The sequence below is a fragment of the Capsicum annuum genome, chromosome 12, assembly GCF_002878395.1.
Source record: "Capsicum annuum cultivar UCD-10X-F1 chromosome 12, UCD10Xv1.1, whole genome shotgun sequence".
Taxonomy (NCBI): Eukaryota; Viridiplantae; Streptophyta; class Magnoliopsida; order Solanales; family Solanaceae; genus Capsicum; species Capsicum annuum.
Window position 1 is genome coordinate 36,332,045 of NC_061122.1, and position 72,089 is coordinate 36,404,133.

The window sequence follows — 72,089 nt, forward strand, 5'->3', positions numbered from 1 at the left end:
GATGAGGTATTCTTTAATTAAAAAAAATACAAAAATCAAATCCAATAGAGACTTTATGAGGTCACCTTTAATGAATAATAATAATAAATAGTTTAGAGACCTCACTAGGTCTTTTTCTGGAAAATTGGAAAAATAGTCTAGTGACCTTGTAAAGTTGCTTTTAAGAGACCTCATTACAAAAAACAATCTATGTTTTAGAGACCATCCATTGAGATTGCTTTTGTAGTCTCTTTTCCAGGGAAAGAGACCATGAGGTCTCTTTTTACAGGTTTTTTAGTAGTGTTGGTCTTGCATCACTTTATCATATTACATGCATCATGTTCAGCCTATATCAGTTATTTCTTATCTCACATCTTCGGTATATTCAAAGTATTGATGGTGGACTTTCTTTTCTGCTATATTGTCTCATAATCTAGGTTCTAACGTTCAGCATCTCGATCGTGCATAGTATAATCTCCTACTACATCAGCAGTAAAACTTTAGTGAGTCCCCATCATTAGAGGACTAGTATCAGTATTTTATTTTATTTTATTTCAGTTTCAGACTGTCAGGGTTATCTAGGGTCTTGTCCTAGCAACTCGTCTTAGTAGAGGCCTTTAGACAGAGAATAAAGATTCAGCTTTATGTTATGTTTAGTGATTTTTATTTTATTTTAACATTAATATTTGCTTTTGATTTTTGTATATCATTTAGACTTTAGCTTTCATATAGTGTTATTTACTTTATACCGTATTCTTAGTGTTAAGCTAGGCCTTGGGTTAGCTTGTTATCATTTGTGATTCTAAGAACCGGGTGACGACTAAGTGGTAGCCTTGGATTGTGACAAACTTAGTATTAGAGCATCGAGTTTAAAGTATCCTAAGGTATTTGAAAGTCGCATTAAGTAGAGTTTTGTTCATGGGTATGAAATACAGCACACTTAAGAGTGAGAAGCTATAAAATATTTTAGGGAAGGTTTCACTTCTTTCATGTTCATATCCTCCAATATAGTGTGAACTCTATTTAAAAAATTTCTTCTAATTCGTGCTCTATACGTTTTACAAAAAATGCCTCCAAAGAGAACTAATGTAAGAAATGAAAATGGCAATGGTAATGGGAATCAATAAGCACCACCATTATCTCCAGCAAACCCTCTGGATGAACAGTCTCCCGTGTCAAATTCAGGTTACTTTTACAGTGTTAGATCAGTCCATGACCACCCAAAATAATTAGCAGGTTATGGCACCAACCAATCCAATAGAGAATACAACAGCAGCAAGAGTCTGAGACTTTACACGAATGAATCCTTTGATATTCCTTAATTCTAAGTCAAAAGAGGATCTACATAAGTCTTGGATAGTATTCAACACTCTAATAGAACATGCTCACTTGGTTGCTTATTAGTTGCAGTGAGTGGTTGTAACACCCCGATTTGCTGAATCGAAATGCTATACGGCGCTCATGAGCCCGAAGAACCACAAGCTAACTGATGACTGATATTTATAACTGTATACTGTATAAAATACTGAATAATGCAGAAACATGCACTGAAAGGCCATAATGTTCAATACTGGACATAACATGGATGAGATAACATCTGTGGGGTAATACAATACCCAAAACAAAATTTTAAACACTAAAGTCTGAAACATAACAGTCTGTATCTAGTCTGAAAGCTCTACTATCTGAATAATCTAAATAAAGAGTTGATGGGACATATCCCCAACTAACTCTAACTAATAACTAATCAATGAAATAGTGGATAAATAATCATGTCCTCGAAGGATGAGGACTCACTTCTATTCTAACTGCTAAGACTAGAATCTACTGCTGATCTGGAACTCGTGTCTCTGAACCTATGGTGTAACATAAAAAGAAAGCACCATAGCGCAAATGCGTCAGTACAATGGAATGTACTGAGTATACATGTGAGGTAGGATAATTCAAGGGTTAACATGCATAAATAATGCTAGCTGACTGTCTAACATGAATGCGAGAATACATACATAAATACATAATTGTAACTGACACTGTGATATCGTGATTACTGAATTTGAATACTGATCACATGACATACTAATAACTGATATAACTGATAGCATAAATAGTTGTATCTGAATGAAACTGATAATATGGGTGACTGTATTTGACGGTCCTGAATCTGATGGAACTATCTGAGTTCCTTACTGTATCTAAATCAACTGTATCTGACAGTCTTGAATCTGAAGAACTATCTGAGTTTTTTTACAGAGACTGGTACTGAAACTGTGGGAAGTAGTATTTAACCGACATGCCTCGGATACGCCACTATGCCTGAGTTGGGGTCCAATTTGTAACCCTAATTGGAAGGGTATCAATACCGCGCCACTGGTAAGAACAAGCTGTAGGTGACCCTTATCTGATAGTATCCCAAAATCAAAGTAGTGGGGCCCTTATATGAAAGTGCTTATCCACCTGATCAACCCTCATCGGACAGTGTTGATGTCTCAACCTATGCTGGCTACATAGTTTTGGAATCCAAGGATGACTTCTAAGGATCACACCCTTATCTGATAGTGTGTGTCCCTATTCTTGGGTTCACTCGGTACTAATTCCTACTCCTATCTGAATGGACACTGAACATGATTTACTGAACTAAACATGAGCTGAGTTACTAAGTTTCGTTGACTGGTGGAATACTACTGATATCTGACAACTAACTGAGTCATGAGATCGTGAAGATTTTTCCTGAGTCATAAAACTATCTGAAGTCTAAGGATTCATAGCTTGACTGAGAGTATCATGAAAACATGACATAGCTCTAGGGACACAGCTAATGTTTCGGGTACAAGTACCACCAGGACTCGATGGAAGGAAACTGACAAAGCACGACTTACTTAAATACATAATAATCATCATAATACATTTACTGAAGCATTTCATCAGACATGTGATAAGCATAAGCTTGTACGTACATGGGGATTTCATGATATCATGCTAATTAGACACTTTCCCTTCATCTAGGCATTCAACCAAACACATAGTAGGCATAGAATGTGTAAATAACATCATATAATAATTAACTGCCATGATTCAATTCTAATTTAATCATTCAAGGGTTTAGTCCTAGGGTTTCATGAATCTATACCGATACAAATCAACCCATATGGAATTTAACTTTCATTCATGGAATACAATTCAATTACTCTTTATCAACATGAACAAAAGCAGCCCAATCATGAAATTAATAAGAAAATCCATAACTTGAATTTAGAAAAGGGATTCTTGGGCTTCATGGATGAAAGGAGTCCATGAATGAACACTATGCATACCTAAGTTCGTGATTTAGTGAAGATTGATGGTGAAACCTTCTTAAATTTGAATCCCCAATAGAAACCCTAGCTTGTTCTTAAGAGAAACTTGAGAGAAAATAGTATATTTTTGGTGAAGAATAGCTAAATCACGTGTTATTGGGTTTAAATATGGGTAGAAAATTGACCCTTTTAACCCTGGACGCGTCATTTAATTTTAGTAAAATTTTTCCGAACTGGGCCCCTGGTGTGATGCGGCGCTATTGCGCTGTGTCACTGAAAATTTACAATTGGAAAATTGAGGGATGGTGCGATGTGGAGCCATCACGTTGCCCCTTCTTTCGTGACCTAGAACTTTGGCGCGACGCAGGGAAAATCGCGTTGAGACACTAGAAAAAAAACAATTCTGAATTTGAGTGCTGGCGTGATGTGCCATAATCGCAGACACCTATTGAAAATTGCCAAATGCTATATCCTCTTGTGGCGCGGCGCGCCACTGACTAATATGGCGTTATTTTACGACGGGATATGAAATAATCATAACTTCTTATCCAGTTATCGGATTTAAGCGAATCATATATCGATGGAAAGCTTATTGAATTTTCCATATGACAAAAAGTTAAAATCTTGAAAATTCCTCATGGAATAATTATCATTCACTTTAGAAGTTAATACTAGGCATTCTTGGGACGAAATTTGCTAAAAATCTTTGGGGTATTACAGTGGCTCACACCTGGTACAAGCAATGGAAAGTTGATAGAGGTGCAAATGTAGAATAGGTAATGTGGGATGAGTTTGGTGTTGCATTACTGTACAGGTTCTTCCCACTTGAGCTAAGGGAGGATAAGGTGCAGAAATTCATAAATTTGAAGTAGGGAAACATAAGTGTGAAGAATTATTCTTATAAGTTTACAAAATTAGTAAAGTATGCTCCTAATATGATTATTGACTCTAGGGCCCATATGAGTAAGTTTGTGACAAGTGTTTCTAATGACGTAGTCAAGGAGTATAGGATTGCAATATTGGTAAAGGAGATAGACATCTCCGGGTTAAGGGTTCATGCCCAATAGATTGAGAAAGAGATGATTAAATAAAGAGAGAAAAAGTAAGAGGGCCAGAGTAGGGGTCTTCACTTTTCTCAAAAGTTAGATGGAGGTAATTATTCTTAGTATCATTTGAAATCTTCAGCTCCAACCCCATCTTCTACTAGTGATCTAGTGCCCAAATTTAGGCAAGATAATCTGGATAGAGCACCATGCTTTAAGACCCAGGATAGTGTGAATAGTGGTTGTATGAACCCAATTTGCAAGAAGTATAGTAAGAACCATAAGAGTGAGTGTATGTATAGTAGTGATGTTTGTTTTAGGTGTGGCAAGCCAGGCTACAGATTGAGATAATATCCAGTGGCTTCATAGAGAGGTAGGGATGCTCGTCAGCAAAGTCAGGCTAACTCTTCAGCAGCACCAGCAGGCCACCCAACTCAGCAATTTGCCTCATCTAGTATAGTTGGCAAACATTATTAAAATAAGTTCTATGTCCTTCAAACTCCATAAGATCAAAAGGGTTCTTCTTATGTGGTCACTGGTACGTTACAATTCTTTCATATTCATGTTTATACGTTGTTAGATCTCAAAGCCACACTTTCCTTCAAGACTCCCTATATAGAAGTAGACTTTAGTGTCAATCCCAAAATCCTCTTAAAATAATTCTCAGTCTCTACTCCAGTCGGTAATTCAGTCATAGCCAAACGGGTATACAAAAATTACTTAACTTAATTTCCTATAAAATCATCTCAATTGATATTGTAAAGTTAGACATGATAGATTTTGATATTATTCTTGGCGTGGATGGGCTCCACTCTTGCTAAACCTTAGTTGATTGTAGAAAGAGAGTAGTCTAGTTTTAATTCCTGAATGAGTCAGTCATAGAGTGGAAGAATAATACCTCAATGCCTATAGGTTGGTTCGTCTCTTACCTTAAGGCTGGAAAAATAATTTCCAAATGGTGCATCTATCATCTTATTTGGTTTGAGGATTAAAAGTCCAAAAATCCAACCCTTCAGTCAATTTTTATGGTAAATGAATTTCTAAAGTGTTTCATGAAGATCTGTCCGGAGTTCTTCTTGAGCGGGAAATTGACTTCAGAATAGATCTCCTTCCAAATATCCAACTTACTTCGATTCCACCCTATAGAATGGCTCCATCCAATCTTAATGAGTTTATGTAATAGTTGAAAGACCTCTTATACAAGGGTCTAATCAAGCCCAACATCTCTCCATGGGGTGCTCTAGTTCTTTTCATATGTAAAAAAAATGGTTCTCTTAGAATGGGTATTGACTATACCTAATTGAACAAGGTTAGAAACAAGAATAAGTATCATATTCCCATGATTGATGACTTGTTCGACCAACTTCAGGTTGTCGATTACTTTTTTAGGATAGACCTCAGATTCGGCTATTATCAGCTTAGAGTCAAAGAATATGACATTTCAAAATAGTTTTCAGAACTTAGTATGGTCACTTCAAATTTCTTGTTATGTCTTTTGAACTAACAAAAAATCCTACAACTTTAAGGACTTGATGAATAGGTGTTCAAGCAGTACTTAGACATGTTGGCCATTATCTTCATTAATGCCATCCTTATTTATTCACCTAGTGAGGATGAACATATAAACCATTCGAGGATAATTTTGCAAACTCTTAAAGATCACTAATTATTCACTAATTTTAGTAAGTATGAGTTCTAATTGAAATCAATAGAATTTCTTGGTCATACTATTTCCGATGAAGGCATTTGAGTTGATCCTCAAAAGATTGAAGCAATTAGAAATTGGCCTAGATCCAGCTCTCCATCAGATGTCAGGAGTTTCTTGGGTTTAGATGGTTACTTCAAGATTTTTAAAAGTCTTAAGTAAGTATAAAATATATGTTATGTTTACATTATTATATTAAAGTGTGAAGTATCTTTGAGAAGTAATTTGAACTTTTTGTACTTTATTTAAAAATCTTTGAAATATACAAAATTATCTAATTTTAAATAATCAAAGGTTACATGTGCGAGGCACATGCGATTAAACTAGTATATATAAAAAAGGAAAGATTACTCTTTTAAAGACTTCTCCTGTGGGGATTAAAAAAACAAAGCCAACCACTTTTGAAGCTATACCATGTAATTTCTAGAATTAATTTGTAGCACTTCATGTGAAAAAAGCCGTGGAAATTACATGAAATTACCCCAATAATGGATGGTTTGGGCTTTTTGACCTCCATAAGAAAAGGTTTTAAATACTAGTCTTTTTTTTTATGTATAGTACAAGTATATTTTTGTCCCTCTACACCTCAAATATTTTTTAAACTTTTTATTCTCATTTGTCTCTCAACTTCTATTTTAATTTTCTTTTTACCTTGACTTTTATTTTTTTCTTATTTTAATTCATTTGTCTCAACTTTTATTTTTCTTTTACTTTTTTTCTCTTCTTTTTTCCTCAAACATTATTTATTTCTTCATTTCTCTCTCTCTCTTTTAATTTACTAGTCTCAATCTTTATTTTTTATTTTGTATCGTTTCTCATTTTTTCTTTTTAATTTTTTTCAATTTTTATTTTTATTTTTTTCTTCTCATGTTTGTTTTTTTTTTCTTTTTTTTTTAACCTTTATTTTTTTCTTGTCTTTTTTTTCCAATCTCTTTTTTTATTTCTTTATTTTGTTTGTTCTCTTTTTTCTTTTTTTTTCTCAACTTCTATTATATTTTGCTAATAAATAAAAAGGTGGATAATCCGCAAATTAAGGGCATGACTTGTTGTTAGAAAGTTCTTTGGAATAAGTTTTGCCTTAGTGTCAAAACACAATATGGTAGTGTCAAGTGTTGCTTGTGGAACATAACTTCTTGTTTGAAAATCATTAAGTTAAGTCATGCTTCTAAGGCAAGAGTTATACAACATCTCATAAATAAAAACATAACACGGTAATGTCAACTCTTGCCCGTGGGACTTAATTTGTTGTTTGAAAGTCCTTGAGCTAAGTCTTACCTCCATGAAAAAAGTTGTAGAACATTTCATAAATGAAAATATAATGTGGTAGAGTTAACTCTTGCCTGTGAGGCATAATTTGTTGTTTGAAAGTCATTGAGTTAAGTTTTGCCTCTAAGGTAAGAGTTATAGAACATCTCATAAATCAAAACACAATGTGATAGTGTCAACTCTTGCCCATGAAATGTAACTTTTTATTTGAAAGTCATAAGTCTTGCCTCTACAATGTGGTAGTGTCAACTCTTGCTTATGGGGCGAAACTTGATTGAAAGCAATCGAAGAAAAAAAAATGTCAAAAAAGAAGAAAATAAAGAAAAATATTTTTAAAAAAAATAAAATCAAAGAAAATAAAGAAAATATAGAAGTTGAGGGGAGAAAAGAAAAAAATAAAGGTTGAGAAAAAATTTAATAAAGAGATAAAACAAAAATAAAGATTGAGAAAAAATATTAAAAATGAAAATCAAAGAAAAATAAAAAGGAGAAAAAATTTAAAAAATAAATAGAAGTTGAGAGGTGAAAGGGAAAAAAAGTTAGGGTTGAGAAAAAATAAAAGGAAAAAAATTAAAAAAATAAAATCAAAGTAAAATAAAAAAGATATTTTAAAAAAAAAACATTGAAGTTGAGAGGAGAAAAAAAGAGTAAGGATTGAGAAAAAATAAAAAAATAAAATTAAAATAAAATAAAAAGGAGAAAAAAATTCGAAAGATAAATAAGTATGGAGTTTTTCGAGTAAATTTCATCCATGGTCACTTAACTTTGTGTCTATTATAAAAAAATCATTTATCTTTCATTAATTACAAAAAAGTCATTTTACTTTACTCTGACCATCACAAAAGTCACTATGATCGAATTTTACAATAATCCCACCGAAAAAATGATATGACAATCTTAATTAGTTCTAATTTTAATTTAAAAGAATATAATATATTACCTATATCTTGACCCTTTTTATATGTGTCTAACCTAATTTTGCTTATGGATTATATACTAGAAGAATATCAAGTTCTTAATATATTAAGCTACCTAGTGAAAACCCTTTTCATAAAAAAAAAAAATTGGTTGATATTTTTATGAAACTAAAATTATACTTATATATAAGGGAGGATGCCATAATTTGGTAGTCCTCACAATGGCACTATGGTAGTTTTAGTTTTATTAAAATTCTCTAAAATTGAGACATATGTTGATAAATATTTTTCTCCTCTAAAATTATGACATGTAAATTTATAAGATTATGGTAATTTTAAATTTTTTAAAATCCTCTAAAATTGTGACACGTGATTGGTAAATTACTTTTCTCATCTAAAATTGTGACATGTAGTTGATAAAATTGCTTTTCTCCCTATAAAATTGTGACATGTTGTTGATAAAAATATTTTTCTCCCTCTAAAATTGTGTAGTTGATAAAATTATTTTTTTTCATACATTTCTTTCCATGCTACTTGGGCCTTTGCATTTGGTATATCATAAGAGTATGATAAATTACTCTATTTATTGAGTTTGCCTTTGTGTTTTTAATTGTTTGACTAATTGGTTAATTCTCTTAGAAGTTTTCATTATAATATTCAGTTTTTGGTAAATTACATATTATTTAATTAATTCAATTGATAAATATAAAAATTAAATATCCAATAATTTATTTATATATCATATTACTTATATTTTATGACTTTTATTAACACAGTTGTCAATAACATTAGTTTGTACAATGTTTGACAATACTTATTCAATGACAAAATAAAAAAAAATTATTTTAAAATTATGTTTAGCATGTTGTTTTATCTTCAAAGAATTAAAATAGTCTTGCAAAAATAATATTATACACGTATTTCTGTTTTATATATTTTGAAGAATTTATCTTGTTTATTACTTTTTTTTATGCACCTTTTTGACAGATGAATGTAATATTATGAAATGTTTCATAAAAATGTCAACCAATTTTTTTTGATGAAAATAGTCTTCACTAAGTAGCCTAATCTATTAAAAAATTGATATTCTTCCATTATATAATTCATAAAAAAAAATTGAGTTAGACACATATAAAAAGGGTTAAGATGTAGATAATATATTATATTTTCTTAAATTAAAATTAAGAACTAATTAAGATTGTCACATTATTTTTTCGATGAAATTATTGTAAAATTTCAGTCATGGTGAGGTCATATTATTTTTTCGATGAAATTATTATAAAATTTCAGTCATAGTGACTTTTGTGATGGCCGGAACAAAATAAAATAACTTTTGTGTAATGAATAAAAGAAAAGTAATTTTTGTGTAATAGACACAAAACTAAATGATTATGGATAAATTTACTCGAAGTTTTTCTCAATCCTTACTTTTTTTCCCTTTTCTCCTCTTAATTTCTATTTACTATTTTTTTTTAACTTTGATTTGATTTTAGTTTTATTTTAATTTTTTATAAGAATGATTTATGTAGTTTACTCAACCCAAAATAAAAAAGTATAAACAACATAAATCTCATCCTAAATGAAATTAATTACATAAGATCCCGGATTGATTTTCTCTCTCCCATATTTAGAAAAATACATATACATGTCAATGTACCTCATACGTAACTCCAATGTATGAGGAAATTGTTTCTCTTTAAATTATGGAAATAAAATCAGATTAAATTATTCTCTTACCTTAATAACGACAATAATTAATGTTCTGACGTTGTGGATGCTTAAAAATAGTAACTATAATTCAAATTTAAAAAATATCCTAAAACATCTCTTTTCGTCTTCCTAAAAAAAATTAAAGCCATCGCCGCTGGTTTATGACTGTCACCTCCGTTCACCGCTCCACTCCTCTTCCTCATGCTGCTAATACGCAAGGGCAACCAGCCACCAAGATCGACGGCGTTTCTCGTTCCTCTCCCACTGTCACCACCATGAACAGTCAACGGTGCCTTAATCGCTCCACTCCTCTTCCTCACGCCGGTGTACACGCAAGGGCGATCAATTGCCAAGATCGACGTCGTTTCTTATTCCTCTTCCATTGTCGCCACCACTGGCACCATCACGAACAGTCAACGACGCCTCCACCCCTCTTAGTGTATTTATTTTTTAGTAAAAACTTGCACAGTATTTTATGAGAAATTATAATACATTACCCAGTTTGAATGATATTTTGACATTGTTTATAAAATTTACACGTAGAAGAATGTATTACACATTTTTTTCTATGTATGATGACAGTGTTATATGTATGATTTACACTCCAACAACATGTTATATATGTATGTGAATGTACTATACTTTACTTTCTATGTATGGTGCAAATATTTTCGATTTTATAGTTACGTAAAAGATTTCACATTATATGTATGAGAACGTATTATACTTTACTTTTTATGTGTGATGCCGGCATTATATGTATGATTTACACTCCAACAACAGTACGTGTTATATGTATGAGAATGTATTATACTTTACTTTCTATGTATGATACAAATGTATTCGTTTTTATTATACTTTACTTTCTATGTATGACATTGCAAAAGCAGGTAATTTGATAAAATCATACATGTAATAAAAAAGGAGAAATAATTTGGATATTATAGTTCAAATCAACTTTCAAGTAGTTGATAATAGAAATAATTGAATCTGATTTTATTTCTATAATAATTTGTAATGTATATTATAGTTCAAATTAAGGTATAGAAGAAATAATGGATCTCTCTTTTATAATATAAAACACATCTGAATGACCTAAAATAAAATGCATTATTTGATTTTATGAAAATTTATTATGAAATAAATTATTTTCATAATAATTTGAAATAATAGATCTTGTTTGAACAAATTTAAAAACCTCAAATTACGTAGAATGAAATTAAGCATAAAATAAGGAGTGTAATAATGGAGCAAAAATGGGACTAAAAATAGAGTAAAAATTAAATATTTTGGGATGTATGATGGAGAAGAGAGAAAGTCTAAAAGAAAAGAAATTTTGTGTAATTAATATAAGATTTTTATAGTTATTTTTGAAAGACTGTATTTTACGTATTCCCTCAATTTAAAAACAGAATGATCTACTTTTTTTTTTTTTATTCCGTTTAAAAAAATAATTTTTTTTTAGCAATACTTTAATTTAATTTTCTACATAATATATTTAGGATCACAAAATTAAAGAATATTTTAGTATATTTAACATAATTTTAATTTAAAACTACAAAATTTAATTTAATTTAATTTTTTTTTCAAATTTTATGTTATATCAAAATAGATCATTTATTTTTAAATGGAGGGAGTAATAAGTAATTTTACTTGTCACTAGAGGATTAAAACTCGTTGTTGATGAACCCGAGAGTTTGACCCAAACTTTTCGTCGTCAGTGTCGGAACTCGAGAACGGAAGAGAAGATAATGTACGGTTTCGTGGTTTCATCTTCGGTTTGCACTTTCTCATCAACAAAGCCAATGGAAGTTGTGGGTTACGCCCACTCTTCTAACGGAAATTCTGTCAGAACCACCCGGTACCCATTTTCTCTCTTCAAGTTCCGACCAACCTCCAGCCCGGCTAGTTTCATTTCGTTAAAGAAACAGGGTCCCATTAAGTCTTTGCAAGGTGAATTTCTTCATGTATTTACTTGCCGTCTATTTATGACTGCACATTTTCTGTTTAAATTTTCTGCTTTTCTTGTCGTATTTGTTCTGTGTAGTTACTCTGCCAGCCAATTAGTAGCCATTTTCTCACTGTTGTATTGTTTCTTTCTATTTTTGTTTGAATTTTTTGTGTTTCCTATAGTTGCCAAGGATTTTAATTTGTAAACTAGGAATGAAATGGGAATTTTAATTTGCGACAAAAAAAAAAAAAGGTTTGCTATAAGATATTTAGTTAGTATTCTATTTGCTAATATAAAGTTTGATAGGATGTTCAAAATTGAATGATAACATTTTTCTTTTCTGTTTTAAAGGTTCCCATTAAAGACGTAAAGCAAAATAATGCAGGTGATATCTAACAAATGATAACAAAAATAGGAGTAGTATGATATGGCTATCAAAAACCTTCAAATTTAGCCACTAGAAAGTGCTCATTTGTAAAGACTATTATTGTGAAAAATATAGAAGACTAAAATGGTTGGAGAACGTCTATTAACCACTACTCTCTCTTAATGGGATGTAAGGTCAGAGCCGGATCAAGAATTTGAAGAAGGCGGGTGCATTGTTGCCTCTAAGTACCCCTAACACTGTTTTCAAAGCCTCAATGATATTTGTATTTGCTCGGTCTGATCAATTTTGCATTAGTTTAGTTTTGGCTTTTGATACTCTTTAAGTTAATTCAGTTCAATTTATTTGGTTTTGATTCCATTGAAGATAAAACAGTGATGTAATAAGTCATGTTCAATTTACTCTGTTCATTCTCAACTTCTCACTATACATGGGAAGATTACCTAATGCTTGGTGAAAGATTGATGATTTTTTTTTTTTTTTTGGATGAACTACTTGTTGTATTGATGGCATCAAGATGATGCAGAAATAATATAAATCAGATTAGGGATATTTCCTAGATACAAAAACCTACCGGTAGTTCATTCCATTTCCCTAAGAGAGAAAAAAAGGTTGCCTGCTAAGCCGGAAACAGAGAGCTAATTAATTCTACATAAGGGATAACATCATTTACAAGGGCTAAATTACTCTACCTGAAGAGATTCATCAAACATTTTATTTCAAAGAAGGGTTAGGAGTTTAAATCTCATCAAAACATGTGTGATTCCTTTCTGTCCAAATTCTCTAAAAAAATGCATGCTGGTATCATCTTCTAGATCCTCATGATACACTAAAAACTTACTGGAACATGTTCCACAAATCTGTAGCAATTGAACAATGCAAAAAAGGTGGTTGACTGATTCTAAATTATGCTGGCACATAAAGCATCTGTTTGTTACCTCAGTCTTCTTTCTACATAGATTATCTTGTGTCAAGATTGCTTCTATAATGGCTGTCCATGGAAAGCACATGATTTTTGCTTGTCCTCCAACTCAGCTTCCAAGTCCAGTGTTTTGTCACATCAGTTTGTGCACAGAGTTTACTATAACTTGCTTTCACTGTTGATGACTCCCTGATGAAGCTGCCCCATCTTAGTCATTCATTTGTTTGGGGTTAGCTGTGAGGTCTTTAAGGATTATATAAAGGTCAATGATCTTCCAAGTTTCTAGTCTCAAAAATTTTTCCTGAGGTGAGTGTCCCATGAGTTCCCTATTGTATTTTGAGGGATAGAGGAATCAGGGTCCACCGCTAACTACTTAAGGCTGGGATGAGAATCCGAAGCCATTCGTGTTTCCAGAAGCTCACTAGGTTTCCATTTACAACTGTGAAGCGACATCGAGTAGAAATCATCTCTAAGCTTGTTAACGTGTTTCCAAGGGCCAACACTATGAGAGGATCTCTTTTCCTAGCGTAACAATGGTTTGGTACCCATGCTTGGTAGTTACCACCTTCTTCCAAAGACTTGTAGTTTCATGATCATATCTCTACCACCATTTCATTATCTAGTTGGTGTTGTGTTTAGATCGTCTCAGATAGGTATCAACCTTGTATAAAAGTGTACAATAGTGCATAAAAGGTGTTTATACAAAAGTATGAGCTAAACCAGCTAACAAACTCAAATATATGCTACGTGGAATAGACATAGAATGTAATTTTCCCTACAAAAAATTATTTGTGACTAGTATAGGGAAAAGGGAAAGAGTTTGTAGCTGAATCACCTTTGACCATTTTGCTATATGAAATTTATCTCCTTCACTTTTGCCTTTCCATAGGAAAGGTCGCTTTACCTTGTCTAGTTGGTTCTGTACCTTTGAGAGCAAGGGATAGAATGACATAATATATGTTGTGATACTATCTAGAACACTATTGATTAGACTCAACCTTCCGATGGGTGAAGTATTGCATTTTTCATGTGGCCAATTTTTTCTCCACTTTTTCGATAGCTCATTCCATACTGGAGATGCTTTGCCCAGTGGTAGACCTAAATAGGTTGTTGGGAAAGAGACTATGCCACAACCCATAATTGTAGCTAGTTCATCCACATTTGTAACCTCATTGATGGGATGGATCACACTTTTTAGAATGTCTTGAGATAGCTTCAAAGAGGAAAGATGTAACGTTAAGATTCTGCATTTGGACATTTTAATCCCACAAAAAATAAGGGTAAAGCTGCGTACAATAGACCCTCGTCCTTTAGGTAAATCTACTATTGGTTGAGTTTATGCGGTCAAAATTGGTCTGGACGACCAAGTTGATCGGCATAGTAGTATATTCAAATATTTTGACTTGATTACAATTATACTTTCTATCCTGTGGCTAAAATAACACGTGTCCGTCTTTTTCTATCCATGGCTAATGTCCGCCATTTGTTGCTTTATCTGTTGGACATTAAGAATATTTTTCTACATAGTGACCTTGAGGAAGGAGCTTATATGGATCAATCATTTGGTTTTGTTGCTCGGGGGAAGTCTAACTCTAAATAACTTTGCATGATTGATCTGGTCACTTTATGGTTTGAAATAGTCTCCTCAAGCCCGGTTTGGGAATTTCATCATAGTAATTTAGGAGTTTGGCATGACTTATAGTGAATCTGATCACTCCGTGTTTTATTGGCATTTTACTCCAGATTTGTGTATTTATTTTGTGGCTTATGCTGGTGATATCGTTATCAATGCCCAATGACAATGTCAGGATGATATCACTAATTTAAAGCAACATCTCTTTCAACATTTCTAGACTAAAGACCTTGGCAAGCTAAAGTATTTTTAGGTATTGAGGTTGTTCATTCCACATCAGGTATAGTTATTTCACAACAAAAGTATGCCTTACATTCTTGGGTAGACAAGAATGATGGGGTATAGACCCTTTGACACTCTTGTGCATCCGAATGCCAAACTCCTGCCAGGACAAGGATCACTCAGTGATCTGGGAAAATAAGTTCAATTATCTCACAGTGGCCAGAACTGACATTTCTTTTTCAGTGAATGTTGTAAGTCAGTTTATGGCGAGATAGTCATTGGGATGCGGTTGTCTACATTCTAAGATATATAAAATTAGCTCCAATAATGGACTACTCTTCGAGGAGTAGGATATATAGATTTTGATTGACAAGGATCATCTTCTGATTCTAGATATTGTGTTTTAATAGGAGGTTATTTGCTATCCTGGAAGATTATGAAATAGAATGTGGTTGCTTGATCTAGTCTCGAAGCAAGATATTGAGCAATGACTGTTGCAACTTTTGAGCTAGTTTGGATTAAACAGTTGGTCAGAGAATTAAAGTTGGAGAAATCAATCGTATGGAGCTTGTCTGTGCTAATTAAGTGGCCTTTTTATTGCTCAAAACTCAATGTTTTACGAGAGGACTAAACACATTAAAATTAACTGTCACTTTGCTAGAAAAAAGTTATTGTCAAAAGATATTGTTACAAAATTTGTGAAGCCAAGTGATCAGTTTGCAGATACTTTTGCCAAGTCCCTACAGGTCCTCGAATTAGTTGCATCTGTAACAAACTCAGTACATATGACTTATATGCACCAGCGTGAGGGGGAGTGAGAATAAGAATAGGAGGAATCTTCAAGACTGGGAGGTTAATGAGTTTCATAGGTTACTAGCTCTACTACATCAACATCACAAGCCAGTTGATTGACCCTATACTCTGAAATGGAAGTTGGGGACTAATTGTGTTTCTTTTGTCAAGTCCTTCTATGAGAGGCTTTTGGCGAGGGGGATGGAGGCTTTCATGTAAAGTCGATTTTGATTCCTAAGTTGCCGAGAAAGTGTGCTTTTTCTCATGGTTAGCTGCTAGAGGAGTGATTTTGACGGCTGAAAACCTTTGGAAAAGAAAGTTCATATGCATTAGCTGGTGTTTTTGGTGTTTCTTATGCAAGGAGATGGGTGAGGATGTTGATCATTTTCTACTACATTGCAACCCGACTTCGAGACTGTGGTGGGATAGGTTTAGACATGGTATGTTTTGGATGATGCCTAGATCAGTGAAGGAGGTGCTGTCTTACTGGAAATCTGGAAGAAGCAGGAGAAAGTGCAGAGCTTGGAATGTTGTCCCGTTAGCTTTGATGTGAATCATTTGGAGAGAAATAGGAGGGCTTTTAAAAGGGTAGAAATGACTTTTGGGCAGTTGAGAAGTCGCCTCCGATTCCTTATTTATTTTTGGTGTACCCATGTAGTGCCGGATTGTATAGAGGATTGGGTGTCTTTTATAGAGAACCACGACACCACGTCGTGCTGTAGGTTCTTTAGTTTTTGGTATACTTCTTGTATATGGCCGATATTGGCCCTGTGATTAATGAAACTGTTTTACCTGATTTAAAAAAAAGAGAAAAAATAATAGGAATAGGAATTGTATATAGCGACTTACATGGAAAAAGGATTATAGTGTACTGTCTATAATAGCGCTCAATGTAATAATATAGTTTACACATCTTAATAATATTTTTCTCAGTCTTTACTTCTCACAATGTGAAGATGGTATTCTTTCTCTTGTTCATAATCTAAAAAGAAAATTAACAGTTGTTTGCATGTCACCAATCTATGTAATTTTTCCTCCCGAATAGGAGAGAAAAATTATTGGTTATTTGGGGGGAACATAGTTTGAACCTTCTATAGGCCACCAGCTTCATCAGAAAAAGGAGAGAAGAATTATCGGACTCAAAGTTAAAATTGTTGTCTTCTCCCCAGTTTCCTTCCTCTTTCTGTTGTCAAACCAAACAAGATATGCACAGTTCTACAATTTTCTATTTACTTTCATTCCTTTGCTAGTACTGAAGCAAGTGTCAGATATATCTATTTTCCATGATGTCTTGTACTCACCAATAAGCAGCTTCTCATGGGTTTTCCACCTGTGAGGGGAGACACAAAGAATCTTGATTATAATTTTATGGAAAAAGGTGTAAAGTTGCAAGTTTTATAATTAGCATATATTGATATAGCTGACTGCACCGTATTCCTTATCATTTAAGACCAATCATTCATTGAAAATCTTATTTTTTTCTTTATAATCATCGAATTGAGTAATATGTTTGGAAGCCAGTGAAAACTAAGCTAGTTTGCAGCTCTACGACAGTGACACTAGACACAAGCTTAAAATGATGGAGATGGTTTTCCTTGCAGTCCCAGCAAATAATCTTATGTAGATCACTTATTTTAGTTGAATGCTTGAAGGTGGCAGAAATGCGGATGTTGCGCTGGATGTGTGGACTGACCCGAGGGGATAGAGTTCGGAATGAGACTATCCGGGAGAAGGTTGGTGTGACTTCAGTGGAGTGTAAGATGCGGGAAGCACGATTGAGATGGTTCGGACACGTGAAGAGGAGGGGCATGGATGCCCCGGTCCGTAGGTGTGAGAGGCTAGCGTTGGATGGTTTTAGACGGGGTAGGGGTAAACCGAAGAAGTACTGGGGTGAGGTGATTAGGCGGGACATGGAACAGTTACAGCTCACCGAGGACATGACCCTAGATAGGAAGGTCTGGAAGATGCGAATTACGGCTGAGGATTAGGGCCAGTTCGGGTCACTAGTGTAGGGAATTAATTGGTGGGGGTGTATTCCTGTTATGATTCCGTATTCAGTGTTTCGTGTTCCGTGTTCCATGTTTATTACGAATCTGTGTGCTTTCCTCTGCTTTATATTCCTGCATTCCTGCTTTACTCTGTTTTATATTCCTTATGGGTGCCGTATCTATGTTATGTCATCTGCTGCTTCTGTGCTGTACTATGTGTTTGTGTGATATCTCGTGACTTGAGCCGGGGGTCTTTCGGAAACAGCCTTTCTACTTCATCAGAGGTAGAGGTATGGACTGCGTACATCTTACCCCCCCAGACCCCACTAAGTGGGAATACACTGGGTTTGTTGTTGTTGTTGTTGTTTGCTTGAAGGTAATGCTGATGAATAAGAGTGAAGAGAGAGCCCAGGTTTAAGACATGCATTCAGTGAATATATGTAATCATTCGACAACACTTGCTTAAACAAGGGTGATGGTTATGGCGATATTAGTCAGATCACTATTTTAGTTTGACCATCTGATAGCTGCTGATGAATTTGAGAAGATTTGTCCTTAATTTCTGTGTGGTGTAAAAGAGCCAGTACATGGTTGCACATTCTACAGTTCTGATGTTTTCTCTAGTCTATATGATATACTGCGAATCTTTTCATCCTCAGATTAAGAAAAGTATTGAGTGGTATCTTTCCTTGTAAACTCAATCAGAACTATTTTACTAGAACTCATTTAGAAAACTGTAACTCAAGAGTGATTCACTTCCTCTGCGAGCCATGTCAATTATTATGGACTAGTTAATGTTGCTAATCTTTGTGCTTAATGACAGTGAGAGCAATAGCTTCTCCTGCTGAAGACACTGCTGGATTTGATGAAATGGTTTCTGGCACCCAGCGGAAGTATTACATGCTAGGTGGTAAAGGAGGAGTTGGGAAGACAAGTTGTGCTGCTTCACTTGCTGTAAAATTTGCAAATAATGGTCATCCCACTTTAGTAGTTTCAACTGACCCCGCACACTCCTTAAGTGATTCTTTTGCTCAGGTATAAGATAGTGTTTTCATTGCATTTCAGGCAAATTTCTGAACTTTGTTTCTTCCTTTTCATCCTTTTTTTTGTCTGACAAGATTAATTCAGTCTGTATGTTGTGTCTGTAGGATTTGACTGGCGGGACACTAGTGGCAGTTGAAGGCCTGTATTCTCCATTATTCGCCCTTGAGGTTGTGAAAAGCCTCTTCCTACTTATCTTTGGTGATATCCTTCTTTGAATTTATAATCCAGTATTGCGATGTTCTCCTCGTTGGAGGTCAGGGGTGGGGGTGGCTGGAGATTTGGTACTAAATTGAACAGTGTCATGTTTAAGGCTCATTTAGAACACCATTGTCAATATGTCAGTTAAATCCTGAAAAGGCCAAGGAAGAGTTTCGAAGTGCAACTCAGATAAGTGGAGGATCTGGTATCAAAGACTTTATGGACGGTATGGGCCTTGGGGTGCTTGCTGAACAGGTAAAATTCTTTTCCATTGATTAAAATAAATCTTTGTGAGGTCTCTTCTTTATTAAGAGTTCTAAAAGTGGCATTTAAGTCTTTTAGCTAGCCACATAGAGCTTAGCTTGCACTTACGAGGAGTAATGAGATTGAAGTGCTTCTCTTTTCTGTTTGATTCCATCTGCTTCCTTACTTTCTCCTCACTTGCATTTTTCATTACTAAATTATTCCTATTGTTGCATGTGCAAGCTTGGGGAGCTAAAGCTTGGAGAACTGCTGGATACTCCCCCTCCTGGTCTAGATGAAGCCATTGCGATTTCAAAGGTGCCAGAACTTTTTACACTTAAAGTGTTTGTTCATGTTTTCCATCAAAAGTGTAAATGTTTTCCTTCAACCTAACTGGCTACGATCTTCTTGCCAGGTTATGCAATTTCTTGAATCGCAGGAATATAATATGTTTACTCGTGTAGTGTTTGACACAGCCCCGACGGTGAGAATGACATGATATGTCCTGTAACTATGTTTTGGGAAGCCATTCGGTTCCTAATAGTTATTTGTTCCTCTTAGGGACATACTCTACGGCTCTTGTCCTTGCCGGATTTCTTGGATAAATCAATTGGAAAGATATTGAAGGTAGAAAGTCTGCTCAACTCCATATTTGCTTTTGATGAGAAACTTTCACGAATGCAAAAACATGATAATTTTCTCTTTAAATTGGAATTATGTTTCTTCTATCATGTAATTATTGTTCAGTTGATCTTGTTAGTGTAAATTTATGAAAAAAGTGAATGATATGATCTTTTTTTTAAAAAAAGAGAACCCCCCAATAAAGCTAAACTGGTGCTGACAAATAGTAAATCCCGCAACCAATAGAGATGGTATAATAATGCTCAAGGAATGCAGAAAGACCTTCATTTGTTGTGCTTATAGATTCTCATCCTATCATCCTCTGCATTGTGTTTTCAGTGTGCAATTTCTTGGTTCCGTGGTGATGCTTTTCAAATTGTTTGCTGCTTAAAATTTGTCTTTCTAGGATTGTAGAACACCTTTTCCATCTGCCTTGTATCTATATACTTCTCATGAACAAACACTTGCTCAATGCGACATGTAGTTTCAACCACCTTAGGATTAAGTTGCTCCAATAATGGCTTTTCAATGTAAACTTTCTGAGTACTACAAGAGAGTCAAAACAACTAGAAGAAGAAGTAGGAATGTTAGAGTGAGAATTAAAAATAACCTCATTCAAACTCTCTCTCTACCTCATGATCATTGTCTCTTTATTACTCTCATGATCATCTCTCTTTTCTTTTCTCTTGACCTCACTTAATATCTCATTCTCTTCACACAACACCTTTCTTGTTTCCTCTCTTGAAATATCAGCATGCACTCCCTTACTCCTCTCATTCTTTTCTTTCTCGAAATTTTTTATTGCTTTTTTCACACGTTTTCGATCTTTCATAAACTTGGGATGGATTTAAAGGTATAAGTTTATATCTTCTTTTGTTTAGCTCAAGAGAAACTCTATTCTTTCCCCTGTCTTAAATTGCATTCTTATCAAACTGCCATGGACACCCAAGCATGATATGACAATATTGCGTTGGAATTACATCACAAAAAACATTATCAGAGTATCTCCCAATGGAGAAAGAAATCTTGCATTGCGTAGTCTCCTTAAATTCACCAAATCAGTCAACCTTTGCTGCTTATAAGGAGTAGTGTGTTTAATGCATGTAAGTTCCAACTTCTTCACCACGGATGAACTTGTCACATTAGCACCATTTTCAAAATCAGTAATCATAGAGTAAATATTACCTTTTTATCCCATACCTTGTATGAAAAATACTTCTCAAATCAGTTATATTCACCGGGTTAGGTGGATTTTTGGATGACATCTAATGCATCGAGTCTATCAGAAATCCTTCTAAGTGTCTTGACTATGTCGTTGTTTTGAGTCCCAACATCGGTATCCTTTCCTGTTTGAGACATCTCAAAAATAATATCAAAGAATATTGGCCCTTTTTTTGCGTATTGATCTCTCACTCTCTTGCCCCTTTTCCACTCAAAATACTATCTTTGGCTGGATCCTTTAGGATATATATATAACCCTACTAAGAACAATCTTTTCGAAGTAAGATGTAGAAAGAAAAGAATTTATCAATACTCAGAAATTGGGTTTGATGAGACAAGGAAAAAAGACCAATGTGTGTAAATAGAAAAAATTTCCAATTTCCCCCTCCTTGATTTTCCTTCTTGATGTTGAAACCAAGAACACATACACACACAAATTTGGAGTGTAATTTTTTTAAACAATACCTTAATTTGCAAACAGTTGAATTTTCTCCTTTTTTATTTTTGTTTTTGTCCTTTTATTTTGGCTATGTAGCTTAACAATGAAAAATATATATATTTTTTGAGTTTTTTTTTTATGTTAAAACTCCCAAGATTTTCAAGAATGGAACCTTGATATAACCGCTCTGATACCACTTGATAAAAATCGGGTTACTTGAATATACAAGAAAACAATGCGGAAGCGAAAATACTAAGATTAAAAACAGGAATTGAAAGATATGTGAAATTCGAGAATAAAATTCCCCAATCTGAAGATAAATGCTAAGAATCTTAATTGATTTTAGTATTCAAAAATAGCGGATTAAGACTAATTATGACACTAATAGAGTCAATTCAAGAACGTAGATCAAAAGTATTCTAGACCCCTATTTCGAAGGAACTAAGACAACAATTAGTATGAGACTAATCACCTTCTTTAATCAACTTTAATAGAAACCAAATATATCAAATTAAGAATTAATCTTACCTCTTAAAGAATCGTTCTTATATGGTTGCAAGATAAATTCCAATGAGCCACACACAAAGGTGTAAAGAAGAGCAACTCTCAAATAATTATAATGTTTTCTAATTGAAAATAACAAAATTCAGCCCTATATATAATAAAAAACCCTATCTCAAATAGCATGAGATTCGAATTTCACTTTTATGGAAATAAATAAATTTAGGAATCTTTTAAACTAGAAAACTTTAAAACTAGGAAACCTTTAAACGAGGAAACCTTTAAACTAGGTAACTTTTAAACTGGGAAACTTTAAACTAGGAAAGCAAAAGTTTTCAAATTTAATCAAAACCCATATAGGCCCAATCTTCTTCGTTTGGGCTTGGACTTGAATCATGAAATATGTGTAGCACTTAGCCCATGCTTCTCCATAATTCTTGGACTCATTCTTGGGCTCTTCTTCCATCATAAGCATCTTCTTGATTCACTTTGAAGCCCGTCAATCTTAATTTAAGTGGGCCAGCCTGGATGTTATCAGGAATGACCGTGGAAGTCCATCTGGAAATCGAAGTCCATGTGGACATCAAACGCCCCTTACATGGTGATTTGTTCCACGTGACTGGTTGCAAGAAAGGCTTGCCTAACTCATGAAGTTCTCCACTAAAAGAAAATTTATCTAGCCTCTAGATGTTAATAATATCATGAAAGGGTGGAGACCAACACCCACCTATTTCTTCGTCATAGGTTAAAACTCAATGGGTGATGTCAACGGAAACTAAGGACATGTTGTGCTGCTGGAAAACCATTAGGACTAAGAGTAGACAGAAGAAGTGGTGGTCAATGGCACCAGCTTTCATTTGGTTGACCGTTTGGAAGGAGAGGAGCAACAAATGTTTTGAGAACACTAGTAACTCTATACAGAGAATCAAGCTAAACTATTTTTTATCATTCTATTTCTGGTGTAAAGAGAATTATGAAGTAGATACAGAATCACTTGTAGATGTTTTTGCTTCTCTGTAGGATCTTAGGCATTCTGTAATTATACTACTGCCAGTACCTTCTTGGGACTGAGGAATACAAGTTGCTTCATCCAAAAAAATTTCTCTTCCTTATTAAAGACAACGTTTTGCTGCTACTGAATGAAGGCTCTGGAATTCCTTCTCTTCCAGCTGTCTTGTTATCATAATTCATATTTAAAGTACTCTTGACCTGGTTCAACTCTGTAACCTACTTATGTTCTACTCTGGATAAACTCTTTTCAGTTGAGACAGAAGATAGCTTCTGCCACTTCAGCAATAAAGTCTGTCTTTGGCCAGGAAGGAACGCCCAAACCAGATGCTGTAAGTTTTACATTGTTAGGAATATGTTCTGCTGGGTGTTAATATGCATGAGTCTTGTCAATCTCACATATTTCATATGTGTGCAGGCAGATAAATTGGAGCGGTTAAGGGAGAGGATGATAAAAGTAAGAGAGCTTTTCCGTGACACAACCTCAACGGAATTTATCATAGTAACAATCCCCACGGTAATATTTGATGTCTGGTGTTGTGCAGGTTTTTCTAAATCTGTCTGATCGGGATCTATAAGTATAAGCCAGTAAACCACTGTATACGGGGTAATTCCTAAGAGGGGGAGAATCACCATAGTATTTGTTTACGCTAAGTTTTAAACAGTGGCTTCCAAGGTTTGCATCACATAACAATTTATTTTTGTCTCAGAGTTGAGCTTAAGATTAAAAACTGACGTGTACTTCTTGAGATATCAGTCGATTAAATTTTTACCTAGTGGTATGTTTTTAGTCATTCTTTTGACTGCAAAAGGATTTCAAGGCAAAGATGCAGTTTCCTGTACAGCGTAGAACTAACCAAACTCTAAATTACCCCACAGAGAAACTAAACCTACTCCTGGTTATCTGCCAACTACAACAAGTCTTAAAGTTCAGAAAAATTGCCTGAACTTAACATTTTGGATTACAAGAAGTTTGCAAATTTTGTTAAAGAAATACAGTTAGTGTCAACTTTTAAAGTGCAAATATCTTGGTTTTGTCACCATATGAAAAGAAGTGAGCTGCTTATTGACTCGTGTTTCTCATTGTGTTTCCGGTGGGCGTCACCATATGCTGTTTAGGTTATGGCAATTAGCGAATCATCAAGGTTGTGTGCTTCCTTAAAGAAGGAAGATGTTCCTGTTAAGAGGCTTATTGCTAATCAGGTCCTTCCGCTATCAGCCTCAGATTGCAAGTTCTGTGCAATGAAAAGAAAGGTTTGAACATCTTATTCCCATCTCTAATCTTTGCTGTTTGCATTTTTCTATTACTGGTGACACGCTTGGGCTCAAACCTCTAGGTTGCTTGCAACACCAAGTACATGCAATTATGAACTCAAGCTATCAATTTTAATCATATGAATTGTCATTCATCACAACATATTGCTCCTACAAATTAATATACATTGATATTGGTTGTTTTATGCTGCCACCTATATATTGAAAAACCATGTTCTTCAATTATTATCAAGAAGTAAATGCGGAATAAATAATCAAAAGGACTTTTATGTGGAAAATGCCTCGCTTTCACGGGGTCAAAAACCACGATCTACCCCCATAGGCTTTTCTCCCAAATTTCCACTAGATTTGAGCAACTTTTTAGGTTACAACTCTATAGCCAATGGACTACATTGTAGCACTTTTTCCCTCTACAATTCTATCTAATTGTAACTACTACTTTCAAGACTCTACCCAGTCTTGAAAGCCCTTACAACTCAAACACCTACTACAAGTCTATGAATGTAGAAGGTTACAATTTAAGCTCAAAGAATCAAACTAGACAACAACAACTGTAATGATAAATCTTGATAGAAAAGGTTCTTCACGCTGCCAATTGACTCTTTCTCACATGAAGACACTCTGAATAAATTCTCTCTGTAAGTGCTCTCTTCTTGTTGTGTGGTTGTCTTCAATAGCATCAAAGCAATGCTTTATATAGGAGTAGGAATGACCTGTTCTTGCTCTCCTAATGCTTGAAGAATAAGATTAAGAATCCAAGAACCTAATCCATGTCTGACCTGGTTTTTATTGGTGCGTCGGCCTCTTTTGTTTTCTCCTATTTCTGAAGTTCTTCCCTCATGTGCAGATATGGTAATACTTCCATCTTGATTTCTTGTTCCTTATTCCATGTGATTTAGCCATAATCCCAATTCCTCATGGGATCTGCTTGGCGCCTCATTAACAGTCTACTGTGAGGGACCTAGTTTCTTCACATCTTGCAGCGTACTTCTATAGTTAGCTCTTGCAGTAGACGTATTAAGGAATTGATTCTTCAGTATTCGGCATAAACACTATCCCTTCTTATTTGAGACATGTTTAACATCTAGCTCTTGCATCATGTTTGTTACGTTTGTTAATCATCAAAACTCCGAATGTGGAATAACTCATGGCTCCTAGCTCATAGCCCAACAGATATATTATCGAGCACCTTCGCTACACACAGTTTATAAATTGGCTCCATATATCATATCCAACAGGTTAAACAATATTGACTTCGCTCCTCTTCGGGCATTCTCCCTGTTTTTCTTTCCAATTCATGATGTGGAAATCCCAACTCTCTTTTTTTTCCTTAAAAAAATTTATGCAGTTAGTTCTCTTATTAAAGATTTTTTTGTTTTGTTTTATGCTGTACTACACAGCTGAAACATTTTTGACAATTTTCAGTTTCAGTCTATAAGAACAGGAAGCAAAACAGAACTAATATGATAATGTTTACCGAGAAGTTCCTCCATGTAGAAGATCACTTTGTTTTCTTTAAACTAGTTTAGTGTACATTCATAGCACGTGTGCATCACATCAATAAGTAAAATATGCGTACAAGATGAACATGTTTGACGATAGGTTTTTCAGTTCAACTTATCAATTTTATTTTCCTTATCATTTTAGTAGTGTCTTAGTTGTTTGAATGTTAAGTCGAATCTTTAGTTAGTTTTCCGACCTCTCATAAAGTTGTTCTTGGTACAGTACTTATCTGCAATTTTAACAAGTCAATGGAGTTCTGACAGAGACCGCCTCACGTAAATATTCCAAATGATATTATTTGATTTTAATAAATCTCTTTATTAAACTTTGACTGGTTTTAGTTTTCCTACATGAACCGTTTGTAAGACTCCAATCGAAAAGAGCCCTTTGATATGATAAAATCTTAAATAATATATTTCGTCTTCTCCAAGGTTAGAGATATTTATAGAAAATGAGGATAAATAGGTTTGTCTTAAAAAATAAAATACTTAGTGTGAGTATTAGATAGCTTACCAATAATAATTGGACCAATGATTTTCGCATTAAGTTAATATTTATGTAATTAGTTATTTCATCAAATTTTATAGAACTTAACTACTGCATATAAATATATTGCATGCGTGTTATTCATAAATATGCTATGACATCCTTAAATATTTAACTTTTGAAATTTAATCTATTAAATGATGCAATATAAATATATATCCCGGTAATCAGAATTTTGATAAAACTTTTTTTGGGTTAGTGTGTATTTGTGGCCATACGCACATTGTATCAAATTAATAATATGAACCCAAAAAAAAATAGAAGTTTAATCTTTTGGAGAGAGTATTATATTATTCACGTCAAAACAACAGAAAAGAAGATCAATTAAAGAAAAATATATTGGTTAAAATAGTTGTCTGTTTATTTTTTTCTCGGTTGGTTCTTATTCTTAATTTTTTTTTCTTTTGTTATTTATACGCCTATTCTTAACATGGTGAAGAAATTTATGTGTTGTAACCGATGGTACATAAAATTTTTATTTGTTCATTCAAAGTTCACCAAAATTATATGTAAGCTAAGTGCACATCGTGTGTAAAAGTTCGCCTAAATTCTTATTGGTCCATATCTTTACCCTCTTCTTTATCACGTTCATCCAATTAGTCCGAATAAAATTTAGGCTTCCTTAAACTTCGAATCTTTAACCTCAATGGATTCATATACGGCTATAAAATTTCAAGTGTTCACACTGCTTAATTTATAAAAATTATAAGATAACAAAATAATAGATTATAGCTAATTTAGCTATTTTTTTTTGATAATTGTAAAGTTAATAATACATTATGGTTGTTTCGAACTTCCAAATACATTAATTTCTCTACAGCTTCAAATATTTTTGTAGTTATGATTTTACATATTTAATAGCTACAACATTCACACATGTCCATGCTTTGGGAAACCAAATGACGAGAGGAAATAGTCGAGAATGGGGCAAATAATGCTCTCAGGCACTCTTCCCTAGACTAAACTTTAGTGACCCCTTCTGGTTAACTAGGATCCTCTTTCCGGTGGCCTTTTGCCATCGGAACTTATCTTCTCCTTTTTTCTCTGTCTCAACATTTTCTCTCCATGGATAACTGGTTATATTTTAGACGGGGGGTAAGTCTTATGATCTTACGGATACTAACTCTAACTCAGGGATTTGGTTTGAATGGGTGGAAAATTCAAGGTACGCGATCAGACGGATGGTGCTTAGTAGGGGAGCTCTACTTTGGCTATGCAAAAGGCTAAAGGAAGCCACAGATAACAGGAACAAAAGTTTCAAATCATGGTGATGTCTAGATCTTTCGACATACATTTATGTGTCCAAAAAGTTCAATAATATATTAGGTTCCTTTCAGTTATATCTGTGAAGGGAAAAAATAGATCAGTGATCATTATTCCAGAAAACACATTCAATGAGGGGTGGGGGAGTTTAGCATTAGAAGTGGAGAATTTCATCTTGAGAAGTGCTGGTACTCAAGGTGCATTTATTACATCTGAGGAGGCAAACTCCAAAACAATTACTGGAAAGGGGAAATATATAGAAGCTTTACACAATAGTAAATGGAATCAGAAAGAGTTGGTGGTAGTAAAAGAAGCTTCAATGCTGAAGACATCGTCGGCCATCGATCACAGCCTTCTTCGAAGGTGCCTGATGGGAAGATTCTTTGGAGGAGAGGACGCGCCGATACACAATGATGTTCGATGATGGGCACAAAATACATGGAAGGGGCCCAAAGTGTCCAGGTATATGATATGATGGTTTCAACATCCTGTTTGAATTCTAGTCAAGGAGGGCAGCAGAACATATCTTAATGGGGGAGTGGAGGAGACAACGGACAATCCTAAAGCTGGACTGGTGGAACCCAACGAAGGGAGCTTTTAACTAATAAAGTTTGACTGGTACTGGATACAGGTGTTAGGGCTCCACTACAGCTATGGAGCGAAGAGGTCATGAGGAAGATAGGCGTTGATTATGGGGGATGGATAGAAAATGAAGAAGAGATGGAATTGAAAAACCACTTGAGATGGGTTAGGATCAAAGTTCAAGCCCAAGGGAGAAAATTTCGGCGATGATAGAAATTGCCGACAGTGATTTGATATATTCTTTTTGCTAGTTTGGTGCAAGTCTTTGGCCACATACAGGTCTCGGAGCAAGGAGATGCAGTTCTTGGAGGTGGTAGCATTGAGGTAGGTGCAGGTGCAATAGACAACTGTGAACTTGAAAAAAACAGAGTTGATCTTCATAAAAAATTAAAGGAAAGTGGGGCAGTAAAATCAGCAGGTCCCAGTGCAAACAAGATTAGGGCCATAGATGACAGATGGGTTGATACTAGATTCTATTCGATAGCAGGAGTTCAATGGACTCGAGGACCGAAAATACTATCTCAGGAGTAACTAACTCGAGAGAAACAGTTAAAAAGAAGAAGAGAACAGAGAAACAGATTTAGAGGGAAGAAAGTAATTTCTATATTTCTATGAATGAAATGAATGTGATTACAGCTCATGAATTCACTACCCAATCAACTCAGCTACTAGGGTTAGTTATAAATGTTTAACTAACTGTCTAACTAACTACACTGTAGCAACCACACTGTTAACTAATTGCTGGACATATTATAATTTCCTACTTGTGAATACTGTGTATCAGTACTCCCCCCATACAAAAGATCCTTGACCTCAAGGATCAAACAAAGGAAACCTAGTCTTCAGTACGCTAACAAATTCCCAAGTAGCAACATCAGCAGGTAGACCAGTCCACTTGATCAACACTTGTGCAACAACCTTATTCCCTTTCTTTACCATCCTTCTTTGTAAGACTAGCTCACGTTCAGGACAATGAGGATTTGCCAAGTCAACTGTAGGATGATAAGAGATCTGTGGAGGCAACTCATAGCATTTCTTTAACAGAGAACATGGACAGTAGGATGTATCTTGACAGAATCAGGTAACAAGAGAGTGTAGGCAACCGGACCAACTCTTTTAATGATCTGAAAAGGTCCATAAAACTTAGCAGCTAGCTTGTGTGAGGCATGATTAGTGATAGTAACCTACTTGTAGGGATGAACCTTGAAGTAAACCCAGTCTCCCACCTCAAAATTCCTATCATTTCTATGAGCATCAGCCAGTTGTTTCATTCTTATCTGAGCTCTGGTAAGGTGGTTCTTAAGCAACTGAAGTTTGAGCTCTCTATTCAGCAAGGTGTTATCAACTTTAGTTGAAGCTGATTTACCAGGAAGGTAAGGCAAATGTAGTGGTGGAGGTCTGCCATACAAAACCTCATACAATTGTCTGAATAACTGTCTGAATAACTGAATGATGAGAGGTATTATATCAATACTCAGCCATAGGAAGACAAGAAAACCAGTTCGATGCATCCTCATTGCAGTGGCATCTCAAGTACATCTCTAAACATCTGTTTAAAACTTCAGTTTGACCATCAGATTGGGGGTGATATGCAGAAGATGTATGCAACTTAACACCTTGTAATGTGAATAATTCTTGCCAGAAAGAACTGATGAAAACATCTCTGTCAGTAGTGATGTAGCATCAGGCAGTCCATGCAACTTCACAACATTTTCCATGAAAGCTTTGGCAAAAGTTTGAGCTGTATAAGGATGCTTGAGTAGAAGAAAATGTCCATACTTACTGAGTTTGTCCATTACCACTAGAATCACCTCATAACCATGAGACTTAGGTAACCCATCAATAAAATCCATGCTAATTTGAGACCATACCACATTAGGGATAGGTAAAGGTTGTAAAAGACCAGGATATGCCGCTAAATCAGACTTGTTCTTTTGGCAAACATCACAGCCTTGAATGAATTTCTTCACCTCCCATCTTATGTTCTTCCAATAAAAAAGTGTAAGCAGTCACCTTAATGTAGCTTCAACACCTGAGTGACCACCTTGAGGGCTAGCATGCCATAATGATATGATCTCTTTTCTCAAATCTGGATCCCTGCCAACCACTAACCTACCTTTCCTTCTTAGTTGACCTTGACTCCAGGTGAATTGCCTATGAGTTGTAGGATTCTGCTGTAAGTTTGCAATGAGCTTTTGAAGATTAACATCAGTATCCCAACTCGCTACAATAGCTTGAAACAGATCAGTATTTGTAGGTGAAATGAACAAGGCTAGCAACTCAGCTCCTGTGACTCTTGACAAGGCATCGGCCACTTTATTATCAACTCCTCTTTTGTACTCTATAGAGTAGTCAAAAGGCATTAGCTTGGTTAATCATATGAGCTGCGAATTAGTGTGTAGCTTTTGCTCCATAAGGAACTTCAGAGCCTTCTGATCAATCCTTATTATAAACCTTTGCCCTAATAAGTATTGCCCTAATAAGTATTGAGACCACTTAGTGATGGCTTGAACAATTGCTAATAATTCTCTGTCATATACTGATAGTGCAGCATGCTTAGGGGACAAAGCTTTGCTTATAAAAGCAATTGGATGCCCTTCTTGCATAAGTACAACGCCTATTCCAAATCCACTAGCATCATCTCCAACAAATGTCTTGTTGACATCAGGCAAAGCAAGAATAGGAGCCTGTGTCAATGCCTCCTTCAAGTGATCAAAAGCTTTTTGGGCTATGGATGACCATTGAAAGTTGTTCTTCTTGGTTAAATCATTTAAAGGTTTGCTGATCACACCGAACCCTTGAATGAACCCTCTATAGTAACCAGCCATTCCCAAGAACCCTCTTAATTGCTTAAGAGTAGATGGAATAGGCCACCTCCTCACTGCTTCAATTTTCTGAGGATCTATTGACACTCCCTCTGATGAAATAAAGTGGCCAAGGTACTCAATTTTCTGAACTCCAAAGAAACACTTGCTCCTCTTGGCAAATAAATAATGCTTGGTCATCTTTTCAAACACAGACCTTAGATGTACCACATGTTCCTCAATAGTTCTACTGCAAACCAAGATATCATCAAAGAAAACTAGCACATGTTTCTTGAGAAATTTCTGAAATACAAAGTTCATCAACCCTTGAAATGTAGCAGGTGCATTGGATAAGCCAAAAGGCATCACCAAGTATTCAAAGTGTCCTGAATGAGTTCTAAAAGCAGTTTTGGGCACATCTTTGAAAATAATTTTGATCCTCCTAACTCATCTAATAGATCTTCAACAATAGGAATAGGGAACTTGTTCTTCACAGTAAACTTATTCAGGTCCCTATAGTCAACACATAATCTCCAAGTACCATCTTTCTTACCCAGTAGTTCCTGGAGATGCAAATGGACTACAACTAGGTTGTATAATCCCCTGCTCTAACATTTGCTGCACCAGACCTTCTATAATGTCCTTCTTAATGGAAGGGTATCTGTAAGGTCTTTTATTCGTAGGTTCAGTTCCAGCTTGCAGGACAATCCTATGATCAAACACCCCCTGGAAGGTGGTAGACCACTAGGTTCTTCAAATAACTTGAGAAACTCCAACAACAAATCTAATAAAGCTTGATCATTTTCAGGTACACTTTCATCAACATCTACTGAATGCCACCTCATTTGTTCACTTCCCATAGGCATCACTTGAATTATACAAAGTTAGGATTGATTACCTGAGTATTTAGCCAGTTTGCTAGCACACTTAAAGTCTGCACCTGATTCCCAACACCTCTTAGTACATGTTTCCTGCCTTTGTACCAGAATTCCATTGTCAGATTTTTGAAGTTCATCTTGATATCACCCAAGGTCAACCATCATTGCACCCCAAGCACTGCACCACAAGATCCCAAGGGTAGTAGTAGAAAGTCGGCTGAAAACTCAGCTCCTTGCAACAACCAAGTGATGGTTGTCATTTTATCTACTTTTGTGCTTCGATTAGCTGCAGCAACCATTTGTGGACTAGTAGATCTTACTGCACACCCTAGCCGCTGTACTAAGTCAGGGTCTATGAAGTTATGAGAACTTCCCGTGTCTATCAATATATGCAACCCTTTCTTAGCATGGTATCCAATCACCTTTAGAGTCCTAAAACCTAAGGATCCATTTAAAGCATGAATGGAGATCTCCATATGTTCAGCAGGTTGAGATAGCTCCCAACTTGCTCTTCTCTTCCTCATGCGCTTCTACCTCAGTTTCATTCAGTACATTATCTGCTTCATCTACTTCTTCCAATTCTAACAAATACAATTGTTTAGAAGTCTTACAATTATGCCCCATAGTATACTTTTCATTGCAAAAGTAGCATAATCCCTTTGCTCCCTTTTCATTGATTTCCTCCAAGCTCAACCTTCGTCTATTCAGATTCTTATTAAAGCTTCCTTGAGTTGAATTAAGGGTAGGTAGTATAGGTTTATTACTGAAATTTTTTTGATCTCCTATTTTTCTTGAACTAAGTACAGAATGTGAACTTACTGTAGGTTTAATAGAATCCAAGTATGCCTCCTGCAATCTTGCGTTTCTGTACACTTGAGATAAGGAAGTGGGGTTGGTAATCTTGACAACAATGTTGAGTTCTGGTGATAATCCCCCAATGTAGCAACTAATTGCATTCTCCTCAGACAAATTCACTCTTGTAAGATGTCTTTCAAACACAACTTGATATTCTTTGACAGTGCCTACTTGTTTAATCTTCTTCAACTCCTCCATAGGGTCATCAAAATCAGATCCAAATCGTTCCACCAATGCCATCACATACTCATTCCACCCTATAGGTTGAAGATATTGTCGATATCTCATGAAGGATAAATGCCATTGAATTGCTTGACCTTCCAATTGCAATGTGGCTATAGTAATTTTCTCAGAAGAAGGGACCTTTTCCATTGCAAAAAACTGCTCAATCTTGAACAACCAAGAGTGTAAATCATCCCCTGTAAACTTCAAAAATTCCATCTGCGACCACTTCGAAAAATTAGATTGGGGATTATGATAACTGCCAGGGCTTTGATCCCTGTTGCCTCTCTCCTCAGATTCCCTTTGATTTTCTGCAAACTTCATCAAATATTCCTTCAATTCCAGAACCACCTGGTTCAATTTCTTCAGAGTAGTAACTCTACTCTCCCTGTCAAATTTCCTATATCTGCGGCCAATTTGTGCACCATTTCTCGTAATTCAACCACTTCAGAAGCAAAATTCTCTGAAGATCTTGCTGTCTTTGTCATCGTAAATCCAAGGGAAGTATGACTTTGATACCAATGATACTAGATTCTACTCGATAGCAGGAGTTCAATGGACTCGAGGATCGAAAATATCGTCTCAGGAGTAACTAACTCGAGAGAAACAATTAAAAAGAAAACAGAGAAACAGATTTAGAGGGAAGAAAGTAATTTCTATATTTCTATGAATGAAATGAATGTGATTACATGTTTATATAGAGCTCATGAATTCATTACCCAATCAGCTCAGCTACTAGAGTTAGTTATAACAGCTTAACTAACTGTCTAACTAACTACACCGTAGCAACCACACTGTTAACTAATTGCTGGACATATTACAATTTCCTACTTGTGAATATTGTGTATCATTGGTATATTCTGGTGGAGACAAAATTAGATGGTAGTGTTAGTAGGCTGCTACAGAGTATCTGGAGCAATAGACGGGTTGGGGAAATACACTTACAGGCAGAGGGTAGCAGTGGAGGGATTCTCATCCTTTGGGGTAAAAGGATATGGGAAGGGGAATTAGTGGAAAGTGGAGATCGGCGTGTTACCTGTAAGTTGACTGGAAAGAACCAAAGACTTATCTGGTTCTTGACAGTTGTGTATGCTAAATATATTAGAGTGGATGGGAGAGAATTATGGAGTGAGCTGGGTGCCACGAGAAGCTTGTGTGAAGGGCCATGGGTGGTGTGTGGTGATTTTAATGTCATCAGATACCCTTTTGAAAGAACAAACTGCCACAGAATAATAGAGCCATGGCAGAATTCTCTGAATGCATTGAGGAATTGGAGCTTGTAGATTCGCCTTTATTTGGAGGATCTTATACATATTGCTTCCAGGATTGATAGATTCCTTTTCTCATCTCAATGGGAGGAACAATTTACTAAATATCAAACAAGAAATTATCCAGTTTGACTTTTGCTATTATGTACAAATATGAACTCCAATAAATCTTATTTCAAGTTTGAAAATTGGTGGATGGGGATTGAGGGGTTTAAGGAGAATGTGAAAACATGGTGGGTATCTTTCAAAATTAACTGCAAGCCTGGCAACATTCTGGCTGAAAAAATGAAACTACTCAAAGGAAAATTGAAAGAGTTGAGTAAAGGTAACAAGGGCACCTGAAAAAAACAAAAGGAGGAACTCCTAATCCAAATTGCCAATTTGGAAGGTATCCAGGAACAAAGGAGTCTTACAGATGATGAATTGTTGCAAAAAACCAACTTGCAAATAGGTTTTGAGGAGATAGGCTGGAGACAAAGATCAAGGATACAATAATTAAAGCATGGGGATAAAAATACCAAGTACTTCCATAGGATTGCCACAGCTCATGCTGGAAACAAAGATCAAGGATACAATGACTAAAGCATGGGGATAAAAATACCTAGTACTTCCACAGGATTGTCACAGCTCTTAAGAGATATAATTCCATTAAAAAATTGGTGGTGGGTGGTAACAATACTACTGATCCAGCAGAGATCAAGGAGGCATCCTTAGCTTTTACCAAAATCTCTACAAGGAATCTGAAGAGTGGAGACCAGATTTGCAGCTCAACAACCCCACAAGTATAACTGAAGAGGAACAAAGCTGGTTACTAAGAGAATTTGAAGAGGAGATGATACTGGACAACATCAATTGAAAAGGCTCTTGGGCCTGATGGCTTCTCAATGTCTTTTTACCTTGTTTTCTGGGACTTGTTAAAAGCGGATATTATGAATACCATACAGGATTTTCATGTTAATCAGAGGACTGAGAAAAGCTTCAAGGCAACTTATGTGGCACTCATCCCCTAGAAAGTAGGGGTAGTAGAACTGAAGGACTTTAGTCGAATAAGTTTGATCACTGGAATTTACAAGGTGATAGCTAAGTTGATGGCTGAAAGATTGAAAAAAGTGATAGAAATGGCATTCATAAAAGGGAGGGAAATCATGGATGCTGCACTCATTGCAAATGAGTGTGTGGACTCTAGAATGAAAGGAGATGAGCCTGGAGTTATGATTGAAAAAGCCTACGACTATGTTAACTGGAATTTCTTGCTGAACGTCCTTAGACAATTGAGTTTTGGGGAGAAATGGCTGGGGTGGATTAGTTTTTGCATCCGTAATGTTAGGTTTTCTATTTTGGTGAATGACGAACCAGTTGGTTTTTTCCCATCTGGAAGGGTCCTTAGACAAGGTTATCCTTTATTTTCTTTTCTTCTAGTTCTGGCATTGGAAGGTTTTGATAGTATGATGAGGAGGTCTATTCAAAACAATTGTATTGGAGGGTTCTAAATAGGCGGTGCTATTGGGCAAACGAAGGAGATACGTCACCTACTTTATGCTGATGACACGATTCTCTTTTGTGAACCTATTGAGGAACAGATAAATTTCATTAGATTGCTATTACTGTGTTTTGAATCCAATTCAGGTTTGAAGATAAATTAGGTGAAGAATAGTTTATTGTGCCTAACATCCAGATTCTGGCTGACATACTAGGCTGTAATGTGGAACGATTGTCTACAGTTTATTTGGGCATGCCACTTGGCAATAAGCATAAAGAGGTTGTGATATGGGATTGCATAATAGAGAAGGCAGAAAAGAGATTGACAAGGTGGAAGACCCAGTATCTTTCGCCAGGAGGAAGACTCACTCTCGTTAACTCTGTTCTAGATTCTCTACCCATATATGTACAACAACAACAACAACAACCCAGTATATTCCCACACAGTGAGGTCTGGGGAGGGTGAAATATACGCAGTCCATACCGCTACCTCCGAAGAAGTAGAGAGGCTGTTTCCGATAGACCCCCGGCTCAAGAGAGAGAATAGTATAGCAAGGTCGTAATGCAACTCGACACATGATGTATAACACAACAAAAATAAGTGATAAAATAATAACAGTAAATATCAAGGAAATACAAAATTAGTAAAGTACAAGCAATACGAAATGAGAAATAGGAAAACGGATACTCTCCTAGTAGTAAACAATACACTCACAGACCTAAAAGGACTACCACCCCCACACTCTCCTAACACCTAGCCACAACCCACACACTCACACTAGCCTTCAACCCTAATCCGCAACCTCCAAACCTTCTTGTCTAGGGTCATGTCCTCAGTAAGCTGTAGTTGCTCCATGTCATGCCTAATCACCTCCCTCCAGTATTTCTTTGGCCTACCTCTACCCCTCCTGAAGCCGTCCAAAGCTAGTCTCTCACACCTACAAAGAAGGGCATCCATGCTCCTCCTTATCACATGCCCAAACCATCTCAACCTGCCTTCTCTCATCTTGTCCTCCACCGAAGCCACTTCTACCTTCTTTCGGATAATCTTATTCCTGACTCTATCCCCTATAGTGAGACCACACATCCAACGCAACATCCTCATTTCCGTCACCTTCAATCTTTGGATATGGGAATTCTTGACTGGCCAACATTCAACTCCATACAGCATGGTCGGACGGACTGCCACTCTGTAGAATTTGCCTTAAGCTTAAGGGGCTTAAGGGGCACCTTCCTATCACATAACACTCCCGAGGCGAGCCTCCACTTCAACCAACCTGCCTCAATACGCTTAGAGACATCCTCCTTAATCTTGCCATCCCCTGAATCATAGACCCAAGATAATTAAAACTATCCTTCTTACAAATATCCTGAGAATCCAACCTCACCACCACACCGTCCTCCTGACTCGAGTCGCCGAACTTGCATTCCAAATACTCCGTCTTGGACCTACTCAACCTGAACCCCTTAGATTCTAGGGCCCCCTGTGTCTCATCAATTAGCACTACATCATCCGCAAATAACATACACCACGACACCTCACCTTGAATACTCCGCGTCAACACGTCCATCACCAACATAAAAAGGAAAGGGCTGAGAGTCGATCCCTGGTGCAAACCTGTCTCTACCGGAAAATGCCCCGAGTCTCCTCTCGCTGTCCTCACCCGAGTCTTCCTTCCATCGTACATGTCCTTAATAGCTCTGATGTACGCCACTTGCACTCCTCTCAGCTCCAAGCATCTCCAAAGAACCTCCCTAGGGACTCTGTCATACGCCTTCTCCAGATCGATGAACACCATGTGCAAATCCCTCTTCCTTTCCCTATACTGCTTCACCAATCTTCTCACCAGGTGAATTGCCTCCGTCTCGAGCGACCAGACATAACCAAACTGATTCTCTGAAATGGACACGACCCTCTTCAATCTCCGCTCAACCACCCTCTCTCAAATCTTCATAGCGTGACTCAACAACTTAATTCCCCTATAGTTATTACAACACTGAATGTCACCCTTGTTTTTATACAAAGGAATCATCGTACTCCATCTCCAAGCCTCAGGCATTCTCGCAGTCGTGAAAATGGCGTTGAACAAATCAGTCAGCCACCTTAAGCCTGCCCCACTAGCATACTTCCTAAAATCCACCTGGATCTCGTCTACCCCTATATGTAATGTTTCTTTTTCTTCTACCTCAAGAGTGTTGTGAAGAAGCTGAACAAAATCAGAAGGGATTTTCTTTGGCATGGATGCAAGGAGAATAAAGGATAAAACCTGGTAAAATGGGAAGTAGCAATGAAAGATAGGCGCTTGAGAGGTTTGGGCATAAAAAATCTAAGTAGACAAAATGATGTCTCTCGATAAAATGCTTGTGGGAGTTACTGTGGAGAAGATCAGGCTTTATGGAAGGAGATCATCAAGAGTAAATTTGGTGAGAGCAACCCATGGTGTAGGAACAAAGCTCTATGTTCTATGGGTGTGGGGCATGGAGAACAATCAGGGATCTTTGCTCAAAGCTGAAAGATAACATGATTATAAAAGTGGGGAGATGGGGAAAAAACAAAGTTTTGGCAAGATGCATGGAACAACCAGACACCTCTAAAGAACACCTTTCCTGTTCTGTTCAGCATATGCAACAACCCTGACACAACTGTTAAAGAATGTTGGACTCCTCAGGGATGGGATCTATCTTTCAGAAGATTATTGAACGATTGGGAAGTGGATAGGGTGGCCACTTTGCTTCTTAGACTTGAGGATTTCACAGGCACTACCCCAAATCCTGATTCTATGAGATGGAAGCATAATAAGGATGGGAAATTCTCTGTTAAGAGAGCTTAAGAAACAGGTAATGCACAGCTGAACAGAAGACAACAATTTTTGTGGAACAATATTTGGAAAAACATGGCACCAACTAATGTTAAATGCTTCACTTGGCTGGTAGCAAGAAAGGCATGTCTGACACAAGAAGTTTTGAAGAAAAAGGAGCAGATTCTAGTTTCCAGATGCCAACTTTGTGGTGAAACAGATGAAACAAATAGTCACCGTTTTCTAAATTTTGCAAATATACTACATAGTTATGGGCTCTTTTTCTTAGACCCCGTTTGGGATTGCGGTTAGAAAACTGCTTTTTTCTGAAGCACTTTTATAAAATAGGTTTTCTGAGAGTGCTTTTGAAAAAAGCAATTTGTGTTTGGTAAATTCATTTGAAAAGTGTTTTTGATAAATAAATTGTGTTGGGATAATCTTTTTTCAGAAGTGCTTTTGAGAGACAAATGACGAAAAAGGACATGTATCAATATAATTTTACTACTAAAATATTTGAGAAAAAATATTTACAAGTGCTGTCAAAATACCATTTGATCTTGCAACGTGATTCGTTTGTCATTTATTGTCATTAGTAATAAAAATAAAGAGTTATTATTCTTTAATCATCATAAATGATTTTTTCGATATTACTTAAAGAAAAGGAGTGAAGAATGAAATAGTAATATATAAATCATAGAATGAAATAAAGAATTATAATGTAAATATGAAGCATAAAATTTTTAAATCAAACTTATAAGATATGCTAATAAATTGATAAGGGATGTGTGTGTGTGTGGGAGATAGGGATATTTTGTCATGAAAAAAATAATTTTCTGCTTGTGCTTATACTTTTTCTGAAAAACAAAAATTTTCTGCTTCTTCCCAACAACAGAAAAAACTGCTTCTGTTTTTTTTTAAAAGCACTTTTGCAAGTTTATTAAACACCATTCTTTTAAAAAAAAAAGTATTTTTTTTTTCAAAGAAAGTGCCCATTTTTGAGAAAAAAGCAAAATCCCAAACAAGCTATTACACTCAAAGAGATGAAATGGATTATGTCCGAGCATACTGCAGAGCTATTGAGCTGTTGGATCAAAAGAGCAGGAAATAAGAGCCAGAAAAGATGGTGGAGAATCATCCTACACTGCATTTGGTGGTGTTTGTACGGAAAGAGCGAAATAGCAGAAGCTTCGAAGATAGGTCCAATTCCATTCACATAGTTAAATGGAATTGTATTGTATAATTTTATTTTTGGTGTAAAAAGATAGTCATAGATGAATTAGAACTAGTAGATCTGTTAGGGTCTTTGTAAGTAGTTTCCATTCCTTTTGTCTCCCTTTTTCTCTTTTAAAGGTGTCCAACATATCCTTAATGCTGAGTACAACATTACCAGTTTCAAAAAAAAATAAAAAAAATAGCTACAACTTTAATTAATTTGAAAATCCTAAATACTATGATGATAATTAAGGCTTGAAGTTCTTTACGTGTCTTGTTTTTATTTAGAGAGTCCTATTACAAAACAAAATTAAATGAACAAAAACAAATGGATAACATCTGCTGATGATATCAGTTTATTACTCTTAAAGGTGCTTAAAGTGAAATTTATTAACAGAAATAACACAAAAAAAGTGGACGAAATTTTTTTATGAATTAGGTTGGGATGTGCATGAACTATGGATCCAAAAGGAATTAAAAAATCAAATTCGTAAATATTAGGGAAACAATTGAATTATTATGTCTACTTAAGAAGATAATGTATGGGAATGACTTGTTTATTATTGAAAACTGCTATTGCTATAAATATAGGAACAATATAAGCCAACTATGGTAACTAGATAATCAAATCCCTCCAAATCTGCTAGACTACCATATATCAAGATTACATATCTGTAGTGATTCTGTAACACTCCCCCTCAAGCTGGAGCATAGATATCGGTCATGCCTAGCTTGTTACACAGGTAATTAACTCGAGTCCCATTCAACACTTTTTTGAACAAATCAGCTAGTTGCTCTCTTGTCTCCACATAACCTGTAGAAATCGAGTTTTCCTCTATCTTCTCACGAATAAAATGACAGTCGACCTCAATATGTTTAGTTCTTTCATAATACACCGGATTTAAGGCAATATGAAGAGCAGCTTGATTATCCCATCAAAGCTTTGTTGGTGTATGATGCTTTAGGCCAATTTCTGTTAAAAGATCATGTATCCACATAATCTCACACGTAGACTACGACATAGCTCTATACTCAGATTTTGCACTAAATCGAGATACAACACTTTGCTTCTTACTCCTCCGTGAAACTAGATTCCTTCCAACAAAGACACAATAACCTATAGTCGTTCTCTATCAATTTTGCATCCAACATAAATTGATCCAACATAGGCAACATCTGCAAAAGATATCTGAAACGAGTATGACCTTGATTGCTATATATGCCTTCTAAAGCTTCCCAATGTTTGATCGTAGGTTGCAGACATGAACGGGCTAGCAACACTTATCGTAATGACAATATCGTTAAGGAATTACAGTAAGGTAGTTTAGCTTCCCAACTAACCTTCATATCTCAGGATCATCAAAAGGATCGCCATCGTCATTCACAAGATGGATATTGGGAATCCTAGAGTATTGCAAGGTTTGACTGCTAACTTTTTAGTGTCTGCAAGTAGGTCAAGAATATACTTTCTCTGAGACAGGATAATTCCCTTCTTGACTCAATTAACTTCCACTCCCAAAAGTATTTGTCACGATCCGATTTACGAGTCATAATGACACCTACTAAATCTCGTTTGTAGGTAAGCAAAACCGTAGCTCGGAGCTATTTGCAATGGGCCAACTTGGTGGTACATGCCCCAAAAAGGATAGACAATTCAATTCATAATTAAGCAAAGCAATAAAAATAGTTTGAAAGGTAGCCATAACATAGAAAACCATCCCATAACCTGGTAGAGTCAGTACAAGAGCTACTACAACACACCATAAGTCCTAGAATAGTCAATACAATTGGTCTTGAAACAAAAGACTAGACATAGATAAATAGAAGGAAATAGGGCAACTCCGACTCCAAGAGCTCACCCTATTTCCGAAATCCACCACAGCACGATCCTCGAATCAACGGCGAGCTAGTACTCGAACCAACACCAAAATGGTACAGAAGTGTAGTATAAGTACCAAAACCCTAGGTACTCAGTAGACATCATCGGCTGATTGAGGTGCCATGATATAAATATGATAAAATGTAAGATAACATAACTAAGTCAAGAAAAAGGGGCAAACTTGAGAATAACTCCCACATCGCTGTAGATGATTAAATAAATAAATCGAAACAATAACATAAAGAGCAAGCAATTATAACTACAAAATTGGCCCCCATAAACCAATAAGTGCGGAAAAATTAGTAACCCAACGCAGACCCCCATAAGCCTGGAGGGTATAATCAAGTAAAGTATAACCCGAACCACTATTATTTATCAACCTCCATGACCCAACTAGAATTCGTCCATGTTATGCCACACCATAACAATTTTCCCATTTTCGGACATGAACCGGTATCCATATTATCAATATCATATTCCCTTGCCGGACTCGAATCGGTACATGTATCATCATAGTCATAATCAATATCCGGACTCGAATCGGTAAATATATCATCAATATTATAATCAATAGCTGGACTCGAACCGGTACATATATATCATTATCATAATATCAATAAGCATCAACTCCCAATACCAATCCATCATAACCATCAAGTGCCAAATCTCCTCAATATTACCTTAGCATTTTCAAGGTGTATAACAATCGTATAAAAGGTTTCAAGGATCAACACGAATCTTGGCCTAAAGTGGGTCAAAGAGCCCACTTCTAAATCTCTGAAATCCATTACAAGGCAAATTCTACCCCGTACTAGGCTAAGGTATCTAAATCCACTTTTAGATGTTAACTAAGCCGTAATCAACCCTAAGATAGAGATTTTACCTAAAGCATAAGCAACTAAGCCAATTATGCCTAAATTACGGTCTTCGGATGGTTTAAAAGGTTCAACTAACCCAAGTATTGCAAATTCAATCACCAACACCTAAAACTCATCCCAAATCTTAACATAATATCATAAACATGCTATGACATAACTCAATCTATGAAGAGGAAAAACCCTAGCCTACCTGGACGCCGAGGAAAGCTCGAAGAATTCGCTAAAGCACCGATTTTTCCTTTCGAGAAGCTTCCACAAGGTGCCACACTATCAAAATTGCAATCAACTCATCAAAATGAGAAAAATGATACTCATATTGCACTATTGTGCTTCAGATTCAAAATCACGTAAAATTCCATGTAGGCCGTTTACAGGAATCGCATTTCCGAAACCACCCAATGTCCTCATATGCTCTAGGAACATTTATCCTAAAAAATGGGTGAGTTTCGAGCTATATTGGTGCTAAATTGAAGTACCCAACTCCTCCTGAAAAGTTCTCCAAAAGCTAGAAGTGAACAAGGAACCTAGGTCCGAAATGATGGATATAAGCACACCATGCAAACGTACTATTTCATGCACATAGATACGGGCTAACCTTTCGGCACCGAAGGACATCTGAATGGAAATGAAATGTGCCGACTTGGTCAATCGATCCACAATGACCCAAATACCATCGAAACCACGGGAAGTGTGAGGCAACCCACTAGCAAATTCCATGGTAATTCGCTCTTATTTTCACTCGGGAATGGGCAACCTTTGAATCAATCCATCAGGTCGTTGATGCTCGGCCTTCACCCGCTGACAACATAGGAAACGAGCTACAAAATCAGCCACATCTCCCCTCATAGTCATAATCAATATCCAGACAGAAAGGGAAGGTACAATCACACCATAACAATTTTCCTGGAGGCCCCCATAAGCCTGGAGGGTACAATCAAGTAAAGTATAACCAGAACCACACCATCATTTACCAACCTCCATGATCCAACTAGAATTCGCCCATGTCATTCCAGACCATAACAATTTTCTCGTTTCCGGACTTGAACCGGTATCCATATTATCAATATCATACTACCTTGCCGGACTCGAACCGATACATGTATCATCATAGTCATAATCAATATCCAGACAAAAAGGGAGGAGCCAACTATAGAATCTGTAGATGTCGAACTAGTAATTATATAATCAACATCATAATTAATACCCAGACTTGAACCGGTAAATATATCATCAATATTGTAATCAATAGCCGAACTCGAACCGGTAATCATATAATCATTATCATGGCCAATTTTCGGACTTAAACCGGTAATCATACATATATAATCAAATCATAAACAATACCCGTACTCGAAACGGTAAATATATCATCAGTATTATAATCAATAGCCGAACTCAAATCGATAAATATATCATCAGTATTATAATCAATAGCCGGACTCGAGCATGTACATATATATCATTATCATAATACCAATAAGCATCGACTCCTAATACCAATCCATCATAACTATCAAGTGCCAAATCTCCTCAATATTACCTTATTAAGAATTTTCAAGGTGTATAACAAACATATAAAAGGTTTCAAGGATCAACACGAATCTTGGCCTAAGGTGGGTCAAAGAGCCTACTTCTAAATCCCCGAAATCCATTACAAGGCAAATTCTACCCCGTACTAGGCTAAGGTATCTAAATCCACCTTTAGATGTTAACTAAGCCACAATCAACCCTAAGAAATTTTACCTAAAGCATGAGCAACTAAGTCAATTATGCCTAAATTATGGTCTTTGGATGGCCTATATTGGTGCTAAGATCAAGTCACCAAGGTTTAGGGATTTTAGAGAAGAAAAGGGAAATTAACCATGGAAATGGTGGAATCTTACCTCAAGTTTGAAGAAAATATGCATAATCAATCTTTATCCAAGCTCCCAAAAGCACCCACAATGCTATTCCTAAGCTATTCCACTCTTTAGGGTTTAAGTCTCTTGAGAATGGATAAGGAATAGGCAAAAGTAGGGCTGAAATGGGGTATTTATACCCTTCCCAGGTGCTCGAGAGTCGCATACGCGATCGCGACATCTGTCGGCTGCTAGGGTAGTTGCTTTCGCGATAGGGTTGCCTGCCATATCACCAGCGCGACCGCGATCACAGGTTCACCCACACCAGCTCACTCCCTTGGGATTCATCTAGAATTCCGTACACGCAAATGGACTATGCTACCCTATCAATTCGATGCTTCGGACTCAATGGCGCAGTCGAAATTTTCAGCCGAGGTCGTTTCGAGAAAAAGTGGGTCCCACACCCAAATTGCCATTTTCTTAACTTCTAACCAATAACTTAAAATGAGCCGGAGTGCCTCAGAACCCGAACCAAAAGTCCAGCTAGCCTAAAATCAACATTCTAGAGTTGTTGGAACAACCAGATTTAGCATACAGGATTGTTTGACTGAAGTTTTGGCTCGGTGGTTATTTTGAACCAGCGAAGACTTCAAAACAGGGAATTGGCTCTAAAAAACCAAACGAACTGCCCGGTAACTGAACTGTCAGTCCCAGCAAGTCATAAATGACTTGGGGCAGCTATAGGAAAGCTCTAACGACGAAAATAAGTGGAAATACGAAAAATGACCTGAAGAGTCATTACAGTATTTCAACTAACCCAAGTCCTTCGTATGGAATCTGGTATGCAGAAAAGACTTGAAGAAAGAAATTCCTGCGTAATCACTTCCTTTGATTACAATGTCATCAACATCTACAACAAGGAGGATACTACCAGCTATTGATTGTCGATAAAAGACTGAGTGATCACATTTACTCATTTTCAGCCCAAAATCCCGAACTACCTCATAATCGCATATCTATCTTATGATACTGTCAACTATTGCCCTTACAACATATGTTTATCTCGCATGGTATAAAAAAATGATTTAAAAGAAGCAAAAAAGAATTACTATTTCCTCTGTCTCAATTTGTTTATCTTACCTTTTTCTTTTAGTCAGTTGTAAAAAGAATGATCTTTTCTTCTTTGGCAACTCTTTTAATTTTAACTTTTCCCCCTGACATGTTCAGCATCAGAAAAGTTAGAGATGTTTTGATCCATTCTACATACTTCAAGCCATACAAAGACTTCTTCAAATGACAAACTTTCCCATACTCCCCTTGAGCAACAAAACCAGGTGATTGCTCTATATACACTTTCTCATAAAGATCACCCTGAAGAAACACATTCTTGATATCCAACTGATGTAAAGGACAATTCACGGAAGCAACTAGAGAAATAACAAGCGTACAGAAGTGAGTTTGGCAACATGAAAGAAGGTGTCTTAATAATCTACCCTTTAAGTCTGAACATATCCTATAGCCACATGTCTGGCCTTAATTCTTGCTACAGAACCATCTGGATTAACTTTAATTGTGAGACCCACTTACATCCTACTGGTTTTTTTTCCTTTGGGTAAATCCACGACATCACATGTGTGATTTTGCTCTTAGGCATGTATTTCATCAAGTATTGCATCAGACCATCCAGGATGATTCAAAGCCTCGTTCATTGTTTTGGGTACAGAGATGGAGAAGCAATCAAAGATCTAGACGTAGAGGATAAGCGGTCATAGGAAACAAAATTAGGAATGGAATATGTGGACTTTCAATTACATGTACCTTTGTCAAGAGCAATAGGAAGGTCAAGATCTTTTGGAGAATCAATCGGAAGAGGATCGGATGAAACTGGTATAGGACACGTATTGTTGGCTTCTTTCTTCCTCGAGTAAACTTGAACAATTGGCGGTCTTGCTGACACAGATGGAGGTACAATAGTCGATTAGTGCTGATACAAGACTAAGTGTGTATCATGAGATTCAAGCCAACACAAGAACAACAAGATGAACAACAAGGTGCTAGTGAATCGAAATATGCCACACACGGCTTCACTAGACTTTAATATCACGTTTTTAGAACAAGAAGATGAAGTTAACAACAAGAACAACAAGTTAACAAGAGAGCTAGTGAATCGAAAGAGCCTTCACTAGTCTTCAAAGATCAACAACAACACAATGATAACAAAAGAGATGGATAGATAGTTTGACATACAATATTCAAGAATCTAAGAACCCTAACAACATGTAAGGACCCTAAGATTAATGAATGTTAACACCAAACTCTTACTTGGACCAAGAGGAACTCAATGAACCCCAAGATCCTAGTTTCTAGCCAAGATACAACACAAGTATCACTCTACTTGTGTGTTTCGGTTTTGGACCTCTCAAATGGAAGAGAGAAGTTCAAAATATTACAAGTGTTTGAAGTCTCAAATATCATTAATGAACTACCTAGAAATAACTCTTAACACGTTTTTTATATAGTGAAATACAAAATGATTGATAAATGACTCCCTTGCCCTTGGCCCTTGACTGAAATTCCATCCAGTCTGCCTTGGCATGCGCTGCATCTGCTTCAGCAGATTGGCCGCAGGTCAGGAGCAGACTACACTGGTTTGATATGTGTTGCATCTGCTTCAGCAGATTGGCAGCAGATTGGCCACAGATCAGGGGCAAATTGGTCCTGCATCCAACATGCTCTCCATATGCGCCCAAGGTGCGGCCACACTTCAAGGTCCCTCTTCACACACCAATACATGTAGTCCCTTAGACGTAGAAACAACACATTCACACACGGCCATGGACATGAACATACTTTGGAGTTTTGTAACTCTCGAGCTTGGCTACGCGTGAATGGTCTCGAGCTTGGCATCCTTGCATCAAGTGCTCAATAGAAGAGCTTGGAGGCAAAGAAACAACAACTTCTGATTGTTCTGTCAAAGAACGAACATGATAGACTAACCACTCATCTTCCTCTACATGACTCGTATAAATAGGAGGCACATAGAAAAATGGTGTAGTATTTGAAAATACCACGTCAGTTGACACCAAATACTTGCCAAGTTCAGTAGAATAACACCGATATCCCTTGGGATCCAACTTGGTAACGGGCGGTCGGACATCTCGAACATAGCATATGCTTCCAAACACCTTAGGTTCCACCAGAAATAGTGATTTGTTTGGAAAAAACACTATAAGGCACATTACCATCCAAAACATAAGATGGCATTCGATTATATAGAAACTTGCTGTAGAGAGACTGCATCAGCCCAAAATTGTTTAGGAACCTTCATTTGGAACAAAAGTGCCCGAGTTGTATCAAAACGACAACTGATGGAGAATACTGTGTTGTCTCATGTACGACTGAAACAATTCTGACATGTATTCTTTAGCATTATTATTCCTTAGAATACACACCGAAGCATTAAATTGAGTTTCAACTTCAGCACAAAAGGCACAAAAGTGAGTAATACTTTAGAGCGACTTTTCATAAAATAAATCCAAGTCATTCGAGAGAAATCATCCACAAAAGTGGCAAAATACTTGTGTCCAGTTTTGGAAACGACAAGTCATGGTCCCTAAAGCCAAGAATGAGCTCAAAAGCTGACTCAACCCGTTTATTCACCCTTGGACCTAACATGCTGATGTTTTGCAAATTGACATGATTCACAGTCCAACGAAGGAACACTTTGAAACTAGGGACAAAGCTTCTTTAACAAAGGTAAAGAAGGATGTCCTAATCTACAATGCGCTTCAAATGGTGATATGAAACTTGAACAGGCAACAAATCGAGGCGTATATTCTTCAAGGATATATTGCTGACCAATTACATGTCCTTTACCAATAACCTTATGCGTCACAAGATCACGAAACAAACAAACAATGATTGGGAAGAACAAAATATAACACTTGAGATCTCTAGTAAGTTTTCTTACAAAAATTAAATTAAAGGCCAACTTCAGTAGACTTAATACAAATGAGAGAGTAATAGAGGAGGTTGCTTTGACGGTCCCAGATCCCATAATGTTACATGTTGACCCATCAACAACTATTATATGAGTGGGCAGTGTTGTAAAAGGCGAGGGCCTCGTCGCCAATGGCAAATGGCGAGGCGAGCCTATGTTGCCTCTTCAGTCCATGGCGAGGCGAAAATCAAAAGGCAACGCCTTTGCGAGAAAGGCGACGTGGCGAGGCAAGGCGGCGAGAAAGGCGACGCCTTTTAATTGTGTTTTAAAAAATTAGGGTTTGAGGTATATAAGCTAATTTTAGGGTTTATTTACACATTTTAAACTACCAACTTACAAATTGGTGACTGCGGCTGCTACCATTCACCTCAAAAGTTTGATTCTGGCGACCGGCGACGAACTCCGGCGACTTCCGAAACTCCGGTAAGCAGTGATTTCTATTTTTTTTTCCTTCTTTCTTCTTCTGTCTTCTTCTTCTTCTTAATCCAGCGACTGAATATGTCTTTTGGTACTATTATTTTTTTTTCTTCCTCTTTTTATCTTCTCTTTCTTCTATTTTCCGGCGGCCGGCAACTCAGTGAACTTGTAACAGTGAACTTTTTCTTCTATTTTGGTACTGTTATTAATAGTTTTACTGTTATAACCAGTGGGACTATTAATATACTTATTATGTAATTTATTTTAATATACTTATTATATTAATATACATAACCAGTGGTTTTTCTTATAACATTATGTAAATTTTTTTAATAACTTATGTAGATTGTAGAATCAACATAGCATGATGGTAATATTAATATACTAATTAAATTATTTGATCGTTAACAGCTTTCAATTTCAATTGTTGAGTCATTTAAGTTCTACACTTTTAGTATCTATATACTATATATTTTTAATTCTTGACTTAAAATATTTCCTAATATATTTGTGTTATTGAAATTTTGATCATATATATGTTATTTTAATTTTTTATATTAAATGTCACCACACATTCAAAAGGCGCTCGCCTTGCCGCGTGGCGAGGCGGGCTTTGTCGCCTTTCGCCGTCCAAAACACTGTGAGTGGGTGCGTTGTGTGATTGAAAGGTAGAAAATATATTAGGATTACCTGTTATGTGATTTGTTGCATCTGAATCAATCACCCAGTTGTTTGAAGAGGAGACAAGACATGCTTTTCTTGAATCAACAAGGGTAGTAACTTAGGTGAATTCTGTAAGAGACTCTTGATAATGAAAGAACTCTGCAAACTCATCCGCCGAAACCAAAATAAGGCAACTCTGCAAACTCATCTGTCGAAACCAATATTGTCTTACCCTTCTGATTTGTAGTCATATTTCCTCCTTTCTAATCCTTTGATTTATATTTTTAACTCAAATACCCAAAATATTAATATAGGAGAAGCCAACAAACACAATCAAAACCAGCAAATGCAATCCAGTATCGAAAAGGAGAGTTCTTTGTGAAATTAGCAGCATGTTGAGAAGAGAGGAACCAGAGAATAAGAACTTATATGAACAAACACTACTGGGCAGAACTCGGTAGTAGCAGCTGCACCAAATCTCAGCAGCCACACCAAATAGAAAACCAAATCAGAAAACCAGATCTGAAATCGTAGAAGCTACCGGGAAAGAACCTGGAAGTGACGAAAAAATTCACCGAACAGTATTTCAACACCTGGGGTATGTCGGAACTGACTTTCCATCAATGGAACTGCAATCCCCGACCGATCCTGTCGGAGCATGCGCATCGTGATGGACAAGCGAGACGTGTAAGTGGTGCGTGAAGGACAATTGTTTCACACCTAGATGCAGGCGAAAGCTGGTTCGGACGGAAAGGGTGATCCATATCCTTCTATGGTGGCAGTGACCCAAAATGACCACTTAAAAGTGATTGATTGAAAAATCGACTCTCTTTCTGTGAGACAACAAAAGACGATGAGTTGTCTATCGAAACACAGCAAAAAACAAGATCAATGAGCTTATGCTCTGATACCATGTAAGATGATAAGGTATGGAAATAACTTGTACCATGTAAGAAGATAAGGTCGGGGAATAACTTGTTTATTACTAAAAGGTTACAATGCTATAATTACCGGAACAATATAAGCTAACTATGATAACTAGATAATCAAATCCCTACAAATCTGCTAGACTATCATATATGCAAGGTTACACATCTTCAGTGATTTTGTAACAATCTAATTATTAGAAAAATAAATGAATGATATTTTTTTTTAAATAAAAGGTCAGCCTGGTGCACCAAAGTTCCCGCTATGTGCAGGGTCCGGGGAAGGGCCCGACCATAAGGATCTATTATACGCAACCTTTCCTTGCATTTCTGCCAGAGGCTGTTTCCAATGTTGAACCTGTGACCTCCCGGTCACATGATAGCAACTTTACGGGTTACTCCGAGGCTCATTTGACAAAAATAGTAAATGAGAATTATGTTTATTTTAGAGTTTTTAATGTGGGCAACGCGTTCAATCAAGATTCTTAAGAACCTTTGTGCTTTGAATATAACTACTCCCTTTGCACGTGCGTTGCACCTGTAGTTCTATCTTATTTTTTACAGATTATATATACTAAAACTATTTAATATATACATTAAAAAGAATTTAACTTATTTTAAATTACAGTACCAAAAGATAGCACTCTTGCGTAACACTATCTGTGTTATAGCCACCACACTATCAATTAAACTTTTATGTATGTCCCCTTCAAATTATTTCTCTAGTAGACACTATCGAAAGTCGTATTCTTTGATAAGCTTTAGATTCTCTATATCATTTAGAGAATCAAAAGTTAAGCCCTTTAACTGGGATTCAGTGTCCACAAATAAGTTCATTAAATCAAGAGTAAGATGACGTTTCGGAAAATAGATAAGACAGAGAACATTGTCTGACACAAATTCAAGAAGCAAAATGAAGAAGGCAGACTCTTTCTTTTAAGAGAAAGAGATCCAACGTTCAAAATAAAGTCCTGAAAGTTTGTTTTAGAGTTTGGGCTTCAAAACACTTCAAAATGTTGACTTGATGTGAAGAATAACACACAAAAGTCTTGTAATATATACACTGACAGTAGCAAGCTATAATTTATAAATGTAGTTACAGAAATTCAATTGACTAAACACCTATACCACAGAGATATAACAAAAGATTTTTTTCATCTATCATTGAGCATCCTCTCCAGAGTATTAGGCTTTTTGTTTCAATGTGTTGAGTAGTATTTAAGTTATTTAGAAGGGTATGTATATATATACACACTTCAAATAAAATTACTTCGTATCATCTCAAATTTTGAAAGTGAACTTTCACGTAATCTTTATGCATGTAAGTTCTTTTTGGTTTCCCATCCGGTTTGTTACCCATGTTGGAGTCCGACTAATCCGAATTTGCGCTGGGCGGGGCCCATTCGGGAGTAGTGCTCCCTTTCAAGCCATACCAAGGACTCGAAACTGAGACCTCTGTGAAGGTTTTTTTTTTTTTTTTTTTTTTTTTTTTTTTTTTTTTTTTTTTTTTTTTAATTATAAAGGTAATGTTCAAGACCTTTGAAGTTTTCACCTTGTTTTTGCATTTTTTTTTGGTTGAAACGGATGTTATCCTTGTAGATAGACGAAGATCTGGAAATCAATTAAGTTATCATATCAGAAATCAGTCAAGAAACAGAGCCAAGGAGAACTATGAAATTTTTATACAATAAGAAAGTTACCTGCTATGTAAATATAGGTGAACGTACAAGTCGGTTTCGCTTGGGATAGATATTGCCGATGATTTAGCTGCAAGACTAAATGGACAGAATAGCAGTGACACTGAAATTCTGGACATAAAGCAAAAGATGAAAAAATTGTGAAAAGAAGATGGAGAGTTTGATGGAGTAGTAAGAGATGAAACCTGTCTAAGATAGAAGTTGAAAATCTGTGGAGAAATTGCCATTTGGAGATTTGATTGTTTAAGGGTAGGAAAAATTGTGGCAACTCTTGGCAGAGCAACGTTGAAGCGGATCCGTGTTGCCAAGAGGTGTTTCTGGCTACTGTTCATAGCGATATGAATGAAGCAGGGTTGCATCAGTTCCTTTTTCTATTAATAAATTAGTATAGTATTTATGTAATTAATTTTTTAATAAAGGGTACTTGTTTAAATCAGAAGAGTATTTTTGTAATTCAACTTTTGGCACAAGAGCTTCCCACTTTTAATGTAGTATAGATATAGATATAGTTATTAATGCATCTGGATCGACTTCCTGGACTTCTCTACATAGTTCTAGCTACGAAAGACTGATGGTTGAAGTATCACAGGACCAGAGTCGTGCTCTCGATATGATCCAGAATGACCAAGAGCTCTCTAGCCTGATGTTGGTCCAGGCACCCCTTGTTGATGTAGAGATCAGAGGTGTTCCAGCTCTTCAGTTTTTAGGGGACATTGTCTGGAAATAAAGAAAAAAGAACTTGACACGGCATCAGCTAATCAGGTACATTCTTGTATTGACTGTCCAGTTTATGCAATTTGTCCTGCTTTACCAATTACATTAAAAATTACATTAAAAATGTCACTCTAGGGGTTCAGGCAGTATACAGAAAATCCCTTCAACGAACCATTTAATAATCTCTGCTTCCATTAGCCGTCTCTGGGGAGGATTACTAATTTGACAGCACTATTGCTTAGGTCTTGGCCTCTTATTCTTTTTTTGGGATGACTGAGTGGAAATGCTACGACCTTGATAATTTTCTTTTGGTAATGTTTTTTAAGTATAATTTGCATTCACACAAGTTTTTTTTTTCCTGAATGATGCCAGATGTTTCTAGTGGCATTTGTCAACAAACTGCATTCATGGACTATGAGCGCCCAAGTCTGTTGATGCTCTTGCTCTAACAGTCTAACTAGTGAACATAAATACATGCGATACTCCGTATTTTTCACCCAAGGTAAAGGAAAATACAGTGGGAGTTGCCTTGGTATGAGTCAACAAAATGGGGGCTGGGAAGAATTATTTGTTTTCATAGTAGTGACTTGACATTTGAAATAAAAAAGAACGTGGCGAAGCACTAGTGAAAAAAAGTAAACGGGATGTCAATCAACTGTTAATATTTCTTTTCCTGGTACATAGTGAACTTGCTTTGTTGTATAAATGAGCTATATGATGCTTTTTATTTTGGGAATTTCAAAGCTGCAAAGAAATGTCTTGTGTGCGTATATAGATATGCTTCTCTGCTTTTGTATTCTGTCAAACTTGGTATACTAGATTCTTCCCGTATGGGGTAAAATGGTTATAGTAAATATTGGGCCGACTCAGGTCGGGTAGGATTGGAACCGTCCCACGGTGGCATTATCCCGGGAATATAACCGAGATAAAAGAACATTCTCTTGGACAAGAAAGGAATAACTCGAAACTAACAGCAATGGTGACCACACGGAAGGACAGACAGGACAGGAAGGGCAGTGTGTCAGGGCTCTCAGGTGCACAGATGACCCTCGGCAGAATCGCGTCAGACACGATATTGGGCTGGTATCCTCCAACAGCTAAACAGCAAGTGGCTCTTGACCATTGGTTGTTGTACTGAAGGGTTCGAATGACGCTCTCCTATTGGTCGAAGGTTATCCGTGTACCCTACAAATAGACATCCCCTCCCCATTGTAACATCCATCTAATTTTGTCCATCTCTATCCTCAAGCAATAAAATTTTTTGGCTTTCTTAAGCTTTCTCTATTGTTTTAGTTATCTTTGCCCATTACGCTCGCTATCTAAGTAACTCAACCACTACGATTAAGACCAGCTTGTGGCTAAGGAACTCTGGCCTACGTTGTCGTTCCAGATTTGTTTTCGACCTCTGTTTTGTTTATAAGTTGTATTGTCTGCTTTGTCTATTTTCTATCTTGCAAACTCTAGCTACTTACTCAAAGCTAAATCGTAGTGCATGCTCTTGACTCACCTACAAATCTAACTATCCCAAATCCCAAATCGACGGTAAACACTTCCGGTTACAATAAATCAATAATATACTACAATGCTTGCCTTACACCCCAGATTCCCCTGCCCTCTGCCTCCGCCTTTTGTAGAGATGCGTTACTTGTGACTCGGTTGGCTGAAAGTGAGTTCTCGTTTGCATTTGAATATAGTAACATTAATGAAAATTGTATTCAGTTGCACGATCTTGATTAACAGATTTTGATGGTAAACATGCAACAAGGAAATCTCCGGGTAACATAATTCAATGAAAAGTTACAAAAGTTGTTAGTTTTGGTTACAAGATCCACATAAAAATTCTCCTAAATTGGAACTAGCAAAAAGAAAAAAAGTGCAATATTTGCTATTTCCATGTCATGATGACTAGACCATCTCTGTTAAGCCTCTAGGAAGTAAGTTACAACATGATTAGTATCGGCATTGCCCTGTAGTAGGACACTAGATGCATGGAATGGGAAGGGTCTTCTTTGGCTAATATAAAGCTTGGTAGGATCATGACAATGTTTTATAACTCATGTATGACTCTTTATATGTTGTTAAAGTACAGGCACTTGAAGTTCCAACCTACGGCATGATAGCCACCAGCACTTGAAGTTCCACCCCACGGCATGATAGCCACCAGCACTTGAAGTTCCACCCCACGGCATGATGGCCACCAGCCATGCACTATCAAATTTTAACTTTAGTTAGTTAAAGGAATACTATTGCTCAAGATGGAAGGTCTTATACTGCAGCTTGCATCAATATGTTGACAGTGTGCGAGGACTAATGGATCACAACTACAGTGACAATCTGGGTCTGATGTAACTGAAGACATTTAGTGTAATGATCGCTTTGCAGGGTAATTTTTGTGCCAGCGTGCAAATGCTGATACAAATCACAGTCACATCATCATATTTAGTCTTGGTTGCTGCGTATTAAGAGGTATAACTTGGTTACAATTTATAAAAATAGGGTTAAAGATAATTGAATTAGGCCCGGTCATCATGTTCTCTTTCTTTTCGACTAGAATCGATACAAACAATAGTAGTAACAATGACTAAAAGTAATTTTTTTCGTTAAATCTCGTGATCCAAAAAACGGAAAAAGAGACGAGAGTGAGATTATGTATTTAGAACAAAGATTGCAAGTGAGAAATATGATATAAAAAGGTTTATTTACAGGGCAAGGTTGAAAGATGATATAAAAAACTCTCAACTCCCATTTATAGGTAAAAAAGGTCTATTGGATAATCCTACGAAAGACTTGTCTAGATTCTACAAAAGGTCTACTCTAAATTGCACTTATCAAGTGGCCGCAGGTCAGTATAGGTATGGAGGTTGATTATTGATAATTTTGCTATCATCGTTCTTTGCGCCTCAAATAAAGTGTCGAGTCCAGTACTGAAGATATTGCTTCTTGTAGGCCAAAGTGGATGTCGGTTGGGTTATGAAACTTTTTCTATTGTTTAGGAGGAGCTCCCGACTTAATGATCTATTGTGGTTTAGGGCTTGAGTAGACCCCCACTGATCTCTTATTCGCATCAGACTCTCTTACTTAATCATGATTCAATGCTTTGAGATTAACATTAATTTTAACAAGGGCTAGAGTTTTTACCCCCATAGATAGCCCCCCACATCTTAAGTGTCCAGCTAATTGCACTTGGGAAGTGGAAGTCTCTTTATTTTCCTTGATGGGGCACAGGATGCTTCGAAAAGTTCTGATGCACGCGATTCAAATGAATGATTCATATTAAATATCTTGATTGTTCGCATTTCTTTGTGTGGTTCACTTGCTGGAGTGTCTGTTGTGGTCAGGGCTAATTTTGACGCTCGGATCTTTGGTGGTGACCCCGATTTTCTCTTCTTTGTATCTTTGGTGGTTATCCCTTTGTTGCAGTCTCATTTTTGTGGTATCTTCTATTTCTCTTTGAGATATCCTTTTGTACATTCTCTTTTGCTTGTGTTTTTTTCTTTTCTTGCCGTTACCTTTCCACCATTCACTTATTCTGATGGAGCGAGCAGATTTCCATTGATCTCAGAGGCCAATGCTTGGGTGGATGATGTCTACTATACTCCTTTGCCCATTGTCACCATAAAAAGGTTTTTCGGGGAGGGTAGCCTTCTGTTCTGCATGATCAGGACTCGCAAATTGATCCTTCTACCTCTACTAAAGAAGTAATCACAAATAAGATGGGTTTCAAGCACCATTGTTCTTCAGAGTGGAGATAGAAGTGAATGATTGTATTAGGCCGGTGAAGGAGCATCCATCCATCGTCAACTCTGGGTCCCTTCCTAAAGTGCTGGGAGATTGTTATTGAGGGGACAAGCATATTCAAATTGAGGCCCTGACCTCATATGAGCGTATTTTCAGTCAACGATTGATGCAAGTCGAGCTTCATCAATATCTTGAAATAAAGAGTTGAATCTCAAGAACATATAAAAGGGGAAGTAAAAGCTCCATGTGAAGGGCTACTTGAAAAATAGAGAAGAGGCTATGTATGCAGAGTGACTATTTTTAAAATGCAAACCTCTTGCTTATGAAGGTCCTTATTTCATGAAGGATATTGTTATAATAATTAACTTACCTATAAATTGTGAAAAATAGCTCCTTTAGACTAAACTATTTTGAATATTGAGATTATGTCTGAAACTCTTGTGAGAATTGATGTTAATGCGTTTGTTACTAAACAATGTTTATAGAATTGCTTGCTTGAGAAAATTGTTCTTTTTGAGGGTTCTTGATAGTATTGGTGCTTGTTTTGGATCAACCAATTGAGGTCTTAGGATTTTAATATAATCTTTGTTTGCTTTTAATTTTCTTAATTGTGTCTTGCTCATTTTATTGATTTAGGTGTTAATCATACATTCATTGAAGATCTTTACTTTTAATAGTATCAATTGCCTTTGATTTCAATTTTTTGTCTAGCTTTCTATCCTATTTTTTTATAGTATCAATTGACTTTGATTTCAATTTTGTGTCTATCTTTCTATTCTTCTTATCTTTAATTCTTGTTCTTAGAATTAGGGTGTTAATTTCCCATTTTTTGATATGCATCATATATGACCATAAAAATTATTGTTGGCGAATGCCTCTTTTCTTGAATGTTAGTTCTATTAACATCTCGAGGGCTTTGAATGTTAACAAATTGTTGATTGACAGTGATATATATATATATATATAAAGAGAGTAGCCTCAGCCTGAGCATTGCATAGGAGGAAACCCATGGGCTTGTTGATGAAGTTTGAGCAACAAACTTAGCCACATCGTGCTGTAATGTTAAATCAAGCACTGGGTGGGAAACAACCAATAATTTTTGTGTTCACATTGTTTTCTTTTTTGTAGGTGAAATAGCATGAGGAATGACCTAGAACATGGAAATACATGCTTAATTCATAAGATTCTAGGTAAGGGGAGTTCTAGAACCACTCATGGGGGTCAAAAGTCCCACTCAGGCTAGGTAAGTTGTATGTTGAATGTTAAAGGAAATTTTGAGGATTTTTTGGGATTATCTGGACTTGAACTTGTGAACATACTAATGAGGTCATAAATACCACTTATGACTTTATAAGTAGTATAATATGTGTCAAAAAAACAAGTGTAGAGAGCATGAAAAGGGCCAAAAAATTAGACCCACCTACGGTCCATAGGTGGTGCCGTAAGTGGCCCAATTTTGGGCCCATTTTCTTTTAAAAATTTGAACCACCCCAACCCGAAATCGACCCCTTTACCCTATTTATACACCCTAACCCACTTCTAAACCCCATTTAACCTCAAAATTTCAAATACCCACTCAAATTCAAATTTTCCACTTCCTCCGTACTTCATAAAAGATAGGAAATCTACTTTTGCTCGATACCAACTTGTTTAATTTGCATATATTGCACATTAAAGATAAGGTTTCTTTATTTTATCAATCTTCACTTCCAGTTTTTGATTCAAAAGGTAAATATTCTTGGCTCCTAATAGTAGTATATTGTTCATAACTTGAAATAAGTAAGTTGATATGCTCAATTTGCATGAAAAATATGTGAAAATCAACAACCTTATGTATAGGAGCCTAGAATTAGCCTAAAATTGAATATATGTGCATTGTTCTTGAATTATAACTTGATGATCATGACCAAACTGGAATTTGAAGTTGACTAGGTCGAGGAATCTCAAGAGTCTTGTCTGCCACATTTGTCTTGAAATGTTGATTCTAGTTTTACATGCAAATATTGGACATTCTTTGACTGCATCTAAGTTATAGGGATGTAAAGATTAGAAAAAATTTCAAAGTTTCAGAATTTTGAGTTTTTCTTCAAATTTTGCAGTCCCTCACTATATTTCAGACGCTAACACTTGGTTTTTCAGGTACACATAGAACCAAAGGCTTCCAAAAATAAGACAGGACCATCAAGGAGAATGGAGGAATCCCCTAACAGCGGTAGCTCAGTAGAGAGTACCCTATTGCCCTGACCAGAGTAGTTCACTCATAGACTAGGGCTTAGAGACATGCTGGAGCTAAGACGATTACTAAAGCTACCTTAGGCTTCCAGCTCGCAGTATAGTCACAGTAGTGCAGGCGACCTAGTTCTACTTGGCCTAGAGCTCAGCTAGAGGCGAGCATTCCAGTACCCAAGCCAAGGATGAAGTTGGTCAGGATTTCACCGCCACACTTTCCCCAGTTTTATAAGGGAAAGAATTATAATGATAAGGAGATGTAGTTGAAGCAATTCCAGAGACAGATACACAAGAATCCCAGTCTAAGAAGGGGTCCTAGGATGAGTCCATAGTCGCAGCTCCTAATCCATCATCTATAGTACCCCAATTTGATGAGAATACAATATAAATATCTCATCAGATACCATAAGCCAAGAAAGACCAGACTTTCAACCCTACTCACATCTTGGAAGAGCCTATTTATGAGGTGAACCCAAGATGGTATGTAGAGGGATTACAACTAATTTATAAGAGAGACAACTTTGTAACTGAGATAGGCTGGCTTAAGTAGACCATTTGGGAGAAGATATGGATAGAGTTATCAGGGTTGGATGGAGCACTACTTTTTTAGGATGTATTTGATCACTATCAGTTAGGGTAGATGGCTAGACCCTAGGGTTCATATAGCAAGGCAGTGGTGTGGGATTTTCATACGTCCTATTATGCCACAATATCTTTGAACATAACTAAAGGTAGTATGCATCCAGAGTAGCCCTCACTAGAGCATACATTAATGAGAGGGGCTATGGTTGATATTTCAACAACGACCATAAATTGAATTTAATTCAAACCTGATTATATAGCTTTTATGACTAAAGTAGAGCGTAAGATCACCAGTTGAGATTGGAATTTCATAGATATGTTATGTGACACGTTGAGCATAGGAGTGAGAGGGTAGGTTTGGTGAGGTGGATCACCAATTATATTTCCCCTCTTGGTGTGGATGCTCGATGGGTTGAGGGTCAAGGTATGATTAATAAGGCGATGCTGAATTTCACCAAAACGTTTTAGTGGCTGGTAGTCCATTATCATTTATGTATAACTGCAGTGGATAACTTACTTACATGGGATGGTGTAGCAATGAATGCAGAAATAGTGGCTAGTTATGATATTGACTTTGTAGCCATTATCAGATATGAGATTCATAAGTGGGCATTTGGTGAGATGGCCACACTGCCCTTTCTTTACATAGAACAATTGTTGTGTGATGAGGCCAGTATACCTGAGGTTCCAGGTGTTGGCCACAAAGTTGAGGCGATAGGTGTAGCCCAGACGGGTATGATCAAGGATCCGACAAACCCCACTCCTTGCCCAATGATAACGCTAAAATTACACTCTTGAATGGGTGTAAGCGATCGTTGTCAATATAAAACCCAACTAGGTTGGGGTCGAATCCCACAGGGAATATGGTATGAACTCAAGTCGTTTGCGATTTAATTCACTAATAGTCTAATGTTTCTTGAAATATGGGGTTTAAGTTTAACAAATAATTGTTTGTCACTTTAATTTTGGTGTTTGTAATCAAGAGTTTATGAAATAACCAGAATTATGTTCACTAGGGCTTTCGGTACATGAAAGATGCTAACGGGGATTCAAGATTCTCACGGTGGGTTAGATGACAAGCTATCTTTATCGATGTCATGCTTAAATGTCTCTTGACCTACTTAAGCGTTTAATTTTCTAATCCTCTCAGACTTAGGGAATTTCTATTCACTGCTCAGATTTTACCTCTGGTTACCAACCTTGTTACAATGCTAATTATTAAATGAAGTATTTCCGAGTCCCTGTTGATAATTCACTTCCTACTATATTTGATTTCTTTCTCAAGCAAATCAAAGAAGGTGTGTCTATTATTTGCAACCAATAGAGGTTAATTAAAACTTTAGAATTATCAAGAAATCCTACCACTTATTAAAGCTTGAATACTTAGCACCTCATCAAGACCTAACCCTAGATCCCATAATTCAGGTTAAGGGAGTTTAGCCACTCATGATGCAATGAACGAAACACATAATCGAATTCATAATTTGAAAGATAAACTTACAGAGATGAATAATAACCAGTGAATCGTAGATTAGATCACAAAGAAAAATCCCAAAAATACTGATAATAATCTCTCGAAATAGTTGTGTTGTTAAAGTCTAGGAGTAGAGAGAGAAAATATCAAAGTATATTGTCAAAAATAAAAGTGTCGAATAATATCTAGAAAATCCCCCTAAAAAACCCTAAAATAAAGCTTTAAAATAGTTTACCCTAATTATGGAAACAAAATCAAGGTTACAACTTTTACTCGGAATAAATGATGACATCCGTGATAGCTTATTAGAAGTTTTACGACTTATCACGAATGTCGTCAGCTCCTCTTCACTTTTGGCTCTTGTTGTCTAAGACTGACGACAACAATAATGGCTTATCAAGATTTTGACATCTTATCAAGAACATCGTCACATTCCTGCTCTAATTCTCATATCCTATCTACGTCTGACGGTATCCTTGATGCCTTATCACTATCCTGATGGCCTATCACAAAATATCGTCAACTCTTCCAGCTAAAAGTCATCTCATGTTTAAGGCTGACATTGTATTTGATAGCTTATCATTGGGATGATGACTTATCATGAATGTCGTCAGCCACGCTTGTCTTTTAGCCTTTTTGCTTCCATTATTTCCGGTTCCCTTGCATCTCAACATTTACTGCAAAATCAAAGTAAACTAATAAAAAACAACTAAAGTTTCTCAAAATCTTACAATTATTTAGAGTTAAAAGGCTCAAATGTGTTAGCATAGGCTTACATATCACCCAATGATCTCGTGTGCTATCGATAGTGATTTTGGCTTGGTCTGAGGGCCCAACAATTCTTGTAAAGTCTACTGATAGAAAAGGATAAGATGTTGGTATTATTATGGATTTATAGGAGAGAAGAAACAGGACCTCAGGATGAGCACATAGGGTGAGGGTACCCAGCCATATCCACTTCATCCTTGGCTTTTACTTCAGACCCAGTGAGTACATCTTCAGTACCCCCTCGCCCCTCCACTACAACTACTGTCATAGGTATGGTGTTTGTATCAAGAGAGTTTTTGAATAACTTAGTAGAGAGTAAGAGTGCTACCACCACCCAGCTAGAGAATGTTGAGGCCAATGTGGCATCATTATATGGGCAGATCCAGCCTTGGGTCCGAATGATCCTAAAGGCAGTAGAGACTAGATTACAAGATTCACACAGGGATGAGATATTAGAGTTCCAGGATGAGGTGCATGCTCATATAGAATATTTTAAGGGTTGAGTGTTAGCCTAGTTCAGTGATATTAAGACACCCAATCTGGGTGAGATTAGGGAGAAGGTGTCTACACTATGGGTAGAGCTACGCTCTCTCACTGAGAGCAACATTCCTACCATCCCTCAAGTTATACCTTTAGTTGTTCATCCCATACCTCTATATTGACCTAGATGTTTTTACTTGTTTGCAGAGGATGAGGAGATGGTCCTTGGAGTTGGAACCAAGAGAGGAAAAGAGGTAGAGTTACATGATTTTGATTTACTATTTGATCAGGACCTAAAATAGGCCACACATGATTTGAGAGAGACTGAATTTACTGATAGGCAGAGGCATGTCGAGATAGCTGTAGGTGCACCCTCTAGTACTGACTGGTATCACCATCGCCTTCGTTAGTTGAGATACCCCTACATAGCCCAGGTATGTCTTTATTCCCTTTCTTTACATTATTTACACGCTCTGGGGATAATGTACAGTCTTTTAGTTGGGGTAGGGTATACCATAACCAATGTAGGTTTTTGTTGTCTTGCTTATTTTTTCTTATCGGCGGCGGTATGGTTGTAGAACTAACATGCCTAGGTTAATTTTGTGTCATATTGTGTTTTGTTTCGTATTATGTTGTGTTTTTTTTCGTAATTAGGAGATTTTTTAGAATCTAAGGTTGTTGATATGTTTTTGTGATTTTTGAGAAAAATGACACCCCTCTAGAAATTTATTTTTGAATTGTGATATATATACACATATGTGTGTGACTTTTTTGAATCTCATTATGGCATTAGGATTAGGGACATGATAATCATTGCTAACAATCGCATGAAATAGAAAGGTAGTAGCTTGTGATGCAACCCTGTGCCATATATGTGTGAGATACTACTTAGTTCTCTTTGTATGTTGAATCCAAAACTTGCCCAATTAGTCTTGCCTAGGTTATTAGATAGTCGGTTAGGAAAGGATCATAGGTCATTTTTATATTAGTCCACTTTTAGCCTAAATAACCTTCCATGTGTGAATAAATACCCCTTGATCTCTATTATTGAGCCGTATATCCTATTTTTTTTGTTACACCTTTCAACTTTCCATTTGTGTTACAATGAACCTATTTTGGCTCTGGTCCTCCTTGGACATTATGCACCTCAACTCAAGAAAATTGCCTAAGTTGAGGGTGGCTATCATAGGGGTGCTAATGTTAAGAGGGTATGAAGAAGGATAAAATAAGAGAAGAGATAGTAGGGCTAGGTGTGGTAGAAAAAAGAAAAATACAAAAGAAGAAAAGGAAAATAAAAATTGTGAAAAAGAGAAAAAGAAAGAATAAAGAGAAACCTGAATGTCCAATAAAAGAATTAAAAAAGAGAAATAATGTGGAATAAAAAGGAAATTAGTTGATAAGTGGACCCCAAAGTAAGTGTAATTCCAAGGAAACTTAGTCACTAAATATATCCATATGTATCATACCAACCCCAAAGCCTACATTACAAGACAAATAAAGTCCTATAGTGATCCTAACCAGACTGTGTAAAAGATAAGGTAGCAAAAATAAGGACAAGCCTATGGTATTTTATGCGCATTGGTGGAACTTCTCTTGTGAGTGTGAGTGTCTCTTGACCGTCCCTACATTGACACATGAATGAGTTCATATAAGTGATGGAGGGCACATAGGTTGTATTACTAGCCGCTTACTTGTTTGAGTAGTGTAACTTGTATAAATGCATGGTTTTTTGTTGCTAATGTAATGCCATATCTTGATTGCCTTGTATTACATTATTATGCTTCATGTATACGCACAGTTGGTTTTGAATTATTGAAATGGGAGGGGGCAATAGTCTTGAGCTTAAAGTAATGATTGACAACTGTAGATAGCTTAGATTTCTCCCAGTTAAGCGTCGTTCTTTATTTTGTTATGTCGTGTTACCGGAGGACATGAAAATGTTCTAAGCTAAGGGTGTCGATGTGATATGGTTTCATATCACTTTTGATGCTTGAAACGATGAAAATATGCAAGTTACTTAGGCATTTTTGTTAGATACATTGTGTTTTGTGTTGTGTTTTGTAGAAAATCAGGTTTTGGAACTCTTCAAGAGAAAAAGAGTGAAAGTTGAAGTTTTGGACCACTAAAGTGGGCACCTACAACCCATATTTACTACTTACTGGGCATAGGTTCCTGATTAGGTGTCAGAAAAGTGAGATCCAGAGACTCAAGAGCTAAGAAAAAAGACCTGCCACTTATGGAGGGAACGTACGGCCCGTAGGTGCCACTTACGATCCTTAGGTGGCAGAGTAGGTCTTAAAAGAGCAAAATAGAGACAACTACTCAGAATATTTTTGACCAGTGTACCTACATAGGACCACCTATGGTCCGTAGGTACCACCTATATCCCGTAGGTGGCCCAGTAAGCGACCATCAACCCTGATTTTTCTCTTTTGCTCGGGAATAGTTTCTTAGGGCTTCCTTGTACTCTATATAAACCATTTTGATGTTTTTTTATTATTTAAAATATTTTGATACTTACACAAACATATATTTGATTCAGAGATCCAAATTTGATCTTGGGATTACTTTGTTCTTGATTTTGGTTGATAATTTAGTTAAAGACTCTGGGTTTTATTCGTTGATCATTGTGATATTATTTAATGCTTTCGATTATGAATTCTGTCGATCATTTCACAATAATGAGAGGCTAAATCCCTTAGCTAGGGTTGTGGGAACCTTGGCGGACTAACAAAGTAAGGGAAGTGCTAAGTTGTTCTGAATCGATATTCTTGTATGTATTGTGGTTACTTCTGTTTAATAGAATTCTTAGTGGTTACAACATTAAGATCCCATCTAGTATATCACCACTTACTTCACAAGAGGAGTAGATATTAGGAAAAGATAATCACAACAGTAACTTGAAGATTACTTATTGATCTAGGCTAATTAGCATCATCTACTTAAGATGATTATCTTTCATCTATTAACTTGAGACTCAAAAGGGAATAGTTAACTAGGATCTAGGATAAGGGTTAGTGATGTAATATTCTGACACTCAAAAGGTAAAGGCTGAAATCCATCAATGAGTCCACAAGACATTTGATGGTACATAAATTATGAGGTTCTACATGTAAGATATTGGGTTGGGTCAACAACGCACGATAAACTTACTGAGTTGATAAGCCAGGGGGAGCACAATCCTAGCGTTCATCTATGATTGATTACAACTAAAGTTGAATTCTATCACTGTGGACTGTTTACAACTACAACCCCCCCTCCCCCCACATTTAATTTTTGCATTGCCCATTGAATCTATCAAGTGAGAGATATATTAACATGCATTCCCTTAGGATTCGACCCTAACCTAGTTGGGTTACTATATTTTGCTGCAACTGCTTTAGCCTTGTTTGGAGGTGTAGCTTTAGGAATCATCAAGACTGTAGGAGCTTCTAATAATCAATGTATCCCATTCTACGCTAACCAAGGTCTAACCTATAATCCCAGCTGGAAGAGTGTTCTATTCCTTGCCAAAGGTACGCCTACTGACTGACATGGATCCACTAAACTAGTGTCCAACGGGACTAAGGTAACAAGCCTGGTCTTACAATTAACCCTTTAGAATCTATGGCCGCATCATACTTTTAGGGATTACATACTTTTTCTAAAGGTCTTTACCTAACTATGGGGTGGATCTTCATCCCTACATTTACTCGGTACTAAATACCACTCCAATGAAATGACATTGTAACTGAAAGGATCAATAATGTTAATAATATGAAGACTAAAATAAATGCATTATCTGAAGGCATTAAAAACATATAAATTGGATGATATAATACTCAAAAGTATAAGCATGAAGGCCTAGGTCATCGGGTGTTCATAACCCACCATCTCTAAAGAATGCAACTATTATGCAAATTTCATAAACTACGTGAATTAAGGAATTTGACTACTCATGTACAACAATCATATCGTTCAATTATAATTAGGGTTTATGGTTATAGAATGTAATAGTACTAAAATACATGTTAAATATGGGTTTATTACTTAGTGAGATCAAAGAACTGGAATATCAAGAAATTCACAACATTCATGAACCCTAAAATCAATGGTTCAAAGAAGACCCATTGATGAAATCCTACAAACCTAGAGATGAAAAATCAAAAGGAATCTTTGAAATTGGGGACTAAAGTTGAAGAACCCTAATTCTTCCTTTAGGAAAGAAAATCCTATTTTTTTGTGTTACAGTTAAGCATCAATTTTTTTTGAGTAATGAGGGATTGGGGTATTATTAACTTAATAATCAGCCTTGAATTAGCTTAAACGATGTAGTTTTGATGTTAAAAAGTGGAAAAATACTGATGTGACCTCTTAAATTCATAACTGATAAGATGTTGGAAGGGACGTATGAGACCTTTCTATGATCATGGGACCCACCTACAATTATGGGTAGTGTTCATGGTTAGGAGATGGATATGAGCTCTTTGAACTCCACCAGACGATCCTTGGTATGGTTGTGGGACCAACCTATGATCGTACCTTGGTTCGTAGGTTATAGATTCCAACCATATCTACTTTACAAGTCAAGATCATACCTAAGTTGTAGTTTTTTACCATGGTCGTGGTTCCCTCTCATGGTTGAAAGGTCTACTTATTAACTTTTAGATGTTTTAGGACTATTTCAACCAGGCAGGATCATTGTATGGTCATACAATCTCACCACGATCGTACCTATGCTCGTAGGTTCTAATTGCTGGATAGTGCTTCACTGAAATGGCCATAACATTTTTACTCTGATACCATATTAAGGTGAAAATGGGTTCATTGGAATGATAATTCAAATATCTATCATTTGATGGGTCTTGAACTCAAAAGTACTTCAAAATCTAGGAGTTATACTCATTTGAAGTTGACTATAACAAGATTATTCTCAAGGAATCAATCAGTTAGGAAGGTTTTGAGTTAGCCATGAGCTAGCAATTACTTGTGGACATAATTTTTCACAACCAAATTTTCAGGTCATGATGTCACCTACTATAATCCACCAATAGGTAAGACAACCTATAGTTCGAAATAGCTAGTAATGGCTTATCAAGAGAAATAAAAGAAAAGAACATAATAAATATGATAAAGAGGCTGATATACATAAAACAAACCTAAGACCTGATAAAGTTAGTACAAGAGATTCTAATAAAATAAAAGTATAAAGTGAAATATAAAGTAAATATAGGTACAAGCCATATTTGAATACAACGTAGAAATCAATCTAATCCATAAGAGAGAGAGTATAGATACTTCACATGCTAGGAGCTCACCCCAAATCTATGATTCATAGATATTCCACAAGATGTACACAACAATGGTGAGAACTCGTACTATGATCTGTAGGTTGTAGAAGTATAATATAAGTACCAAATAAGTGCTACTCAGTAGGCATCAACCAATTAAGCTCTAAAGATAATGCAAGCATAAATTACATATAAAACAGGAGTACAACTACAGAAAATCATTCAGGAAACTAAACACAATCATGCTAATGGGACAGTAAGGATAAACTATCCTATTATAATAGTACTCAGGATCTAAAGTACAATACCATATATCACTAGTCAATATACAAAGGAAGAGTAAAAGAAAGTTATATAATAGTATACAAGGCCAAGGATACATATACAATATGAATAGGAATGAAAGAGAGGGATATACAATAATATAATACATATATATATATATATATATAATGCTTTCAAGGGATTTTTCCATAGGTATCCCTTTACAACAAACTTTCTTACTTCACTTCCCAAATAATCAAAACTCAACCACAACAAGTGACTGACCTTAAACTAAACCAAAAATGGCTAATGTATGCAAATTCAAACCACAACACACAATGATAAAAGTACAACAAAGAAAAAACTCAACCAAGCCAAAGGCAATCTAAAACACCCTGGGTTTTGTCCAATGGAAAATTCCTAAGCTTTGCGCTTACTGTTTAATAAATAACTCACCATATGAGTCAAATGGTGTGGGCACATTCAAAGGATCCTAGTCATTAGGAGTTTGGAGAATGGTGGTTGGGTTTCTGTTGTGGTTACGATTTGGTGGTAATGGGTCATTAGGGGTGGTGACGATTCGTTTGGGTCGGTCCCTTAATCAAATCAGTAACTTAGTAACTTGACTTGTCTTTGAGTATGAGTAGGTCACTAAGATCCATTAGGATATGGTATGAGTGGTAAGGTGTAGTCGTATGTTATCCAGTGTCAAACCCTTTAAATTCTATCTTGAGTATGACTGGACCATATAAGTCGTCTGGTCTGGTCTCAAGTTAAGGTAATGGAGTCATATGGTGGAAAGTGTGTGGGTGTCCAACTTTTTGTTCTAGGTACGACTGGATGGTACAAGTTATATATTGTGGTGACGAGTTAGAGGGTCAACTCATAACCACCTGCGGAATTTTTTCTATTTAAGTTGGGGGTATTCTGGATATTTTTTATCTTAACTCTTTTTGACTCCATGACATAAAACATCTTTTGGGACTTTATTAGCCCACTATTAAAATCCCAATCAAACACTCTTAAAATCTCTCTTAAGCTCTTGGTTGAAAAAAAACCTAGGGTTTCTATAGGGCAAATAATTAGGGTCTTTCAATAGTGAATCTCTCCATCTTCCTTGGTGTCTAAGGCATGTTACTCCTACCTCATTTTTGTTTCAACTAAAAACATGTTTTAATGTATGGTTTTCATGGTATTAATGCGGATTTGTTTGGTTTTGACATAGATGTTGGGGGTTTATGATTGTTCATGGTTGAATAATGTTTTCCCATGCTTTACTTATGGTTTTTCATGTTATAATAATTATTTGAACATGTGGTTGCATGGGAATGGTTAATTGATACTTGGTTTTGCCTTTGGAAACTATATGCCCTCAACATGTTTTTTAAAATACCAATGAGAATGCTTTTGTGACATAGTTTAACTAATCTTAACACCTTTGCATTGCATAAATGGTAATGGAACCTAAATTGATATAGTTGATTTTAAATATCTTGGTAAGGCCTTGGTGGCCATGGTTTTGGTTTAATTGGAAATCTTGTGGGGTACATAGGAATCCCCCAAGTGTTGGAGTGATATTTCTTGCAAGCTATAGTCGGTATGACGATACCATTTTATAATGGACTCCTTGAATTGGTTGATTGGTTATGTGCTAAATATTTAATTAGGAAATAATGGCGGGTTGTGATAGCTAACCGTTAAGGTGTGAGTCCAATGGACAGACACTGGGAACTCATGTTTTCTGATATGAGGATTGGTCTTGTTGACCATATGCTTGTGGGATACACAGGAATCCCCCAATTTTATACTTGTATATATGTATCATGGAAGGCGAAGGGTATATGGGAATCCACGGCCCCTATGATATCTCTGGTTCATGTGGGTACATGCAGTAGGGCCCATTCAGGGGGTAATACTGAACCCATATAGCCTATGTATGGATTATGATAGTAAAGCTACACAACACAGGTAAATGATGTTAAAGACATGCTGAACCCTGTTCTATTTCCCGACATGTATATATGTATGTATGTGGTTGCATATCGTTATTTACTTTGGTTGTAAAGAATGACATTATTTTATCCTTATTCCTAAGTACTTGCTAGAATTTACTCGCTAATCTTCTTCGGGCGTTGTATCCCCAAGCGATGCAGGAACCGACCATACTACTCCTCCTACTCAGTGACTTAGATTTGGGGACAGCCTTCGTGTCAGACTGAAGTGGCGAGCTTCTATACACATGAAGACTCCATTTCATAATATGGACTTCTTTACAATATTTTTATTTCTTAGACTCTAGTTTTGGCTATGGTCGGGGGCATGTCCTGATCGGATATTCTTGGTTTTTGAATAAAGGCTTTGTGTGACTACTATGGGCATAACTAGTGTCGGTATTAGTGTTAGCCTCGGTATTGGTATTGTCATTGGGGCTAACATCGACTGGTAATTTGGTTTGATATTTGGTTGGTTATGGTTATGAACTTTTTTAAATAACGTTCAATTGATTTTGATATATCTTGTTATATGTTCGAAATTCATCTGACATAGGTTGTAGGATAGTTATGGTTGGATCTTAGTGATGGTCTTCAGCCCTGGTTGGCCTTGAGGCACCTTACATGACTAGGACCTAGTTTGAGTCATGTCACAATCCAAGGCATGAATGATGCGACCAGCTCCAGTATCCAAATATAACCTTCATTTTCCTTTCCAAACCTGCTATCTACTCTGACCACCCAAAATGTCAACCAGGTCCTGTCTGGCAACCCATCATACTAACCTCGAAGATTTGAAGCTGATCCACCAAACATCTATAGTGGAAAGCATAAGAATAAGCCCATTAAGCGCTACCTAGACTCAGAAATAGAGATGGTCAAAGCCTACAATCTCCTTCACAGGATACGACTAGTCCAAATGACCCTCAAAGCTGATAGCCACAAGTCCAAAGCATAAATACTAAAAATTGAACGATCTTCTCCAGGGTGTCCCACAAACTGAGGATGAAACCATGCTAATCTCGACTTAAGCACATCTCTTTCGCTGAGCTGATATTCAAAATTTTTGGAGAGTACTAAAAACTAAGGTCAAAAGTTAAAGAAACCATCATTAAAAGCTAGTCGAATATTATTCAAACATCAATCAACCACACTCTATCTGAATTGAAGAAGACCAAATAGATAGATAAAAGTCAGGATTAGCAGGCCTATAAATAAAATCCCAACTAAGTCAAACTTAAAATGAAGGTTGCAACCAAGTTATGCAGTCTAAAACTATACTTCAATACCAAAGCCAACCTACTCGATCCCAACTATCCAAATCAATCTTGTAGATGAGTAAGCATCCATACTCCAAATTCTAGCATAACTTCCAAGTTGTTATTCACAAGAGTCAAAATCTAACACTACGCCATAAATCTGATCTAAGGCCAAATACCCAAATTGACCTTACTATTTGATGAGTGATAATTTTTCCACTCATCGATATCTTATTTCTTATGAGTTATTGTGGATAAATTGATGTTATGAGGCTAATTACCTTATAAAATTCACTTATTTTTAGTATTTGGTAGATTTTTATGGAAGTCTAGTAAAAAAAGAGTGAAGTCGAAGCTAAAAAATAAAATAGAGCTTAACAAGAAAAAGCCTGAAGATGTGACTCAGGGACCCTCAGATACCGCTTAAGCGGTCTAAGGATCGATTATGCGATCGCGTAAATAGCCATTCAAAAATGACCCTCAGATACCGCTTAAGTGGTCTGAAGTTTGCGTATGTGACTTGTCAAGATAGTGGAAGAAGTTGCATAAGTGATCATATGGCTTGTGTAAGTGATCGACCAAAAAGTCAAAGGTGTTGCATAAGTGACTACATACGTCATGTAAGCGATTGGACTATGTAGATTAAAAATCATGTAAGCGATCTGTTTATTCGTGTAATCGAATGTTGAGCCCATAACAAAACTCACATACTCGACCAAAAGAGTTGCTTAAGCGATCGTCGAACATAACTTTAGAGGCAATGATGGAATTTTATGTCTTGATGTAACGACCCTCCTCGTCATTTCGTGAATTTTATTGGTGTTTTGCATTTTTTCTCTCTCCATAGTTTGTATGTGTGATCTATGATTCACTGGATGGGTAGTAACAATTTTTGAGGTGTACGAAAGTGATTTAAGTGACTAGTTGGGATATTGAGTTTAAGGAAGTTAAATTCGACTGCGATCATCCTTCGATCAAGATGACCCCGGATAGTGTTTCATTGTTATCAATAGATTTGGGATATACTATTTAGTCAATTTACATATTTAATTTAATTCTATAGAGTTCTAAATAAATTTCAAAATTTATTAAAAGTTTTGGATTTTTAAATAATTAATTTAATTAGTGGTTTAATGGGTCAAAACCATAATATTTTTACTATCTCGTATCACATACTTTCAGTTATAGGGTTAAACCCTTTTTGAATGATAACCAAAAACAAAAAAAGGAGAAGATCAGATTTTTTATCAGAAAAT

General features: G+C 36.3%; 1 protein-coding gene across 1 annotated transcript; it reads left to right on the top strand.

Annotated features, from left to right (window-relative positions):
• The first annotated feature begins 10,074 nt into the window (after positions 1–10,074).
• LOC107850510 (ATPase GET3B) lies at positions 10,075–53,529 on the top strand. Its single transcript, XM_047401547.1, has 13 exons — positions 10,075–10,352; positions 11,577–11,866; positions 18,630–18,841; positions 18,955–19,017; positions 19,193–19,303; positions 19,535–19,609; positions 19,707–19,775; positions 19,853–19,918; positions 23,336–23,413; positions 23,500–23,598; positions 24,201–24,335; positions 52,654–52,826; positions 53,151–53,529. The coding sequence occupies exons 1-12, from the start codon at positions 10,075–10,077 to the stop codon at positions 52,789–52,791; spliced, it is 1,614 nt and encodes a 537-aa protein (XP_047257503.1). The 3' UTR covers positions 52,792–52,826; positions 53,151–53,529.
• The last annotated feature ends 18,560 nt before the right edge of the window (positions 53,530–72,089 follow it).

Excerpts from the sequence above, each read along its gene's own strand:
- LOC107850510 (XM_047401547.1), top strand. The coding sequence starts at position 10,075 with ATGACTGTCACCTCCGTTCACCGCTCCACTCCTCTTCCTCATGCTGCT. Across the intron at positions 10,353-11,576 it reads ACGCCTCCACCCCTCTTAGT|AGGATTAAAACTCGTTGTTG; the intron begins GTATTTATTTTT and ends ACTTGTCACTAG. Across the intron at positions 19,776-19,852 it reads TGTTTGACACAGCCCCGACG|GGACATACTCTACGGCTCTT; the intron begins GTGAGAATGACA and ends TGTTCCTCTTAG.